General features: G+C 34.5%; 6 protein-coding genes and 1 pseudogene across 8 annotated transcripts; 2 read left to right on the top strand and 5 right to left on the bottom strand.

The window, feature by feature from the left end:
- Positions 1 to 5,477: 5,477 nt before the first annotated feature.
- LOC107864803 lies at positions 5,478 to 7,105 on the top strand. The gene has a single exon (XM_016711226.2). It carries the CDS (start codon positions 5,815 to 5,817, stop codon positions 6,814 to 6,816), a length of 1,002 nt encoding a protein of 333 aa, XP_016566712.2. The 5' UTR covers positions 5,478 to 5,814; the 3' UTR covers positions 6,817 to 7,105.
- A 3,029-nt stretch (positions 7,106 to 10,134) lies between these two features.
- On the bottom strand, positions 10,135 to 26,560 carry LOC107862274 (formin-like protein 20). Of its 2 annotated transcripts, XM_047409857.1 has the most exons (18): positions 25,905 to 26,557; positions 24,765 to 25,471; positions 24,460 to 24,681; positions 21,930 to 24,364; positions 21,724 to 21,850; positions 21,425 to 21,496; positions 20,292 to 20,390; positions 20,119 to 20,160; positions 18,024 to 18,104; positions 17,906 to 17,956; positions 17,749 to 17,830; positions 16,690 to 16,784; positions 13,245 to 13,316; positions 13,054 to 13,170; positions 12,339 to 12,407; positions 12,175 to 12,241; positions 10,771 to 11,038; positions 10,135 to 10,707 (listed from the first exon to the last, which is right to left on the bottom strand). In XM_047409857.1, the coding sequence occupies exons 1-17, from the start codon at positions 25,975 to 25,977 to the stop codon at positions 10,887 to 10,889; spliced, it is 4,563 nt and encodes a 1,520-aa protein (XP_047265813.1). In that variant the 5' UTR covers positions 25,978 to 26,557; the 3' UTR covers positions 10,135 to 10,707; positions 10,771 to 10,886. The 2 variants fall into 2 exon arrangements, with proteins under 2 accessions (XP_047265813.1, XP_047265812.1); XM_047409856.1 differs by having other exon boundaries at positions 10,135 to 11,038; positions 17,749 to 17,833; positions 25,905 to 26,560.
- A 4,120-nt stretch (positions 26,561 to 30,680) lies between these two features.
- On the bottom strand, positions 30,681 to 37,350 carry LOC107862275 (protein IMPAIRED IN BABA-INDUCED STERILITY 1). 2 transcript variants are annotated; one of them, XM_016707792.2, is made up of 9 exons: positions 36,406 to 37,350; positions 34,771 to 35,055; positions 34,286 to 34,603; positions 33,703 to 33,930; positions 33,226 to 33,323; positions 32,696 to 32,786; positions 32,024 to 32,551; positions 31,535 to 31,664; positions 30,681 to 31,168 (listed from the first exon to the last, which is right to left on the bottom strand). In XM_016707792.2, exons 1-9 carry the CDS (start codon positions 36,787 to 36,789, stop codon positions 31,149 to 31,151), a joined length of 2,082 nt encoding a protein of 693 aa, XP_016563278.2. In that variant the 5' UTR covers positions 36,790 to 37,350; the 3' UTR covers positions 30,681 to 31,148. The 2 variants fall into 2 exon arrangements, with proteins under 2 accessions (XP_016563278.2, XP_016563277.2); XM_016707791.2 differs by having other exon boundaries at positions 32,024 to 32,554; positions 36,406 to 37,348.
- An 11,745-nt stretch (positions 37,351 to 49,095) lies between these two features.
- On the bottom strand, positions 49,096 to 51,817 carry LOC107862276 (eukaryotic translation initiation factor 5A-5). The gene is made up of 5 exons (XM_016707793.2): positions 51,467 to 51,817; positions 50,336 to 50,458; positions 50,173 to 50,229; positions 50,016 to 50,090; positions 49,096 to 49,390 (listed from the first exon to the last, which is right to left on the bottom strand). Exons 1-5 carry the CDS (start codon positions 51,587 to 51,589, stop codon positions 49,289 to 49,291), a joined length of 480 nt encoding a protein of 159 aa, XP_016563279.1. The 5' UTR covers positions 51,590 to 51,817; the 3' UTR covers positions 49,096 to 49,288.
- A 65-nt stretch (positions 51,818 to 51,882) lies between these two features.
- Positions 51,883 to 52,003, top strand: LOC124897504 (annotated as a pseudogene).
- A 1,800-nt stretch (positions 52,004 to 53,803) lies between these two features.
- LOC107862277 (uncharacterized protein At5g01610) lies at positions 53,804 to 57,882 on the bottom strand. The gene is made up of 3 exons (XM_016707794.2): positions 57,527 to 57,882; positions 55,033 to 55,087; positions 53,804 to 54,386 (listed from the first exon to the last, which is right to left on the bottom strand). Exons 1-3 carry the CDS (start codon positions 57,626 to 57,628, stop codon positions 54,007 to 54,009), a joined length of 537 nt encoding a protein of 178 aa, XP_016563280.1. The 5' UTR covers positions 57,629 to 57,882; the 3' UTR covers positions 53,804 to 54,006.
- Positions 57,883 to 58,801: 919 nt separating this feature from the next.
- On the bottom strand, positions 58,802 to 66,950 carry LOC107862278 (carbamoyl-phosphate synthase small chain, chloroplastic). The gene is made up of 11 exons (XM_016707795.2): positions 66,762 to 66,950; positions 65,599 to 65,741; positions 64,559 to 64,691; positions 62,756 to 62,844; positions 62,610 to 62,670; positions 61,970 to 62,037; positions 61,741 to 61,869; positions 61,215 to 61,324; positions 60,779 to 61,126; positions 60,027 to 60,192; positions 58,802 to 59,235 (listed from the first exon to the last, which is right to left on the bottom strand). Exons 2-11 carry the CDS (start codon positions 65,729 to 65,731, stop codon positions 59,186 to 59,188), a joined length of 1,287 nt encoding a protein of 428 aa, XP_016563281.1. The 5' UTR covers positions 65,732 to 65,741; positions 66,762 to 66,950; the 3' UTR covers positions 58,802 to 59,185.
- Positions 66,951 to 69,312: the final 2,362 nt, after the last annotated feature.

Here is a 69,312-nt window from a genome sequence, read left to right as displayed (position 1 = left end):
AGACTACTATATGTAGTGGTGCTACCAAATCTACAACTCTAAAATTAAAGCTTAGTGGATTATTAAGAACTACTTATGTTAGTTAGCACGCAGCATTATTTTTTTACATATAAGGATTAGTTAACATGCAATATAAATTCATTAAATTATGGACTAATATGGGAGTGATGATAAGATTAATTACTATTATTTTCAGTTAGGAGAAAAATCATTAGTAAAGTGACTGAATAACAATTGACGCAACACGCAAGTATGGGAACGTAAATACATTAATATTCCTTACAACCTAAACAACAAGGATGGAATATGAACCCTCAACTAATTAATGATTAATCTTCTTATCAACCCTCATTTTCAAGTGTTTTAGTTTAGAAGACTTTGCACCAACTTCATAATGATGGCACCTTATGTTAAATCATCATTTTTACTTCAATATATTTTCCTTCTTTCGCTTCAGCCCCAATCAACTCTTCTATACTCAATGGCCAGCATGCATTAAAATAGACTAGCTAGTTAATAGTTTGAGAGCTAGGTAGAGCCAAAAATTTATATAAAATGGATTCAAAAAGTTACTAGAATGTCACTTTTGATATTGAATGTGACCTAAAACAACTTTTAAATCCCTTTTACCTCTACATTAAAATTTCAATATATATGTAGATGGAAAATGTGATTTTGATTATAGTACAGTAGTCGGTGAGGAAAATGCCAAGAAAGCAAGGTCATCAAAAACATCATAAAAGGATTAGTATTGTGAAGGCTACATATGAATGAGCAAATATTTGACAAATTAAAGAAAAGTGTTGCATAATTAAATTTGTCTATATTGATAGCTGAATTGCTAAATGCACACATTGCTTGCGTTTGGAACTCTTTTTCACTTACTTCTTCTCTGTTCGTTCAGTCCAAGAAAGAGCACAAAAGTTTCGTGCTTGGCTGACCTCGATCGATTAATTTAAATTTATATGATATAAAAAAATTATCTTACATGATTTTTTTTTTTATATCCAATCCAAATTTGAAAATTTTAATTTAATAATGATAAAAAAAATTTATTCATTCCATCGCAATTTTGTCATCGATCGGTGCCGCCGTGTAAAGGTGATTAGCAAGTGATGACAACCAAAGCTAGCAAACAAATTGCAAATTAATTTGCCTTTTATTACGAATCCAAAAAGAGATTAACGATTATGTCAGCTACCAAATTGACAGCATTCATCTATTTTTACTCATCACTCATCAAACCATTCTACTTTTGCATGTATACTCCATACGTTCGAATTTACTTGTTATTTATTTTTTAATTAAATTTTTATTTTTATTTTTCACTTTTTACAAATCAAGACAATTTTTTCTCAATTAATGCTAAGGATAAAATATGATCATATTTTATTTTTATCATTAATTACTTATTTTTTAAATCATTTTGTAATATTTCTTTCGTTCGCTTTTATTTGTCACTAATTTTCTAATTGGATTTCTATATTTACTTGTCATTTTTGACGTATCGAGAAAAGACAACTTTTTTTCTATTTTATCCTTAACATTAATTGTTTTTTTCTCCAAATTAACTTTAAGAAACAATGTAAACATCATTTAATAAAGATATTATGGTAAAATAACTATGTAATTAATTATTTTTCTTAATGAGTGTGTCAAGTCAAAATATGATAAGTTAAAGCAAATAAAGGGAGTATCTATTACTAAATATTAATTAATAGGATAATATTATAAATTCACTGTACCAATATTCTTAATAGGTGTGTCAAGTTGAAATTTGACTAATAAATCCAAACGGACGAAGTATATTGCTATCTTCGTTTTGATTAGTTTGTTTTATTTCCTTATAGTTCGTCTAAGAAAAAGTGTCTAACGAGTCTTTACAATTACTAATATAACTTTTTATATAATATGTTAAAAATCACAAATTAAAGAATATTTTTGGTACATTTTTACCTAGTTAACTATTGATATATACTTTCTCCATTTCAAATTACTCATCCCAAATTGAGATAACATGTTGATTAAGAAAATTAATTAATAATATGATTAGTTTACCATAGTACCCATATTAAATGATGTTTACATTTTAATTTGAAGAAAAAATAATTAATGCAAAGGGTAAACATGAAAAGAAAATTTTGTCTCTTCTTGATTAATGAAAAAAGACAAGTAAAATGAGAAATCAAATTAGGAAACTTGGGACGGATAATTTGAGAAGGAGGGAGTAGTTGGAATAGTCTTTCTCATGTTAATCTTTATACTAGTTTAACCGCATGTGCCTCGCACGTGTAACTTTTAATGATTTAAAATTAGAAGATTTTATTTATTGCAAAGATTTATAATGAAATGTAAAAAATTCAAATTACTTCTCAAAGATCCTTCACACTTCAATATAGTAACGTAAACATAACATATATTTTATTGTAAGCACGTATATATTTTACCATCAAAAGTTTCAAGTGGTTGATGAATTGTTACTTTTGCGTTTGTCATGCAGTACCTTTTCTTTCTTGTTGCTAGAGGCTAATAGAGACGCATCGATTTAAAACATAGTTGTAGTATGATTAATTTTTATTTATTTATTCTATATTCAAAGTCTTTTATTATTTTTAAAGTTAAATCTTTGATTACTTACTTAAACCTTTTAAAAGTTTGATACTTCTTATATTTTTCTTATTCTAATGCTTTCATATTTATTTCTAGAAAAATGTATTAGTTGTCATTAATTTTGATGACTTCTAATAAGAAAAAGTTTTATTATAAATATTTAATTAATTTTCTACTCTTATCTTAAATATTATGAAAATAGTGAAAAAATAATTTTATCTAAAACAAAGATTTTAAATAAATAAGAAAAAGTTTAAATAATATTTCTAAGTCTCTTCACACTTTTAATATAGTATAGAGGGATGCTTGTTTAAGGGATCCTCTCAGAATTTTCCTATTTGGCACAATCCCACTGATATGATAGTGTTTTCAAAAATAGAAAAAGAAAGGCCAAAGTTATCGATAGGCACTCAAACTTGTTGTCAAAATTCACTTAGACATCTAAACTAAGGCCTGTTCCAATCAGGCCCCTAAACCCTCCACGTTTTGTTCCAATTGGGCCTTTTTTGCCCTATCAGCAAAAAGATCAAAGTGTGTGTTGCACACACGCGATGACATGGCAAAATGAGCTAATTGAAAGTTGACACGTGGGATTGTAGGTGCAATAATTATTAACAATTAATTATAATTTTTTTTAAAAAAAAGTATATACAAATGGCGTTGAGGAAATTATTAAAAAATAATTCTAAAATTATTTTTTAAAAAAATGATTATTTAAAAAAAATTATAATTTTTTTAAAAAATGAAATAAATTATTAAAAAATTATTTTTAGAAAAATTAATTATTAAGAAAAATTATAATTTTTTTTTTAAAATGAAAATAAAAATGGCGAAGATATAAATTATGAAAAAATAATTATAAAATTATTTGAAAAATAAAAAACTGATTATTTAAAAAAAATTATAATTTTTTTTAAAAAAATGAAATAAATTATTAAAAAAATATTTAAAAAATAAAAATTTAATTATTAAAAAAATTATTAAAATTTTAAAAAAATGAAAATAAAAAATGGCATTGAGGATATAAATTATGAAAAAATAATTATAAAAGTATTTTAAAAATAAAAATAAAATCCTAATTATAAAAAGAAATTATAAAATTATTTAAAAAATAAAAACTAATTATTAAAAAGAAATTATAATTTTTTTTAAAAAAATAAAAATAAAACTTCCCCACCTACCCCCAGCCCCCCTAGCCCCAGCGTATTGTTTTATTAAAAAAAAAAAACTTGGGACCCCCTAATGCTTTTTTACCTAATTATAAAAAAAGAAATTATAAAATTATTTAAAAATAAAAAACTAATTATTAAACAAAAATTATAATTTCTTTAAAAAAATAAAAATAAAACTCCTCCACCTACCTCCAGCCCAGCGTATTGTTTTATTAAAAAAAAAAGATTGGGACCCCCTAATGTTTTTTGTTTTATTAAAAAGGGCCTTTAGTGTTTAAAATAATAAAGTGTTATTAAAAAAATTTTGGATCCTCAATGCCACTTGACATCTTTTTATTTGCAAATTAATAAAAAAAATGCTCCTCACGCGCTTCTCACGATGATACTGCATGTGCAGTGCCACATAGGCAAAAAAAGCCTAATTGAAACAAAATATGGGAGAATTTAGAAGCCTGATAGGAACAAACCTTAATTTAAATGTCTAAGTAAATTTTGGCAACAAATTTAATTGTCTATCAATGCATTTGGCCAAAAAGAAAATACCTCCAAAAAAAAGGAAGAAAATATTAAATGTTCCACTTTGCTTATTTCCTATGCTAGGTTGTGCCTATGTGCCCACAAGAGTAGTATAAAGATAAAACAATTTCCAATTAAAAAATTGGTGTTCCAACTCAAAACATTAAAGTAAATTCCAAGAAAACCCAAAAGAAATTTTCTCTTTTCCATCAACAACCAAAGACCTGGAAAAAGTCTAGTTATAGCAAAGGTACAAAATTGAAAAAGGTTCAGCTCTTTTAACCTGCACAAGGAAAATGTCCGTCGTTCTTTTTATTATGATCAAATTATAATAAAAAAATTATGATCAAAAGAATTTTTCCATATTTTATTTTACGAGGATCAATTTAATTAATTTATAAAATTAAATTAAATCAGATTAATATAATATTTTAAATTTAAAATTTAGATGTTCCTAAGTTATTTTAAAAGTACTGTAACTTGTGATCTTTCTCATATTAAAATGATAAAAAGATATTTTTTAAAATATTGATCAAAATTCATAAAGTTTGATTTTCAAGAAATGAAGTGTAACAGCTAAAAGAAAAGGAAGAGAATAATCAAATTTAGAATTTCATTGAATGCATAATTAATTTAGTAAAATATCTCCATTAAACTTTTTTTAATAAATGTGTCAGATAGGTCAAATAATATAAAATCGAGGATTTTCAGGATGAAAAACAATACTTTGCCAATCCATCAATAAATGTTTATTATTGATTTGACACATATATTAAGAAAGAATGATTTTTTCATATCACCAACTATTAGGTAATGACTGTAATTAATAATTAAGAATAAATAGTATAAATTGATAAATTATTTATTAATTTTTAAAACTAATTAAATATTATTAGATATTTATTTTTAATAAAACACTTTCTCCGTTAAGAAAAGGAATGACCTATTTTTTTTTTAGTTTGTTTCAATAAGAATGATCCTTTCTTTTTTTGACAACATTTTTAATTCAACTTTCCACATGACATGTTTAAGATCATAAAATTAAAGTACATTTTATTATATTTGATATAATTTTAATTTAGGACCATAAAATTTAAAAATCTTATTATTTTATTAAACTCCGTATCAAGTTAAATTATATGATTCTTTTTACAAAGCATGCAGGGGTAGATAAGTGACAATGGATGGGGGATTAACTTTTTGAGTAATGAGTGCAAACATGAATGACCTTCCATAAATTTTTATCTCCGAAAAAAGAAATCAAAAAATGACCTCCTAAAATTTTATCAAGAGAACACAGAGACAAAATTGAGAACCAAATCCCAACAAACTCACTCTGTAACCAAAGCCAAAACAACTCCCCACTGCAAACTCCTCTATTGCTTGCTTTTATTAGTAATTTTTAAAGTTGTTGGCCTATCTATTCCTTCCTAAACACCAAACTCTCCAAACTGCCATTGAAGATTTAGCCATCAATATATATCTCATTTTCTTGATTTTGCCATCAATCTAAAAAATGGAAGATTATTACTCCTCTATTCCAATGCAGAAAACAAGCAGAATCATCAGAAAATCAATCTTTATTTTTCTACAGAACTATGAGTTCTTCACAACAACAGCGGCTTTTTTTGCCTTCCCTTTTGCTGCTTCAGTTCTTTTGCTACAATCAGTTATCCCCACCTTATCCTTTTCAATAGTAATCTACGAGCGTTTGCATTTGGTTTTCGACGCAGCAGGGTTCCCATCTTCATCAGAATTCTTCACTCTTCTCAATTCCAAGATTTCTCAAACAATTGTTCTATCTTTTCTTGCATTCCCTTTCACGATTTCCTTTTTCCTCTTCAGCAAATCATTAGTCATCGAGTCTCTCTGTTACTCAAAACCATCTCATAGAACTACATTTCCTTCGTATTTCGACCTTCTCAGTACCCAACTCTGCAACTCTTTACTCATCCTTTCGACATACGCCGCCTGTTTCACTCTCCTCTTCTTCATTTTCAATCTTTTTGATTGCGTATTCGGCCTCTCGTCTCCCAGATCAGTGCTTCTACTGTCAGCAACTGGTGCAGTAATCTGTTCAATCATTCTCGCAAACACTTTAATCATTTGTAACTTAGCATCGGTTACATCAGCAAACGAGAAAATTGGGGGCTACATGGCCATTCTGAGATCTTGTGTTTTAATCAGAGGACGAACAGCAACAGCATTATCACTAGCAGTGCCGTCGAACTTAGCTCTTGCTGCAGTCGAAGCTCTGTTTCAATACAGAATCGTAAGAGCTTATCATCAAGAAAATACCACGTTTTTTCTTCTTGCTTTAGAAGCAATGTTCATTGCTTATATGTATTCAGTTCTTCTGGTTCTTGATACTATAGCAAGCTGTGTTTTCTACAAAATCTGCAAAACAGACGAACTGGGAGTTTTTCCAATTTTGCAAATTTCTCCATATCAAGATGAAATTCAAGACGGAGATGAACATACAATTGTGAAGATAAAGACATTAGAGGAATTCCCTTGAGTTTTTTTTTTTTTTTTCTCTTCAAGTGGTTAAGAGGATTATGTTTTCTTGATTAATTTTTCAATTGGATAATAAAGAAAGAGTCTTGGTCTCTGCAGGAGTAAATATTGTTGGATATAGGAAGATACCAAGCAATTACTTAGGGTCATTAATGTACTTTTTTTTAAGGTAATCTTGAGAATATCCATTGATGTAAGCTATACAGCCCCATCATATTCTCTCGCAGTTTTTTCTGTATACAGTTAGCTGAAACTTCGGAATAAACAATTGGAAACTGTTTATATTTCAATTTGCAATGCAAAGAGGAAAAAACGTTAATTTCTGAAATCAAGTATATAGACTAGCCATGTGATTAGGAGGTTACGGATTAATGCAAGTTATAGTTTGTCTACCATAGACTTTTGTGGTCAAGTTTTTCCCCGAGCATAGTGCACTGGCCTGTCATTTTTAAGTTTATAGACTAGTGATATCGGTAGAAGTATCATGTATAATTGTTGTAGGTTTAATTCACACAATTCCTTTTTCCCCTTTCCCCTAGTCCAGTTATGTCATTGGAAGTATTTTTCACATAATAGGTGTGAATTCAATTTCCTTACCGTCTCCTTTCCGTTTATTTAATCAACTAATTTAATAGGAAAAGAAAAAAAACTAAAAGAAAGATTTCTCAATGTAGTAACTTAGATAGCTTCAATCGACCATCAAGAATTATTTATACTGAAATAGATAGTAACACTCCACGTTTAACAAGAACTCAAGAAGTCTTGGTTTTGTATGCCGTAGGAATTTGAATTAAATAAAGGCTCCAAATCAGGTATCGAACACAAAATTAGAAAAGCAAAAAGTTTTCGATTGAGGCATGTTGAAGGTGATTGCTTGTCATGTACCTAAAGTTGGACAAGGTTTCATTTTGCACAACGTAGCAGTCAAGCTAAGTTTGTTTTTGGTCACATATAATCAAAAAGTAACGTGTATACTGTATACATTTGCACTTTATTAGTATTAGTTTTAGTGGTGCAATTTATTCAATGTGGAGGAGGGTGGGGGTTAAGGTAGGTAGGACAACATTTTCATAACTTTTTTAAGAGAAAACTTAGCAAATTTGTTCACGGAAAATCATGAGATAATGCCAAGTAAAGCTAAAGAAAAAACCAAATGTTAATGTTTGAGAGTTGATCATCCTTGGACTTGTTTGTTTACTTTATTTTGGAAGTATTAAGATTCATTTCATTTATTTTTTCCCCCAAATGGGGGTTGGGAGTTTGAAAATTCATAGAGGTCTTTGGTAAGCTAGAATTATTTATTTATCTAGTTAAAGTAATTTTTTACTAGAAGGCTAAAGGTTATGGTTGACCAACATGTAAAGTGTTATAATCTATCACCGTCAAGAAATCTGAAATACTATTAAAAGAGGTAAAAATAGAAGATTTCATATCTATTCATGCCTCTCTTTAAGGGTGGATGAAATGAAATGTTTATTTTTGTTACTCGTGATCTAAAGATAGCTATTGAGTCTGCAATGAGGGGCACTTAAAGCATTATGGATGGTTTGATAGTAACACATATTGCAGGGATGGAACTAATGGGAGATGACGAAGTGCTCTTTGGCTTCGTCGAGTCGGGACGATTATGGGGAATGACTGAAATTCCTCCACCCTTAACTCATTGTTCGAAGTTTGAGCCTTGAAATGAGATTCTTTTCGTAGGAAAAGTTTTACCTCAAAGTAGACCTACTCGACATGAATCTGAATTATTCAGACTAGTATGTATACTTCCAATACCACATGATTAAAGTAAAAAAGGAAGAATGTGCTATAATATATCACCTAGAGGTTGTTAACCTCAAGTTAAGACACAGCCCATTACTTTGACCAAATCTTAGTTAAACTGCTTAAAGAAGAAAAGAGGTTATGGTTAGTATTATATACACAAGTCATGCATCCTCATTTTACTTAGAATCCTATTATATTATCTCATGATAATAGTTATGTTAAAGGGAAAAGCGACTTTCTTCCAAACTTTTACAATGTGTCAATTTTAAGTATTATTTCTTCCCACCTCCGAAAGAAGACTAAAGGTAACTAAAACTTTCTCTATATTTATCATACTAACAAAGTACATTTATTGTTATTATAGCTAACCTCCTCATAACTCCCATCAACTTATTAAAATGCACTCATAATAATGTGATTAAACAAATACAACACTAAGTTTTCTTTATAAATTATATAAAGGGAATTCAAAAAGTTCTCTATACAACAATGACAACATTGTACCTAGTGTATTCCTTCACAGTCACGTCTAGGGAGTTAGGTCAAAAAGTTCTATATATATACCTAAAGAAGATTAGGAAATTCAATTGAAACCCTCTTCACCGTACATAGCTCTGTCATTTGGTGTGAGGTATAAGGGATAAATAGTTTCTAGATAAAATAACATTTTTGGTGCGAGGCATTAGTTAGTACTGAATTATTTATCCCATCATTTGCATGATAATGGTGCAAGGTATAAGTTATCCCATATACATGGTGGGATAACATTTTCCCAACCAAACAACTTTATATGTATTATGTAAGCTGTTCATATGCTTGCTTTGGGGGTGATATCACATAATATTGTTGGTTCGGGGTTAATTTCATAAATGATCACCGAACAATATCCTTCGTATCCCTAGCGTCGTATAATTATTTTCGATATCATTAACGTCGTTGAACTGTGAGTTAATTTCTCAGCATACTACAACTCAGCGGAAAGTCAAATTTCTGGCATGGAAAAATACCCTCCTTCTGGCTTTTGTTGCTCAACATCTTTCAGCACCAACATTTGTATTTCTTGAGAAATTAATAAGTAGTTCAGTAATTTTAATGATACGAAAAATAATGTGGTGACTTAAGTAATACAATTGACAAATTCAGTAAATATATGCTAAATTAACCCTTGTTTGGATGGATTCATTTCAATCTAATCCTCCAAAATTTTGGGAAGTGGTTAGCAAGATCTGAATTTTTATGGATCCAATTTTTTTTCTCTGTATCGTGCCAATTTTATCGGATATCCATGGAGGAACGATGTTCCAGATTAATAGGGTATGTTGAAATGCACATCCCATTTAACGAAATTCTCTCTCGGCTTGACACCCTTATTCTATCTAGTAAAGCAAATATAACTACAAGTGATTTTCCTTAGATCCAACTTATAAGGAAGAGACTTCTTTGTGATTTTGGTCTCTACATTATCAGTAATCTTGATGTGTGTTATGTAAGCACAATTAAACCTCTACTAATGTGATTATTATACGCTGTGGTTTCCCAAAGAAGGAAATGCAGATAATTTGTGTGATGAATAAATGAAGATATCAGAATATTTTCCAAAATTTGTATCCAGGAAAGGGAACTAATCCTAAAGCCTACGTATTGATACAATACTATTGCTAAAAGAAACTATCCCTATCCTCTCCTATGCTTTCTGTACAATCAATTTCGGAGCAGGTTCCCATATAAACTGACACAATAGGGAACCCCTTTTTCTATGTTACAATGAAAAGAATCAACTTTGAATCTAGATACACTGGCTAGGCTTTATACAAAACTGATGTTACACTTACTAATTTACAGTTTGCATGGTACAAAGGCGGTCGCTGGTAAATGTTGACCTTGTGGCAACTACATTTGTGCCACAGCGAGTCCAGCATGTTGGCTCTATCCAAATTCGCGCTCTCGATTGCAGCATCTGTTTAATCATGTAGCAAATTTCTCAAGGTTGGATGGCATTCATGATCACCTACCAATAACAAAAATCAAGGCGATGAATTTATGGAGCGACTGGTTGCTTGCATCATCCAAGAGCCCCGACAATGATGAGTCAGGTTCAGCTTCCTATCTGCAAAGCATTTCACTGCACTCCGGTTTACAAGCCTGAACATTCTTTCTTGAATCCAAAGAATGCCAAAGCACTTACATAAGGAGAGGAGGCTTCGGCTCAGTCTCTGGAAGATATCGTCAGTTAGCATGGTTAACCGACAGACAGATCATTCAGACATCCAATATTCCCTGAAACAATGAAATCATTCTCATTCACTTGAGACCCTTTTTTGTTAGATTAACTCCTTTGGCATTCTCCATTTCCGCCTCCTTCTGAACTTTCTTCCTTTCTAATTCAGCCTGCTTCAAGTTCTCTTCATGGGCTTTGCGGAACAGCCTCACAAAATTTAAGAGGGTCACCGTGACTGTACAGATTGTCAACAGATACACAAAAAAGAAAAGTGAAAAAAGATCAGCACCCGAAAATCTTGAACCATCAAGAGCAGAAGCATACAAAATGAAAACAGGGAAAGCATGAACAAAGCAAACAAAGGTAACACAGATCCATCAGATGCAACTCTAATCGAAGTAAAATGCAGTAATATGTTCAAGTTCTTAAGTAATCATCCATACGCAACAAAAAAGAAGTGATTCATGCTCATTCATATACAGAAAACAAGTCTTCTTTTTTGTTTAAAAAAATAAACAAGAAGACTTGTTTCTCTCTTGACGGTAAGAAAACTTTAAATTGGTTCTTTTTTTATTTTGATAACCGTGGTGTCCAGGCCAGCTTGCGCGCACCTCGACTACTTCCACGGATACCGACCACCTCTCACCAGCAACATGTACCAGATAACTCTATCCACCAAAGCTAGAACACATGGAAAGAACAGCTATATTTACACTACAATGCTAGAACAGATAAACATTGGTCCTCTATTATAACATCTACATTCTACCTCTGAACTTAAGCATGCAATGATTTCAAGGAGACCAGCGCTTGAATCTGATGTCTTGTTGGAAACTAGTAGATCATCTAGACAAGGTTTAAAATGTTCTGAGTTGCACTTCAAATATGGTTTTTTTATATTGGTGGTCCCACTTCATCAGTTTCTTTTTCTCAACTGGCAAAGACATAAGGATTTTATAAAATTGTCATAAAGGAATATAACACTTAGCTCAAAAAAGACAGCTTAAGCTCTACCTCATCTTGCTAAATCCCTAGACACTGGAAACCTCAATGAGGAAGAGACTCGGACGTATCCCAGATCAATCAAATCTGGTAAAATTAGCATAGCAATTAACAATTCTAGCTCTGACAAAGAGCTAAAAAAAGGCAGTCATATACTCATATCTTTCCATAAAATTGTGGAGCAGTTTCTATGTCTAAGAGGATTAACACTAGACTAACTTTGACACACCTACTCATATCTTAATTGAAAATGACTAAGACACTGAAGGCAACAAAGTATAGTTGAAAACTTCAAGGAGATAACTTCCATTCGATAATTTTTCTAGCAGTGTTATGGAGGGGATTAAAAGTATACTGTAAATATGCTACCTTGTTCAAATGGACAGCGGGCAGGATCCTCACCGAAATATAGTGCAAGTGCATCTGCATTTCTGCCCTGTCAAGTTATGACAATTAAAAATTATATTGGCATATAAGATGACGACTTTGCAACATGATATAACAAAGAGATAATAAAACACGAAGGAAATTACCGCAACAGAATATAAATCTTTGACAGAGCCAACCTCTGCTTCAGCCACACCAACGAATTCCTTTAAGGTCTGATTTGCAGGACAAAGGAACAAACCTATAAGGACCAAAAATTTTGTTCTTTTTCCCCTTTTCATTGAGGGAGGGGGTACTCATAAGTCTCCTAGAGAATGATAATAGTGTGCACAGAAACTTAGTACACTTCCGGACCAATAGAAACAGAACCGAGTGGCAGTCATCTGTCAACCCTTCTGTTAAACAAATAAAAAAGATAAAGGAAAGGGAGGAGGTGGGACAGGAGTTCAGATTCGTTTCATCAAAAGATAAATGAAATTTTACAGCGGCAGCTTTATGCCATAATGAAGTTAAAATATATTTTGACTCAGAATCTATTCATCAGATCAAGAAATAATAAGACAGAGATAACAAGAATGAGCGAAAACATAAGATACATAACTTTGAGATAATTGCTTCAGAAGTAGATCTTTGTAATAGTTTTTAAATCTCACAAGACATTAGGAGGATATTTGTAGTCCTAAAAAATTATGTCTGAGCTAGAAGTAACATATTCATCTGATGATCAATGGAGTGCTGTCAGACATCCTAACACCCATGCATAGAATAGTTGCACATATAAACACATAAAGCTAAGACAATTGAAAAGAAATATAGCCACCATCATTATCAAAAATAATAAAAGTACAACCACCATAATACCTTGCGAAAAATTTCAGACACAGGGCCATCAGTCTCGGATGCCTCCAGTTCTTTTTTAACTTTTTCCAAACCCTTGATGATTGCTTGCATTTCTTCAGCCAAAGACTTCAATTGTATCTGCAAGGAGAAACAAATTTCTTACCAATCCTGATAAGTTCAGACATATATCATAAAGAGATAAGACAAGTAACCTTTGATGCAGCTTCCAGGCTTACAAGATCTACATGAAAGTCTAACAGTGATGGTGACTTGGAAGCAAGAACCTGAGAAAAGAGAGGAATTACTAGCACCAGACTGTCTCAAATAGTCATATAACCATATTTAACGCCTAAATTCAGGCAGAAGATATTAAGAGGCCTTTTATCAATTAGATCGCATGTTCAGGCAGATAAACAAGTAAAGAAAAAAGAAAATACTTCTCAGCTACAGAAATGTCCAGACAACTGAGAAAAGAGGCATCTCACACAAAGAGAACAACAACAACATACCAAGTGTATTCCCACCTAGTGGGGTTTGGGGAAGGTAAGAGTGTACCCTGATCATACCACTAACTCGGGTGAAGTAGAGAGGCCGTTTCCGATAGACCCCCGGCTTAGAACCAATAACAATATAACAAACACAAAACATAAATGCATATAAACTTGTACACTATACAAAATAAACTAACACCGCTAGCCACAAGATAATACTAAAAACTATATATCCGAAACCATAGACATCACTCAACACCACGAACAAGAAACTTCAGACACAAATAAAGAACACTCCCCTACAGTTACCAACGCACTCCCACCCCCTAACCCTCTACCCTAATTCGCATCCTCCACACCTTCCTATCAAGGGTCATGTCCTCCGTAAGCTGTAACTGCTTCATATCATGCCTAATCACCTCCCTCCAATATTTCTTCGGCCTACCTCTACCCCGCCTAAAATCATCCGTAGCCAGTGTCCCACACCTCCGCACAGGAGCATCAGAGCTCCTCCTCATCACGTGCCCGAACCAACGTAACCTCACTTCTCGCATCTTGTCCTCCACCGAAGCCACTTCCACCTTCTCTCGAATAATCTCATTCCTCACCCTACCCTATCTTTCCTGGTATGACCACACATCCATCGCAACATCCTCATCTCCGCCACCTTTAACTTTTGGATGTGAGAGTTCTTAACTGGCCAACACTCAGCTCCATACAACATCGCCGGTGATTTAGGAATGCTATGTTAAACCCTTTACAAACAAAAGAGTTTCTCACCGATGCATAAGGAGAAGTTACCTTTTAAAATACGTGCCTTAATTTGAGAAGTAACCTTTTTTTAACCTAAGGGTGTAGCTAGTGGTCAATGAAATGAATTGAGAACCTAAGGTCACAGATTCAAATCACACACACAAAAACACTAGGTGATTCTTATCTAACCTAAGCCTTGGTGGACAGAGTTATCTGATATTTATTGCTGGTGGGAGGTGGCAGGACACCACAGTTATCAAAAAAAAAAAAAGAGAACTTTTCCAATAGGGCAACACATAATCAACCATGCACCAAATAGTGCCTAAAACTATAGCTCTTTCTCAAGATGCAGCAAACTATCAGATGATACCCAAGATCAAGGTCTGTAAAGAATAATTTGTGTTTCATATTTCCAAAATATAATTCCTAAGTGGGCCATCTACAGAAAGTTGCGATCAAACTTGAGCACTTATATAACGGAATATAGTGATCTCTGAATCGCATTCACGTTTACCTAATAATTTCATTAAGTGGTAAAGAGGTTATTTCATTTATTATTTGTTATCGCCTGTCCATATCCTTTGTCCTTAGTTATCAAATCAAAAGCACAAACCTAACATGGCAAAAAGTGAATGGTGGACCTGCACCTACTTGATGAAGAGATAGATACTTCTTCAAGCAACCATCATAATATATAATCCCTCCGTCCCATTTTATGTGTCATCACTTCCTTTTTGGTCCGTCCCAAAAAGAATGTCATCTTTCCTTATTTGGTAACTATTTAAAGACACAATTCCACTTTTACCCTTATTGGTTCCACTTAATTAAAAAAAAAATAGTAGCACATTTTTTGATAAAGGACAATTTGGTAAACATTACCAAGTCTTTCCATATTTCTTAAACTCCGTACCCGGTCAAATGGCGACACATAAAATGGGACGGAGGGAGTATTTGTTTCCATAAAAAGGCCAGATCAAAGGTGCTCCAAGTGAGGAGAAGATGGAACAGAGGAAACCAACTTCGACACTTCGAATACACATTTGCTTCATTGGCTTCACACAAGTGAGCTACTTAAGGAGCATGTCTTTTCAGCATGGTAAGTTACTTCAGTGAATGATTCAATGCTGCTTTCTTAGATTATTAAGAACCAATAAGGCATAGAGGAAAATAACAGTCGAAATCCCTGATACAGAATTCCCTATATCACATCATTGGTTTGATTACATCCAGGCTCCACAACAGATGTACTTGGCATCAATAGAAAGAATATACCAGAGCAGATGCAGACCGTCTGACAGTAACTGGTGAAATGCAACTTGAACCAAAAAGAGGTTGTAGTTTGACTAATTAGATTCATTTAACCGCTTGACATCCCTGCACCTAGGTCCACCAATGCAATTCTTCATTTTTCTTTTATTCCACGTTAACCGTGTAAAATACTTGCAACTTAAAAAAAATGTGCATGATGTCATTGTCAACTATGTTGTGTGCATCGGTCGGTTCGGTTTTATATATTATCGGTTTGATTTATCGGTTTTCGGTTTTTAAATATGCTAAACCAATAACCAAATCAATAACATATTTTTTATCAGTTTTTAGTCCTTGTCGGTTCGATTTTGGTTTAACCGATAAAAAAATACTCATAAAATAGAAATAGTAGTAACTAACATGAAAAAAAATGGAATCTTAGTTGTAACCAAAAATCCTACATAATGTGTTTTAATTTACAAGAATCTTCAAGTTTGAACTAAATGTTGTAAGGAGAATTTAAGAGTTTGTATAATAGAAATAATAGGTTTGTTAATTTATAGAAATTAAAGAGAAATTAAAATATATATATATATATATTCTTATTGGGTTATCGGTTTACTCAACAACCCAATAAGAAAAAACCGAACCAATAACCCAATAATTTTTTTTATAAAACCATTAAAAAACTGTTAACCCAATAAACCAATAACATTTTCATCGGTTCGGTTTTTGCACACCCCTAAACTATAGGAACTCTATAGCAAGCCCAACGAAATGTACACATATCATCAAACTGATCAATCTTCTTACACCAGGCTTTGCTTGCAGCATTTCTAACAAAGTGCTAGTGTTAAAATAATGAAACATTTTCATTCAGTAGTAAGAGCAGCTTGCAAATCATCACGTCTTTTCAGAATCTCATCATTTTTATCCTCTGTAGATAATCTTTTCACAGTGCTTTTCAGACAGTCAACCAATGAAAAGGAAAATTAAAGAAAGAATTGAAGAAATTCAACATCAACAGTGTTTCCATGAGGTGAAACTGCTGAAAAGCATGATCTAAGGGTACCATTTCTCAGAGTATAGTAATTGGAAAGAAGGCTGAAATAGTTAAAATAATCCCTTTGAAAGAGAAAAAGTGAAACTGAAAGTACACTCACACCTTACAAAGATAATGCATCAGTGTCATCTTGTTGTTAGTAGCACGAGTATCAGTGAGCTTCAAAAGACTGTCCAACTTAAATCCAACAGCAGAACCTGAATTAAAGAAAGATCCAGAACTTAATTTGGAATTCTGTATCAAAACTTTAAACTGCTTGACCACATATATTACGAGATATCGAGATCCATAGTGCGAGATTAGGTCCTTACGAACTACTATTTTATATGAAAAAGAAAGCTCCATTGGAATAATAAACATAATAAATACAAGAAAGATGTTATATACAAACTAGTAGCAAGAAACTAGAACTATCCATTGTCAAGCCATAAAGCATTTACCATCACTTATTAAGTAAGAACATATGCTTAAGTTCTCCACATATCCAAAATGCGAGAATCGTCCAATTCGGGAGCAAAAATTGTTAACCCTCCAATTCCATCAGATAGAACAATGTGTTGGTTCTTAAATTGATTTGGAACAGCTAAAAAGTGAGGTAACATAGTTCCTTTATGAATCAACAGAAAAGTATTATTTCATCTGACAAGTAAGTCCCTGAAGAAATAACGTAAGCAAAGCGCAACTCGTAACTGATATCAATGGTCCATTTGGTACCATTTTAGCAATTTTATTCATCATCTAGATAAATAGTCTAAGCAGAACTTTTCCAGCACATATTCTGTCTAGGAGTTCGCACATTGATGAATCTCTCAATTTATCTGAACTGTTCGTTGGCAAAATTAACAAACTTTAACAACAATGAACCAATTCTGAGACTTACTTTATTAATTTGCATGAGCAAACCGCCACTTTTAGGATAAAGCTCATGTCCCACTCACTTCAATAGGAAATTTAGAATAGACAATTGAAACCTCTAGTTGCGGTATTTCTCCTAGTGTATCTAGTCCGGCAATTATTGCATTTAATTTATAAATTTGAAAAGCCACAAGTTCCACATAGAAGCAATTGAGTTAGTCACATATGTTTATCAACTTTCCTGCAATAGTCCAGATTAAGAAAGCTGAGATTTTGAAGAATTACAAGAAGGATGAAGATTCTTACCTCTGGCAGTTCCCTGGTTCAATGTATTCCCCAGATACAATATTTTCTTCAATATTTCCTTCAATTTGAGAGAATGTCGGACCTGCTACAAGCAAACTGAGTTATGCTAAGAAAATAGGGAAAATAACGAAGAGAAATACAGAACATAGAAAAGTACCTCTTCACAAGCAGAGTTCACTGTGTTTAAGGTTTTTTTGAAGTCCGTGACCTGAGATAAAGCTAATTTCAGACGATAGAAGATACTTATTTCAGAAGATTACCAGATGCAAACAAACCTGAGAGATGAACTGGATCTTGAAGAGAAAAACTCTTAGTTTTGACTCTACCCGAGGCACCTTCATGAGCTCCAGAAAAAACTGGAAGACAAACAATATCAGAAATACCACCAATGCATTAGGATTGAGCAATAAGGTAGTATCATATTTACCCTGAAAATCAGCTATTCTCTAAAACATTAAAACATAAAAGAGCCATCAAGGCAGGGCAAAGACCCCATGATTACAAGTATTTTATGAAAAAGGAGAATGGAAAAAGCACATCTATTATCAACCAAACCAAAACATTCTACAGAAAGACAACAGTACAACAGGGCACACAATTCATTATCATGAATTTCAGGCGTGTGCCAGCCTCTCAAATTAGTTCTCTGAAACACAGAATATATTTTTTGAAACTGAAAAAAAGAAAAAAATATTCAGCTTCTCAGAGAAAACTAATCTGAGATACTGTAAAACGCCATCATTTCTCATCTGGCATAGCACAGTATATCCTGATAATGCCAATTTGCTTCTCATTTTGTGTGGTATAACAAATTTTGTTTCTTGTGGTGGTTTTGAAATATCAGAAACAAAAACGCCTACTTGTAATTAAATGTTAATAAGAGAAAGGAAGTGGTGTAATAATACAGGTCATAATACAGAGAGGTCAAGGCTGAGACTAAGTAGGCGTTTGGCCATGATTCCACATATTTTTCATTTATTTGGAATTTATGGAGTTTTGGAGTTGAAGATGGAGGCGCACCTGCACCTTACTGAGGACATGACCTTAGATAGGAGGGAATGGAGGTCGAGAAACGGGCTAGAAGGTTAGTAGGTGATCAAGCATGGTCTAATTTCCCTTACCAGTATTGTTACTATTATTACTCTCATATTATCGTAATCATCATTTTATTACTATGTATTTCTTCGCTTTGGTTACCATATTTTTTGTTGTTGCTACTGTTCCCTCCTACTTTATTTTAAACATGGCTTCTTCACTATTATATTGCCTTCCAATAATTAATGTTGACAAACTTTACTTGAGCCGAGGATCTATCGGAAACAACTTCTACCTAAGGCTATGTAAACACCACCCTCCGCATACTCCACTTGTGGAACTACACTGGGTATGCTGTTGTTGTTGAAGCTAAAGATGGAATTCTGCTAGGCTATACTTTTGCGAAGAATATTCGGTATAACATTCATGCTTGAATGTGCTTAGTTACAACTTCAAAAGTGAAAAGTACACTGGAAAACGGATTATAAGTTGTTTTCCTTATCCTTATTTGAAATACAACTTCGAGTTGGTTTGGGATTTCCATAGCCAAACACTGACATACAAATAAAGTAAAAAATTATTCCGGGAAAAAGTGAACAATTTTTTTGGTCATATGGGTTGTTAGTGTCCAGATTATGTATTCACAGCTAAACATTGTGAAGGAAGCACATTAGTCCTCTTAAAAAAATTTATCCATTCCAGCTCCTCTCAGCCAAAAAAGGAAGCAGAAGGGTAATTTGCTTTAATTTTTTTTTGATAACCGTAGTGTCCGGGCCAGCTTGCGCGCAACTCGACTAATTTCACGGGATACCTGCCACCTCCCACCAGCAACGGGTACCAGGTAACTCTGTCCACCAAGGCTAGAACGGATGGGAAGAAATCGCCTAGTGTTTATCTCTGTTGGGAATTGAACCTGAGACCTCATGGTATTCAACCCCACTTCATTGAACCACTAGGCCACACCCTTGGGTAGGGTATTTTGCATCTATTGATGCTGGTTAATGGTAAAATGAGCATTTTGTTAGTCGGATTGCACTCCTTTTAAATGCAACACAAGGGCACCTACCATGGCTAACATAAGACTTATGTATAGCTCACCATCTAAGGTCCACATATCGGATAAAAATTTACAAGCACTATTGGGCATCAATTTTAATTGCCAAATATTGCTTCTGCCAAATATTCAGATGTTCTCGCTGTTTTTCACTGTACATAAATACATAGGGCAACACATTGCAGTAAAGAACAGAACTTGCAAGTGAAGTATATCAATCAAGAAATATAACTGAGACATCCTGGGATTCAGCAGACAATTATAGAATATGATTGGCTAACCTGTTCACACTTCCCAAGGAGCTCCTTGTCGCCAGTGTAATTCTAAGAAGTTGTAATAGCAAACATTCAGAAGAAATTATAATGAAAAAGTCAACTGGTAGAGGAAGCAGAGGAAAAGGAGCATGAAGACAAAGTTGCAGCCAATAGAATAGCTGCAGAGTGCGTAAGTTCACCTTGAGAAGTTCCATCTCATCTTTTGTAGGACAAAACTTGATAAGATTCTCCACCTGATCAGCATCTAATATTGACTCATCCATTGCGAGGGCAGCTGCCTATAGACAAAACCAACAACCATACTTAAGTTATTTATACGGTCAGGTAGACCAACCGCAATACTTCAATAGGTGAGCGATAGCAGGCATATAGAGAACCTAGAGAACATCAAGCAAACGAGCAAGAATATTCAAGAATAAAGATATCACCTAGGTCTACCAAATACAGCACAGTAAGAACTAGCTGCTAGAACCACCAAATATGGGCCAGTAACTATCCACAAGGAACACTACATGGTGGAACAAAAAAATAAATACTGCTGCTATCCATTTCGCCCAAATTTGAGGTTCTACAGACCTTCTGTTTACAAATGACAGGGTCTAACCTGAATTTTTCCACATTGTTATTCATATGCTAAAAAAGAGCGAAACGATATAGCAGAAAAAATGCAGGCTTTCTATCAGCTGAAAGGAAAGTTTACAAGGACTAAGCATCTACGCTGAATCCTGGACCATTAGAACCACAATAAAGCATCTCAGTTAACAATGGGTAGCTAAAGCCACAGACCACATCTTTAAAGCGGAGGATTCCAACAGCATGAAATTTCCTTCTCCAACTTCCGTTGAGGACAAAGGTAAGTTGCATTAAGGTTGTGATAAGCATATCACTTCTATTTCTGTTTCCTACTTCATGTGTATTGCTAAAATTATCCAGAAAAAAGTGTACTACTGTATGTTTTCAGTTTTCAGCATCCTTTGTGTGCAGGGTTCCAGAACATAACTTTGATATAGAATGGTGGAAGGTGTCAGACTGCGTACACGCCACCCCATACCCCACTTGTGGGATTTTACTGTTGTTTTTTGCTTATGCAATTTAAATTTTGACAAGAAATGAGGGGTTTATCATGTGTTCTCAAATACATAGAAGCGGATTTTACAACTCTAACGATATCAAGCTCCTCCTATAATCAAGGAACTTTTCTTTCTGCAACAATCAGGACATGATGTTTCTATTTGAAAAAAGAAAAGACAAGCTTTATTGAGAAGGAAAACAAAGGAGAAAGAAATATTGAAGAGAATAACACCAAACTTACCATCATGTCAGGCAGTGGCATTTTCACCTTTGTGAGCATAATTTCAGTATTATTTGCCCTCCTTAAGTCAATCTACCAAAAAAAAAATTTACTTAAAGGAGAAACGCTGAAATTACAGAAAACATCAACCACCAAAATCCAATATGCATGTAAAGCAACTACAAGCATACATCTAGCAGTTAACAAGCAAAGGTAAAAGAAACATGAATGAATGGAAGAAGTAGCAGCAGGAAAGATTACAAGAAAAAGAATTGGGTCAGTATCAATCAGCAGTCAGATAGTTATATTGTATTGATTACCAGGTGAACCCTATCAGGTTTAGACCCAACAGACTTCCTCCTCCCTCCAGATTTACCCGCATTATCTGACTTGGGAACTGTAGCAGAGAAAAGAGTCTCGAGTTCTGAAAAATCGAACTCCGGTGACCTAGATTTGAAGCAGAAATATTAGTAATTTAATTGACTCGAGTATAAGCAATGTCAAGCTTCAAGAGCATGAAACATACAATTGAGTCTCTCCATTTCTTTGTAGTTCATCCCATAAGCTTCCTTGCAATGCCCTAGTTACCTTGCTCCAATGCAACGGCTTTAAGTTAGATCTTCGTGGGGCTGCACCACCAGCTGGGCGTGAAAATCCTGGCCCTCTCCCTGCAGGAAGGCCTCTGCCAACTGCAGGTCCTTTAGCACCAAATGGTGGTGGTGGGGGAGGTCCACCACCTGGCGGTCTTGGAGCTCCCGGTGGAGGAGGTGGACCAGGTGTACGTCCTCCTGGAGGGGGCGGGGGAGGTGGACCAGGTGCGCGTCCTCCCGGAGGGGGTGGGGGAGGTGGACCAGGTGGACGACCTCCACCTCCAGGAAGAGGAGGAGGGGGCGGAGCTCCACGCATTGGAGGTGGTGGAGGAGGGGGGCCGCCTCCAGGAGGAGGTGGAGGTGGTGGAGGGGGGCCACCTCCAGGTGGAGGTGGAGGAGGTGGAGGGCCCCGCATAGGTGCTCCAGGAGGTGGAGATGGTGGTGGAGGGGGGCCACCTCCAGGAGGCGGTGGAGGGCCTTGCATAGATGCTCCATGAGGTGGAGGTGGAGGTGAAGGAGGCAGAGCTCCTGGCAGCAGAGGTGGTGGTGGTGGTATAGAACCACGTAAAGGAGGTGGTGGTGGTGGTGGTGGTGGTGGAGCAAGTGCTCTAGAAAACGGAGGTGGAGGTGGAGGTGGTGGAGATGGTGCAGATGGAGCGTTGTATAAAGAAGGCGGAGGAGGGGGAGGTGGAGCGTATTTTGAAGGAGGTGGGGGTGGTGGAGGAGGAGCATTTCGCAAAGGTGGCGGGGGTGGAGGAGGTGGACCAACTTGTGAGAAATGCAGGGCTGGTGGCAGCGGAGGGGGAGGTGGTGGTGAAGGAGGAGGAGGAGGGGCATAGCCAGTATGCATAGGAGGAGGGGGAGGGGGAGGGGAATGGCCAGTACGCATAGGAGGAGGGGGAGGGGGAGGGGGAGGGGGAGGGGGAGGAGATGGTGATGATGATCTAGAAACCCCAAAGCTAGCCAATCTTGGTACAGTGGATGCATATATAGGTGGAGGTGGAGGAGGTGGGGGTGGCAAGACCTTACCAACATTTATCACACTGCATGAAGTGGGTAGAGGCGGAGGAGGTGGGGGAGGAGAAAAGGCACCCACCAGGGTCATCCTTGAGCTAGTTGATGGTGGAGGCAGAGGGGGTGGGGGAGGTGGAGGAGGAGGTGAAGATGACTGTACGTTACTTGAAAATGACAGAGATGGGCTGCGCAAAGGTGGCCGGGGAGGTGCGACCAGAGCAGATGGAGAATTAGGGTCCGGTTGAGTCAGAGAAGCTGTCATAGTATTGCTCTCCTGTAAAGACAAAGGCGGAGTTGCAGAAGCTGATGGTAAATTGGTTCCTGCTACCTCCAAATCAGGCATTCCATGAGATGCAGTGCTTGGTGATGGAGAAAGTAACGGCCTTAGAGGAGAAGGATGAAGGGCCTGGCTTTCAACTGATTCTGGGACAGACATCGTAGCAACAGATGTCTCGACCATTGACATACCAGATGCAGGACATGAAGAGTCCATCCCTGGAACACGGCCTGTTTCAGCAGATACTATAGTTTCTGAAGAAGCTTGAGGAGATGTTGACTTTGATTTAACCCCAGATTGAGAATCCTTGGTCAGAGCAAGCACAGGAGGGGCACTGTTATACCTTGATGGTGGATATGATACGTGCATTGAACTAGTGTAAGAACCTTTGTTGGGAGGGATCCACCGGGACACTACATTAGGCTTTGCCATTCGTAAAACGGTGCCTTGGCTTTCCTGCTGTTTTAATTTATTTTTCGGACCTACGCCATCAGCAGAAGGTTTTGCATTGGAGAATGATTGTTTCTTTAGAGATGAGGCAGTCTTATCACTTTTTTGTTTATTAATATCAGCAGTCTTCTGTTGCGAACCTTCCCTCTCCAACTTCTTCTGTTTCAGAGTGCCTTCTTTATCTTGCTTTAACTCCCCATTTTCTGATGCGACACAATCCCCAGACATTACCACTTCTGATTCCATGTAGCTGGTACCATTGGAAACTACAACCTTGGAGGGTATAGAGTTGTCTCTATCTCCTATAATATAGGTTTCTGATGCAGAACAATTAGAATCCGTCTTTCCTTCTTGCTTGTGATTTACTTCGTCTGATGCACAATCTTGAAATGCATGGTGTTCCACCTCCTCTTTCCATATTATTTCAATACTATCATCATCCTGCAAACTTTCCTTGACAATGTGGGCTCCAGATTCCCCCCTTCCATCCTGCCCATCAACAGCATTGCTGAATATCTCTTCGACTTCAAAAAACTCCTCAGGTGAAGCACCTTCAGTACCATTCTCATCCTCACTTGGCACTTCTTCAGTGACAACAGATGGAACAGCATTAGGATCCGAAAATAGTACCTGATACAGATATGAGTATTCTTCAACTTTGCAATTTCATGGTAAATATTAAAGGGGGGAAATAAGATTCAAAGCCAGAGAAATAAATATCAGACCTCTGCTTTGAACCCTCTAGGAAATTGGTCCTTTGCATCCCACAGGACATCAACATCATCACGCATTAACATCAAAACATTTGAGCGAATAAATGTGGTGTGGAACATGACCCTGAACATCATTTCTTCCCTTATTAGGTCGTCTTCCAAATGGACACACTCGAGAACAACATCTCCTTGGACACGACAATGGATGTCAATTTTCACCAGTGAACACTCTTCCTGCAATGAGGAATTAGCAGACTACTTCAGATTTCAGCTAACTTATCTTCATAAGAAGTCTCCACTTAAAAGCTTGGAATTACCTGTTGGTAGAAACGAGCGTGTTTTTTTGTCTTTGGAGTCGAAAAGAGGAGCTTAGAGCTCCTATTAGAGGTTGTTGAAGCAGGGTCTTGTCCATAGATGCGAAATACAGGTCGACAGCCTCTCCCGCCATCAAATAGAGGAGGAAAACTAAGTATGATGCGATCTAAGGCAAAAGGTGTATCTGATGGCAGCCATTCTGAACCAAAATTTTTTCTGGATATGTACTGGAGATATCTAAGCTGAGATGGCTGTGGATTCAGAGGTGACAAAAGATGAAGCAGCTCTCTAGGAGCCTGCTTGTAAACCATTTCAAGAGTTTTATGCTCACCGGTGTACTGTTTTCTGTACAAAAGAAGGCCAGCAAGCATAAAAGCAAGTACAGGCCAGCCTCCCCTCTCACAGTGCATTAACAGCACGTTTTGCTGACCCTCAAGTGAAAGCCAGCTCTCACTCGAGCGCAGGAAGTGGTGAATCATCTCCAGTGGCAGAAGTGGACACCCTTCGTATTGACGAGGATAATCCATCACAGTCATATCATACTGAGACAATATGTCAGATATTTGACTCCTCCTATCACCTTCCCTGAAATTAAAAACCATGAAAGAAGCATCTGCATAGTGGTCCTGCAGCTGAGCCACAATCCCTCCCATATATGTCTTGTACTCATCTTCATCCAACACGTCAGTGGAGAAGCAGCAATCAAACACTGCAAGTATGAGGTGCAAAAATGTCAATAATTTATCACCCCAAAGAAACTATCACTCCGAAGAACTGCCTACTTTAATCATAATGAAGAGAGTAACATAGTTCTTCAAGAAGAAAAGCCGTGCAAAAATAAAATCTTAGGTTCAACTTCTAAGCTAAAACAAGCTACAACCGAGCTGCGCCACTAAAATATAGGGTACTATTCACACATTTTTTCACAAGGAGTTGCATTTCACCTACTCTAGCACTTCACTTATATTGGAAAGCAACAGCTGGAATTCCAAATATAGCTAACCCACACATAAATATTCAAATTAATGAAAATGATAAAAGCAAAGTAACTCCCAACTAAAATGTAGTTTCTGGGAAAAAAAATAAACAGAGTAAATGAGCTCAAAAATGTAAACTTTAGGGCGAGAACAACAGCAGCATACCGTAAACTCGCTCCGAGATCTCGAGAAGCCGATCCGGCGGCTTCCTATAAAAGAAGCGTCTGAACAGCGCCATCTAATGGCGCTGTTTCTCCCCTGATCCGATCCAAAACCCTCCAATTTGATATATTCCACCTCTCACTTCAAAGTACCCAACAAATTGACCTCTAAAACGGATCTCAACAAAAAATCCCAATTCAACAGTACAATATCCCAATTGATCTCGGATTGGTGTTAAATAAACTCAATTCGATATAAATAGCAAAAAATCACTTAATGTAGTACAATAATCACCAGCAGAATGCGAAATTCAGCTGGATTTCTCCGAATTAAACTAGCTCAACCAACAGAACTTTCTAGAAAACAGTAGAATAAGTAAGATCGAGGTGAAAATGAGTCGTACTTATAGGGTTTCGGAGCTGAAAAAAAAAAGAGAGAGATTGAAAGGGGGATTAGATGAGAAAGGGAGAAATGATCGTTGCCATAGTTTTTAGGAAAGTCACCACATGGAGAGAGAAGAAGAAGAAACGTAGTGGACTGAAAAGTATGAGGACAGTCGTAAACATACGGGAGCTGTACTCGGATCCGGACTTTTTGACCCGACCCGACCCGGCTTACAATGATGTTGGTTCGTTGTCTGATGCGGAGTGGAGGGGGTAAAATGGACCATGTAGTGCGTGTAGTGTGTGTACACGTGGCGTATAGGGACAGACAAAAAGGCTGACACAGAAAGGGTGAGATGAGGATTTGGTGTGTATGGTTCGGACAAAAGCCAATTTTAACTCACATGCGTCACCCCGAAATCCAATAAAGTCCAAAACACCCGACCCGACTGAATCGGGTTCCAATCCTCTCTTCGTTTGAGCATTTCGTGAAAATACACCACCAACAATAATAATACCTAGTAAAAAAATTAATAATTTAAACAATTCTAAATGACTACGAATTCAAAGCACCCTATTGGTGGTATCCTTTATTTGATTTAAATAAAAAAAATAATTTATAGAACATTATTACTTCTAGTATTTCCTTTTAAGTAATACTCCTACTACTTGACTTCTTTGTGATCTTTGTTGGTAATGTGCATAAAATAAAATGCAACCCTGAAAAGTAGTAGCATCACTAAGGGTGTATATTTCATATGTATTTTGATTATCGTATATTTATCTTTTACGAATCTTTAATTGTTCAAAATATTAATCCCTTTTTAGTAAATGTGATAATAAAAAGAGAATTAATCTAATCAATCACACTATTAGAGTATATGTATGTGTTCGCTACTTAGGCTTTTTATGCTAATACTACTAAGTGAAAATGAGAATAATGTACTTAATTATATTTTAATTTCTAAAATGACAACTATTTTGAATCATTTATTTTTAGTAATGGTGACAAATAAAGTGATTGGGGGCGAATAAATGTATTTATATTATTTAAGACAAAACTATCATTCAGTTTTTAAAATAATAAAAAAAATATTAACTGTCATTCGATTTTTACCAATAATAATTATATTCAGTTTCATCATATATTCAATTCAAAAAACAAGCAATTCTATGGAGTTTCCACGTGATGATACATTAGGAGCATATAAAAAGAATTAATATAATAATTGAAAAATTACTACTCTGATCTAATATTTTTGGTCACACGTTTGTTCCTTCCTTCTCTTTTTAAATTCTTTTTGGGTGTGTGCAGTGAGAAGTATATTTGTTTAATGCCATATAGGTATCTTAAAGTTTTTTTTTTGGTAAACATCTTAAAGTTCATTTATAAAAAAGAAACAAATCAGAAGATAAAATAAATCAAGGTTGACATGTTTTTGTGTTTACACTTTTTATTTTAGGCTCTATCCAATACTGGTGTATATTTTGGAGCACGAAAGTTGTACTTTAAAATAATAGTATATTTTTTATTAAATATGATTTTATTTTACTTTAAATAACATATTTATATTATCTGACTTCAAAGCCTAAATTATATCAATAGAGAACATGCTATTTGAAAAAAAATAAATTACGCCATCGTTTGAATTTTACTTAGTTTTTAAGTGTTATTTAGTCTCATCTCCATCTTTTATGTTGAAGCCAGTCATTAAATGAATAGCAGATTAATATATGAAAGTCAAATTGTTTAATTGTTAAATTTTAAAATTGCATAGGACATTTGATTAGATAATTCTGAATACAATCTGTACATAGTTTAAGAATATGTACATTTTAATAAGTTGCATTTTTTTTTCTAATTGATTTTCTTTACTAAAATTTTAAATCATTGTGAAAACAACCAATTAAATTCTTTAATGACTTAAACACGCAATTACTTGCATAAAAAAGTTGTAAACGGCCATACATTTCCAACGAGGGAAAGGAGGGTGACAACTTTAATTAAATAAGACAGGGCACAAAAATAAAATGTTTGATATTTACTTAATTACTTTTCTGTTAGTGAATGTCAAAATTTATATTTACTTATATATATTGATTTATGTCTAAGAAAAAGTACTTATAAACAACAATCTAGTAAATAACTTCGTATAATATTTTTTTTTTACTTTGTAGCATCTTGGTAGGTTGCCAAAGTGGTTAGCAAGTTGGGTTTAATGTGTCATGGGGAGGGATGTAGATTAAAAACTAAGTTAGCTTGTCACAAAAAATAAAAGAAAATAAAATATTTGACTCTCGATAGGAGATTGAGTATTAATCTTGGTTGGTAGTGGATATAAAAGGTGTGTATTTTTATGAAAATAAAGAATTGAAGCTAAATTACAAATTGAAAAAAAATCAACAATCAAAGGTGAGTTGAAAAAAAAGTTATAAGTTATTTGTTTTTCTTTTATTATAACTTTAAATTAAATTTAAAATTTTCATGATCAAATACTGATTTTTCAAATAAAGTGAAAAAATATTTTGCAAAAAAGTGAATAATTTCTATGATCGAACGAATTTTTTTTTGAACTATGGTAAATGATATTATCATTATTATTCAATCATCTCGTTTTATGAGATTACGTGCACATCGAATTTAAAGTATTAATCGCGTTATAAACATAATTGTTGTTTATTTGTTTTTATATTCATTTTTAGGAACTCTCGTCTTTTTATTTCTTTGGTGATTCAAATAAGATTGAAAAATGAAAATGGTCAAGAATCTTTACTATGTGAACAACTTCTCTTATTATGACGGATAAAATATCTCTCCTTTTTTTTCAAAAATATATATGGCTAATAATGAAACCATCACATTTGAAAGATAAATTAGATGGTTAAATGTATTTTTTTTAAAAAAAAAAACTGAAAATAGCAATTAAAAAAAAAAACACTTATAAAAGTGGAATTATGCCAAACGTGGGCACCATTTAAACATTAGATAAATCCATACTACTAATTAATTAAGACAAGCGAGTAACACAAAGTCAACAGGTTTGCATTACCTTTTAATTATTTTTTTCCCGAACGGCAATTTAGGAAGAAAAAATGATTGTACTTTAATATCTCAAGAATGGAAGAGAAAAGAAGAAGGAAAAAGAAATAGAAAAGACAGGAACATATGATGATCCATCAAACAAAAAACGTAGAAAAAATTAAACAAAGTCATGTGACCATAATTTGTTGTCATGTTCATGAAAGAGACATGACCAATCATCACTTATCTTAGTATATATATATATACTCCAAAAATGCGTGTAGCATAAGGTGGTTCTTGTGAAAGTGAACCTTCAATTTAATAAAATAAAAACATTTATTATTTATAATTTCATAAAAATATACGAATTAATTTTAGCTCCGTCACTAACATATAGTAACTCGTAATTTACTTGCTCCGGCAGTGAAAAGAGGAACAAAAATGTAAAGTGGAAGGAGCACGGACCCACCATGTGATTGTCATATGCTAATAAGTATTTATAGACACAATTGATGGAGTTTTTATGGAGGATAATGATGGTCTAAGATTAGATTAGAGAAAAAGAGGGCATCAAAGGTGATAAGCTTTTTAAATTTCCAGAACAATAGAGTAAGCAAGTACTGTATGACGCTCTGGCATCATGTATTTCTCAATTACCAATCTTGTCTCCCGAATTACTTTCGCTCGAGGAATTTCACCTTTTATGAAGGACCAAATCACATTTTCAATTATAATCTTATTTAGCTATGGTATAGTCATATTCACCAATTTTTATCAACTCTGACAATAATTCGATTATCACATCGACCTGGAATCGCACCTTTGGCATCCGCGTGAGCCCTGGGAACATAATTACAGAGGGTGCATAATTAGTGTCACCCAAAGTGAAAACCAAGCAATTGTTGCAAAGGCCCTTTGAGACAATAGCCCATTGGGCCCATTTCCAAAATTAAAGTGGTGGAGCCCAATCATATTAACTCAAGAGTAGCAAACTCCCATGTTCATGATTTGATATCCTATCCTATCAAATCATTATCCAACCAATGGTCATGATTCATGTGGTCCTATTGACATTACTTACCTTAATGCTAATATTACCACTCCTCATTAATCATTTCTCATATTTTCCCCTCCATTCTTGCTGTTCAAACTTGTGACGCTCTTGATGGAGGGCAGGTCCAAGAGAAAGACCGACAAGCTTCTGATGATGAACTTTATATAAGGCATAACATAAATTCACATGACAGAGACACTTTTTGGAGTGGATGACGGTGTAGCCCAAGGGGCAAATTCAACTGTTTTTGAGGAAATGCTAAGCATCTGTTTCATAGTATTTATATATATTTGGAGTTTCTTGTGCAATGACAAATGGAGTTTCTCTAACATAACGTGCGATAAAGATGGTAAAATGCATCGGCTTCTTTACTCGGTCCCCTAGGGACAACTATATGTATCAGGCTATCAGCACAGAATACACTCACTACTCTATGATGAAGGACAAAAATGTTTCGAGTTTTAACAGCTACGAACTATATACATTGGGGCCAAGGATGAGAGTGGAGAGACAATAGTCAGGAAATTATTTTCAGGGCCTTCAGAAATTTAATGAATCAAGCGCGTTCAGCCATTGCTTATTTTTCTTCAAGCACTTTCAGCTCTTGAATAGAGTCTGTTCTTAACTTCGTTAGTCTTTCTGCACAATGCTTTCGATCAAGATCAACAGCTCCTTGTGTTTGGCTACTTTAGAGCATATGAGACTTCTTGTTTATTGTGAATCCACTGTCGAAATTCCTGTACCTCATTTCTTTTCTGTATACCGTGTGAAACAGGAGCACCATACAATCAGTTTCCATTTCTCCTCACTGACAAGGGGAAAAAAGGAAAAGCTCAGTCGGGTGGTTGGTGAATATAGCTAAGCAAAGGCAAGCTGATTTGCAACTGTATGGAGTAGCAACCCACAAAATCCGTAAATGAATTAGGCGAGAAGACCATCAGCGATATAATAACAACTAATTAGCAATATATAAATAGAGGTGTAGCAATTGTTTAAATGCACATGTCTGGGAGGAGTCAATTTGTTATGTTCTCATGTCAACTTCGAAACAATTGCTAAAACGCAAAAAAGTTAATTACAGATCAGTTGCCTAAATTTATAAATTCAGAGGCCTAGTGCATTATACACATAGTTGTGATTAAAAGGGGTCATACAAAGTAGTGAAATATGTTACCTCTTTGGAACCATGATCTTCGAACAGCTTGGCGGATCTGGCGCTCATGTTTCTCCAGGAGTTCTTCAACTCTGTGTGACTGAGATAGCAAAGGTCCTGAGAATTCAACTTTGTCCATTTGATCCTGAACCTGTTCAAGGTACAATTCTAAAAGATCAATTTAAGTCCAATGATTAAATACGCGACTCCATTTTATGAGTTTGCAATTAGCTATACACTGAATGTATCAGTCACAAACATGGAGGCTTAATTACTCTATAAACATAGCCACCAATTTCTTCATTTGGAAAAATAAAAAAGGAGGCCAGAAAATGAATCAAACACAAAAGTTGTAAAATCTGAAAATCTCTAAATTCATCAATCGTCATGTTTTTGGTGAAAGCTCCATATTGGAATAATCTTATTCCTTTATTTTAAGCAGGTTTTAACAATGTGAATAGCAAATGTGATTTTATTATATTTGAATTCCGAGAAAAGTTCTTGACTGACCACATTGATCCTCTTGAAAGCTGTCTCCTCTTTCAGATAGAGAGCCAGTGACAGTTCTTGTGAGTGATAGCCATCAGAAGCATCAAATGACTCTGCCTGCTCTAATTGGCTCCAATGTGGTTGCATTGCGTCACGACCCTTAGTGGATTCATATGTGTCACGACCCTTGGAATTGGTGCGACTTCCATTTGTAGTTTCATAATTCTCTCGTCTTTTTAGCTCCATGTTATTTTTAATATGAAGTCCACCTGAAGGTTCAAATTTTAGGCTTCTTGAACTTGATTTACTCCTTGATCTCATTGACGAATCATCAGTCCGTCTTCTCGCCCATGCAAAACCACTTGATCCTGAAACTTGAAGAGGGCCTGAAAAGGGGACATCGCCTTGAGATGCATTCTTAATATGGGAAGCCTCAACCTTGGAATCAACTGATGGTTTAGCTCGTTCTAGACCTATAATAATGTCTCCTTTTTGAGTACCCATACTACTGCCATTATTAGTAGGAACACCTTGATTTTGGATGGGTAACTTCTGCATAAAAAAGAATCATTTAACTTTCTCTGCTTATAAATATGCAAAATGAAGAAAAATGCACGTGCACCTTTTGGTAGGAAAGAAGAATTCAACATGCACCTATACATGTAGTTGATGAGAGAAATAGGAAAAAGAGACCTCTTCAGGTGCCAGTTTATTGGTCGCAGTCGGTTTTCTGATTGACTTTCTGGTTGTCTCAGGTCCACGGGCTCTTCCACCAGGCTTCTTCCTGAAAATTCTCATATAATTAAATCATAACTTAGCAAGATCTATGCAAAAGCTAGAAAATGTAGCAAATGCAAGAGCTAGTGGCGTCATTTAGGAGCAAGATAGCGGCCTCAAATAGTATCATATTGTGGACGTAATCATTCTATCAAAACCAGTTTCGCCATTTTGGTCAGACAAGCTTATACTTCTGTTTTAAGTTACATGGTTTTAAGAACATTGTTGACTTGATTTTAGCATAATCATACCCTTACAGCAAAATGACAGATGGAAAGCACGCTTCCTCCTTGTCCTTTTGTATAGAGTTGGTTTTGGGGATGGGCGCAGAGGGGCATTGGACAGGGTATCCCTTTTATCAAACCATTATGATTTTCCCTTAAATGTAAATATAACCACAAAAATATTCAAAAAATTCTCCTAGCAGAATATTATCAAGTTCTCACCTTTTTGCTTCTTCACAATGTTTGGCATCAATCTCTTTGCTTGGTGGATACTTCGGCAGGCTTGCAGGATCACAGGCGTGAGGCTTGGTCTTGAAGTACTAAAGATAGAATCGAATAGTTGCACAGTTAGAGATTTGAAATTTATGTACTTGTAAGATAAAAAAGGTGGAAGAGGAAATCATTGCCAAAAAAGGATTATTGAATTATTTTTCAAATTAATTAATTTACAAGAGACAAACACAATTTTTCTCTGTAACCATTCGTTAAGAAGCTCCAAAATGAGTCTTGGACGAAGTGAACATGAGAAAGATATCAAAATGAACTTGAACTACTTGAACAATGAGAAGTCCAAGAAAAACCCATAAAACAACACTTACAGATTTTAAGAAACTGAAAATCAAGATACAATGATAAGATGGGGAAATTATCATTACCATATCAAAAAAAGAAGGAAAAAAAAGAGGTATTAAAAAGTACCTCAGATACAAGGCCAGAAGAAGCAGTTCCACGTTTCGGTGGCTCGACAGAAAGAAGAGTCTCTATGAGTGAGACTGCACTTTTGGCTAGATCTGTAAATGTGTCCCACAGACAGCTCTCATAAGGATGTTGCGGTTTAAATAGAGTTGCATGAGGAAGTTTAGATTTCTTCCAGTAATCATCTGGTGGGGATCCACAGAGCTTAAAAATTTTATGCAGCTGTTCAACCTGTAGCACAAAAGAGCAATTATTCAGTAATTAATAATACATCAAAAAAAAAGTATTCAGGTTAGTTGGCAAGTGATGGATCAGTTGACCTTGAAACCTAAATGTGAAGTTCAAGCAAGATAGGCACATTGCATTACTAAGAAAAGAGAAAGATGGAACGGTGTGAGCAGTAAAGTTTTTATGATGTACAGTTTCCAGAAAAGTAAGTTGCTGATCTTCTATTCAAATAAAGTAGCTATGAGAAAAGGTAATTTGAGCAAAGAATTGTTTTAATATCAACAGCAAGCTTGTTTAACAAGATTGATGATTTTGACCACTTAAGTATGCTAAGAGATCTAATCATTGAAGGAGGTACCTCAGTTCTCCCCTGAAGAATAGGTTTACCAGTAAGAAGTTCACCAAACACGCATCCGACACTCCAAAGATCCACAGAGGCTCCATACTCCGTGGATCCCAACAGAAGCTCTGGAGGACGGTACCATAAAGTGACAACTCGGCTGGTTAGTGGTTGCTTCCGTCCAAGGTTACAGAAGTTTGCCAGTCCAAAGTCTGCCACCTTCAAAATTCCATCATTATTTACCAGAAGATTTGCACCTTTGATGTCTCGATGCATTACACCTCGAGAATGACAATGCTCTATACCAGACAGCAACTGCTTCATGTAGCATTTAATCTGTAAAATGAGCCAGCTCATCTTTAGCCCAATAATTATAGTAAGAATGCATTGGGTGGAAGAGAGAAAAAAGCTAACCAAGTACAAATAACAATTTTTTTTTTGCGAACATTGAAAAGAATTCCGTTGACAAAGCTGCAAGGTAATGTTATGAAAAGTTGGCAAACCTGGGATTCGCTGAACTCAACTTCTGGACAAGACAGGAGTCCAGAAATATCATGTTCCATATACTCGAACACAAGATACATGCTACAAGACAATCTGGAGGTAATTAGACCCTCTAATTTAATGATATTGGGGTGATCAAGCCTGCGGAGGATCATAATTTCTCGTGCCATAAATCTAACACTTTCTGGCTCAAAGTTATCAAATCGCACCTTCTTCAGGGCAACTGTCCTTCCACTTTCTAAATCACGTGCTCTGAATACGCTGCTGTATGTACCCTGACCTATCTGTTAAATCAGTGAAATGGAATAGGAAACACATTCATCAGTTAGAAAACTTAAAGTTGCATAATGATATTATAAATTGATAGAAAGTTTACCAAGTAGAAAGAAGCATATTGACCCTAGCAGCTGATGAGCAGCAAACTTGAATTGGTGCATAGCAAATAAAAATGCAGTTTTTTTTTTCTCCAAGAGTTTTAAGGTGCTTCCATCATCTAATGTTTCTTTATGTTAATAACAGTTGTAATAAGTCACAATTCAGCACAGAAACTTTCTTCTCTTGATTCCAAAACTTACTTTGCCAAATAGGTCCTAGTAAAATCTTTTCTCAATCTTTTAGAACTGGTAAATTTTTCACCTCTCAGCTACTATGGAACAGTGATCCAAGTTAAACGTATAACTTTAAACAGCTGACATATCAATGCAACAGTGCTCATGAATTCTTTAAGAGAACTAATGATATAGAAACCTTGTTGCCTCTTGCGGAAGCGTGTATGTATTCTCGATGAGTATATCAAATGAGCCAAAAAAAAAAAAAACTGATTTGCTATAATCCAGACATTTGCCCCGTTCAAGTGGAAAAAAAGCAAGTTAGCAGCTCATCAACCTTTATTAATTCTCCGGTAAGTGAACTATATGAAAAGGGTAGACTTTTCTCATTAAGCTAGCAGTAAGACTACTACTTTCCAATTCCTTGTCCATTTTGGGACAATGTTTTCAACTAACAAGCAAAAGAACCCCAAGAAAGAATAGATTTTTCATCTAGTTTTCAGTCTGCCTACCCGAAATCCCTATTCCGAAAAGAAGAAAAAAATAAGAGATATGATGCATCAATTGGTAAGAAAAAAGAAATAGATAATCCAATAACTTAACTAGGAAAACAGACTTGACATTAATTTATTTTTCATAATTTTTTCATGGCAAAGAGGACAAACACACTACTCAGGTCTTGAATCTAACATTGTTAAAGAAAGTACCCCCCTATGATATATCACAATCAAATAAGAAAGTACTTATCAGACATCCCTGAGATACAGCAGTATCAGGACAAAATTAAGTAAAAGACAACTAATAAAGACACAACTTCTGTAGTAACAGATATTTATAGACAAAATCAGCATTTGGCCATAGATTTTGATTCAAATATCTGTTTGGCCATGAAATTTGCTCAATCCAAGTTCCCAAAAACTAATTCACACAAGTTTTTGAGTTTTTCTGATTTCCTCTCATGAAACTTCAAACTTTGTTCAACTAAAATTCACGTCCAAACACAACTCAGAAAATTACTTTTTTTCGATTCTCAACTTCAAAATCTATGATCAAAGGGGAGCATAAATTATAGTTATGGTAACTAACCTTTTCCAATTTCTCAAAAGACTCAGCTCTAAGAGGCACCCATCCTTGAATAGCTTCCCCTGCAACAGCACTAAGCCAAGCAGGCCAACCAGCAGCCACTTGTTCACCTTCCACATATTTCTGCAAATTCCCAAGCCTAAAACTCACTGACTCACTCCCACACCCATTCGAACTCACCCTACCCGACTCACTCATCTCACTCCCCCCACTCAACCCTGAATCCCCCCTCTTCTTCACCTTCTTCAAATCAAAATCCAACCCGAACCCACCACTCCCAACCCGGCTCCTACCCGACCCGACATCTTCCCCGTCTCTAACAAGCACCCCTGAATGATCAAATGCAGGAGTTACAGACACAGTCTGCTTAGACGCCACACAACCCATAGTACACCAAAATGTCAGCAACCCAACAGCACCATTACAGCCGCTTTCTCCGCAAACTAACACCAGCCCAGATGAAATTCAACCAAATCTTGACGTGGGCCAAGTTCAGTTTCAAGCAATACAACCCATAGTACACACACCAAAATGCCAGCAACCTAACGCCACCATCACGGCCACTTTCACCGCAAACTAAGACCAACCCACAGGAAATTCAACCAAATCTTGACGTGGGTCAAGCTCAGTTTCTCCAACTTCACAATGCCAATTCACAAATATTTATACGATCAAGAAAGTCAGAAAACTTCAAAGTCACTTTCTTTTTCTCACTTAAAACTTTTTGTAGCGGCAATTACGGAGGGGGAATTGAGGTTTATTAATGGGGGTTAGCATTAAGCAGTAGTAGTAGTAGTAGAGGGGGAGCAATGGAATGAAGCGTAATCAACGGAGAGAAAAGGAAGTTGCTGACCCTTTTTACACTGTGACGTTCAGCTGCCTTTGTTTATAGGCTGTGTGTGTTTTCTCATTTGCCATTTTTTTTGTGGGAAAAGAATTTAATTATGAGAAAAATAATATAAAAGAAAAGAATGGGCAGTCTTTGAGAGCAACTAGTCTTTATTGACTTTTATGAGCATTTTGCTGCACAAATTCAAAATTCTCTAGTCCTTTTTTTTCTAGTAGTTTTTTCTTTCTATGAAGACTTATGTATGATTGTTTTTATCAAATCAATATAATTTACTATGATTAAATAATTAAATAAAATAAATATTGATTTATTATGGCTAGATAAAAAAAAAAATAAGTACATAAACAAATAAATAATTTTAAATTTAGTTGATAAGTAAGTATATTAATTTTGAGAACTTGATTTAACTGACAATTAAACACTCCGACTCATTTCTTCAGTGTTTCATGGACGTCCAATATTGATATGAAACATAAACTTTAGAGGTGCCTGAATGAATACTTTATAAGTTAGAATATTTAACTACACATAGAGACGGGTTGAAGTGTCTAGATATAAATACTTAAAGTTAGATATTACTTTCTCCATCCATCAATAGATGTTCATTATTAACTTCGCACACATATCAAGAAATAGTAAATAATTTAATTTTATCATATTCATATTTGAATATAGTTAATTCAATGTCTTGACAAATGTATTGGATAATGATTATAATTAATAATTAAGGATGAAATAGGTAGGATAAATTATATATTGATTTTCTTAATCTGAATAATATATATTATTGAATAAATACTTTTAAAACAATGAATAAGTAAAAATAAATGAAAAAAGTATTCATTTATTAAAATCAAAATCTAAGTATTAGTTTGTATATTGTCTAAAAAAAGACCCATATAGTATTAGATTAAAAATATGAAATACATATATTGACTTGGTCCCAACTACTATAAGTTTATTTTTTCTGTTTGGGGATCTATATGAAGTGGTTATTTTTGGATAGTAGCATACAAGTGTGGACACTGACAAAAAGTAAGGCTGACAGAAAACAAGTCCCAAAAGAGACTTGAGTTTTTTTTGCCAATAATGCAACGCGTGGAATATACATTCTGTGTAGGAATTTAGAGCAACTTAGGAACATGTAGGTTGAGTTGGTGTTGACTAATGACACACTGTTTATATTTGTTTGTAAATAAAAAATAAATGCATGGTTTGGTTCAATTTTTATGTAACAAGTAGTTGTGGTCTTAATGGAGAGGCTGGCACTAATTGGACCCAGCCTTACATAGATATTTAGGACCCGTTTGGTAGGATGGATTATTTTCATAATCTATTAATTAAATGATGGGATTACTTAGTACATTGTTTGGTAGCAATTTTAAAACTATATATAACTAATACATGGATTAGTTATACACCCTATACGATATTATAGGTTGTATAACTAATACACCCAAATTGGCGGGATTAGTAATCCATGGATAAATATGTGTCAAGATAAAAATGTCCTCAAATTTCTTTAATTTTTTTTCTAAATCTTTTCAATTTATTCAATGTGAGTTATTTCTTTTCAATTTATCAAGATAATAATATCCCTCCAAATAATTTTAGTCATAAAAAAACTACTCCATTAACGTAAAAAATAATTATTGGTCACAATCCGAAAATAAATTGCATGATTGCATACAAGTTTTAATTTTGTAAATAGGATATCATAAATAAAAATATTTTTTTTTCAACTTAGCTTTAACATGCACTCTACGGAACACAAATTTATATCAATAATAATTCTATTGTCTCGTTCAAAAGATACACGTATCTTCCTCCAACGTAAGAACATCATAAAGTGAAAACAACAAAAAAATGATGAACAAATAAAAAAAAGATAACAAAATATATATATATATAAGTGCATGATTGAATCTTAAAATTCCAAAGTAAATAATTAGTTATATTTTTACTTTTTTTAAAAAAAGTTTTGCAAAGAATAGGCAAAGATATAATATGTCAAAGGGTATTTTTGTAAACATACAATATTCTTTTTAAAATATAACAATACATATTATTTTCAATACATCAAACCAAACACTGCATAAAAAATAATCTTAGTATTACTAATTCATGTATTACTAATCCCAGCATTACTAATACAACCTATTCAGTCTTATACACTCTATCAAACGAGCCCTTACTGATTTTCATAGCAAATCAAATGTATTATAGCAATAATCTAAAAGGAAATATATGTTCATTAATATTAATCAAGTGCTAAAATGGGCAAGCAATTGGGTGAATAAAGAAGGAAAAAGAAAAGGGAAAGTGAATTGAATGATGTAAAAGAGGGGGGGAACAATGAGAGCTGCTTTTTTCCCTTTTAATGCTTACTAGCTGTAAGCTGTCTATACTGTTATTTTTCCACTGACAATTTTTTTTCATTTCTTTCCGCAAAATATATATTATTTTGTAATGTTTACTAAGTTGGTAGAAGATGTTATGAAAACAAATATTTATAAATATTAGTATTGAGAAATATTGTGCTGTAGGGGTAATGGAAAGGAATGAAATATCAACTCGTTTTTGTGGAAAATTATTTGATCAATCAAATATGAAAAAATAGAAAGATATTTTTCTGCTATATCTAATAAATCTTTAGTTTTGTGATTAAATAGTCTTTAAACTCACGAAAAAGTGAAAGTTGTTTGGTGAAATATGATTTATACATCAATCGGGGATATAATAGTAATAATCTATCTGCTTCAATAAGTTTGTCTTAGTTACTATTTGAATAGTTAAATGATTTTTTTAATAGTTTTTTAAAGTATTTTAAATTATTAATTATTTTGATTTATAACTCTGATTTCAGATAGTATGTAAATTTTGTTTCGAAAATTGAAAATTCTATGTTCGAATTTCACATCAAACATTAGTTAGTTCGACCCTCACACTTCGAATCAAGATAATTTTTCGAGACGGAGGAGATAACAGTTACACATGAACTCATATAAAAAAAATAGTTTCAGATATAATCTATATCAATTTTATGTTCTTTTGTTCATTTCATTGTGAACAAAATAAAATAATTTTCTTATTTATAGAACTCGACCAACATTTTTGAGCATGCTTGAGCCCAATTTCATGGCTGAATTATGATGTCAAATCATTTTCAGTAACCTTTTTAAATATAATGATTACCATCCATGTGAAAATATATTTTTAATACATACAGTGGAGTGCCACAAGCTTCTTTAATTTGTTCTCTTTTCTTTAATTTATTTTTTGGGCAAGTGTTTACCCTTTGTCAAATTTACATTTGTCTTATAGTAACCACTAACCACTAACCACACTTGTTTTATTAATGTGAACTTTTATTAATATGTGATGACCAAAACCCAAAAGTAGTGAACATTGACTTCCAAATTCTCATGCTGCTCTGTCACATGCAGAAACTTTTTTCCTCAGAAAAGTATTTGTTATCTAATTTATTAGTATTAATTAATCACAAAAAAGTAGTACTTAACGTTACACATGTCCTTGCACATCATTAGGGAAAATAATTAATCAAGGACCCCAAGAAAAATTACTTAAAATCTAATGACCCACCCAAATATTTTTTTTCCGTAGTTTTCGGGTGTCGCTCTGCGAACCCAATTAGTTGTACTCATCGGGTCCTGTTGTTTCAAGATGGGTCCATCACGATTAATTCCACAGGGCCCTAAAGACGCAATCGATTTGTAATGCCTCCAGTAGCCCTGCTGGGGCTCGAACTGGCGACCTGAAGGACTTTGTCCTCAGGCCTTTACCAACCGAGCTACCCCTCAGGGTTGACCCACCCAAATATGTTACTTAATCTATGTATAGAGTATATATAGTAAAAATTGGGGAGGGTGGTTGCTTGAGAAAAGAAGATTATGAGTGAAAAAAAATTAATGAGTTGTAGTGTTCAAATTTTGGGACCATTTTCATGTTGAATAAGTGATTAGCCACCAACTTTCATCAAAAAATGAATAAGCTATTGCAATTGGATAAGTTATAACAAATCAATTTTTCAGAAGTGTAGGGAAAAAATCACTACTCCTGTTAATGAGTAATTTTTCACTTTTTTTTGAAAAACTATTCTACTACAGTGAAAAAAGTGAAAATTACAGCGTTTGGCCATAAAAATTTCAAATACAATTTGGAATTGTATTTTGAAAAAGTGAAAACAAGAAAAACTTATTTTCACTTTTTTCACTCCAACTCCAACTCCAACTTAACTTCAATTCCAACTCTATTTCCAACTGCGAAAAATTTATGTTTTTATGATCAAACGGGACCTAGCTATCCACTTAGCTTTTTTCATAAAATCACATCAAAATTGTAGTGTACACTACTTAGTTCCTACGTGATGGAGATGATGAGATCGGTTCATGAATTTTCCTTCCTTTTCTTTTGCCGCATTTCACTATTATTATGAACGAGTACTTGTAATTGATCATCTGCGACCAATTTCTAACAATGACCAAATATGGTATCTGTTAATTTATATACACACATATATATAGAGATTATTTATCATATATTTTCACAAGTATAATTTTATTCAATTTAACCTTGATTGAGTTTAGCTCGACCATGCCTCCACTTTTACTTGCACATTAAAAAAATCTACTAGTACTATATATCTTTGCAGTTTGCACTTTTACTTTTTCTTTCACCCCAAACTAAACACACGTACTAACATTTCCATAACCCTACACAAAAGATATTAATAGATCCCCTATGTTATATTTTTCTTTTATCCAAGTACATAGGTTGAGGCTGGCTGCTGAGGGAAAGGAAATCAACCAAACAACATATTAATATAGTTAGAGAAAAAAAAAGCAGTCTGATGCATGGATTATTTCGTGCATGATTTGAGGAAGGTTAAAGGTAGCAGTTAAGGGCGTTTGATATAGACAACGTATTCTGACACGAATATCAATAGTTGATTCCACCACATAAATATATAGTAACTTATAAGTCACACGAAAATAATTTACCTAATGATTATTTCTTTTAACTTATTTTGTCATGAAACTTGAATTTTTTAAAACAACTCAAGTTACACATGTCACGTAAAAGTTTTTATTAAAAGAATATAATTTGAGACACAGGAACAAGAAGAGAAGCTAACAACCGGAAGAATATTGAAGAAACCAATTACATACCAAGAATTCAACAATTTACAACAACAATAACGTTTTCAGTGTATTTTCATAAAGTGAGGTCTGGGATGATAGAATGTACGAAGTCTATGTCACTACCATAAATGAAATAGAGAGGTTGTTTCTGATAAACCCGACCGGCCGGCTCAACAATTGGTAAATCTAATAATCATGTTTTCACATATATAAGGACATGTGTATTTGGTGGCCTAGGTTAAGATATGCGATATTCTCGCAGTTTATAATGTATATGTGCTACTAACACCTTTTGATTCTTCGATCAACCTCAATTAATTAATCCATGACCCTACATAATAAAATCCCCTTTGTTATACTTCTCTTCTATCCAACTCTCCAAGTTGCCTAGGCTGAGGGCAATTTATAAAAAAAAACATAGTATCGTAATAGAAAAGGGCAGCCCGATGTATGATCATCACCGTACCCCGCATCTATGTAGGATTTAAAAAAAAAAAATCGCATTCAAGAGCTTGTGTTGAAAATTGATTTCATAACATATAGATCACACGAAATAACTTTATCATTACTCCAAAATTTCCTTTAATAGTAAAACAAGTGTCCATAATTAAATTTTCAAGCGTCATATTAAAAACAATTGATTATAATATGATGAGTAGGTGTATGTATAGATCATAAGTCCTTACTTTTAATTATTTTATGTGGAGGGAGTTCTTGGTAATCATGTAGCACGAGATTTTGACGTTTGAACTTTAAGGGGAAAATTAAAGAAAATTAAAACTGGCCTGTCCCCTATATATATATGCTACTACTATATATATATATAAATGTTAGTTGAAATATTTACACTATATATATGTTCTTAAATGCAAATGACTTATTGAACTTCAAGGAAAGTGGACCAAGTTAATTATTATGCCAAATGCACTAAGGTTAGGGACAAATGATTAATATTATGACATTGAAAGTCAAAATTCTTAAACTAATTGAGGTTAGGACAAAACTTAAATATTGTCAATTAATTATATTTCCCATTAGACTACTATTTTAATTCACTTGAATTTAACTTTTGTGACTAATAGTATACAACTTTTTAACCCCCCCCCCCAACTCCCGCCCAGGCTCTCATGTATAGCCTACAATATATTAATTATTTTACTTTGATTAATAACATTGCAGTAGATAGTTTACTATGATTATGTATTAATAGTATAAAAATTCTCTGCATTATCGATGCCCATAAGTTAAAAAAAAAAAAAAAAAAACTTATTCTATCCCAAATAAATGAGATTTGCCTGTAAAATATTCCTGAAAAAAGAAGAAATTTGACCATTATTATAAAGAGGACCTCTTGTTAAAAGGTAAATGTTATAGATTGAGATCAAATTAATAAAAATAGAGATGGAATAAAGTAGAAACATATCACAAAAAATTTGGGACTAATTTGACAATTTACTCGATTGGAATTAACAAGTGGGATTTGACTTGATACCTAAAGATCAGGAATATAATGTAATTAAAACAACTTTAAACATACTTATGAATGATTGCAACACTTTGTAGTCCTGTGAACAATTATTATCAATCAATTGTACTAAAAAAGCTCTTCCACTTTAGATTTTCTTTTGGCATATTATGTTGAAAACCTATTTTTTTATTTTCTTATTTAAAAAAAAATAATCCCTCCTAAGTGCGGGCAGGGCTAGAATAGAGGGTTCATTCAAATCACCTTTTATTAGGAATATTGGAATTATAATTTTACTTACGATTTTAGCAATTAGTTTCAGTCTATAACTTAATATTTATATTACAAATTCACTTTATATGCATACATGATTTATTTGGATATAGTGAGTTAATTTTTCTTGAATATTTCAGAATTCACAAAATGAAAATCCTAGTTATGTCTCTGCCCTTTGCAGGAAAATTATTACTATATATATAAGATTAACATTATCTTTTATATGTAATATTTATATAAATAATAAACCACCTAATTTCTTTATATTTTGAATCCTCCTAGTAGGAATTAATCTTTCTTTCATTACCACCTGCAACAGAATAAATAATACTTATTCGCAGAATGCTTACACCAAATCATGTAAGCTTACTATAATTAAGTATCTAATGAAATGATATTACATATTGTAATTAATTTACTATGCTTACATAACAAAAATTCATATGCAAACAACATATTCTTTTCTATTGACTTCGATACAAACATCGATGGCGAACCTCAACTCTAAACTTCTTCTTTGGAGATGATGTTATGAATGTATCCCTTAAGAATGAAAAACAATTTTGTTTCCAACATAATTTAATTCATGGAAAGTAAACTTCAACTACAAATAAAAATATATGAAAAAATAATAATTTTATTGATAAACGATGGGGGTACAAATCTGTTCATCCCTTGATTCTTCACTCTTGATTTTCTCCGTAATTTGAGGGCCGTCAGTAGCATATCTTGATTTTCTCAGTAATTCGAGGGCCGTCAGTAGCATATCTCTCGAATATATGAAGATTTGGATATGAATTTCTCGAATTGAATTTCTTCGTAATTCGAGGGCTGTTAGTGGCTTGATCTCCATGAAAGGAGGGTTTGTCTTCTTGATGTATTTGATTATCAAGAAGAGAGGCTTTGATCTCTTTGTGAATAATTTGTGATACTGGAGATGCCTCTTTAAAGAGATATTTGCCCCTTTATATAGGCATAATTTAGGTTTTAGATTGAGTAGCCATCAAGCTAAATTTAGGGTAAAGTAGTCCCCAAAAACTCTAACCAAAATTGAACTCTTTTTGTAGAGTCCACAAAATTTCAATATCTACAACCTTATTTCAACCAAGAAGAAAATTTTGAATCATATCGAACTTTAGTAATTAAACCAGTTTTCCCTCCAAACAACATGACGAATAACAATACATTAAATTTCCAAATTAATATGAAAACCTAACTTTCCATAAATGAACACCAAATTAATTGGGGACACAAGTAGTACGTGTCGTGGATTGTACCTCAGGAACAATGAGCTCTGCAAGTCGCTATCATAAACCTACATAAATTAGAATGCATGAACAAACTGTACAATAAGTTTGACAACTACTCATACAAGTAAAATCATTTTCTCTTACCAAAATAATAATAAATGGGCTTGTATAATTATATGGAAAAAATAACATAAATAAACACCTTAACTAACTTATCATATTTACACAAATCCCACCTTACAAAGTAATTACAAAAAATTCCACTAATTATATATCTTCATTGAAGCTAATTATGTATCTCAACAGATCCAAAATCGAAAAAAATGTGTCGTGAGCTAATTATGTATCTTTACAAGGAAAAAAAATGTATTTTCAATGCTGTATTATGTACCTCGACAGACTCAAAATTGAAAAAAATGTATCAGGAGCTAATTATGTATCTTTACAAAGGAAAAATATATCTTCGTTGGTTGTATCAGAAGCTAATTATATATCTCGACAGACCCAAATCGAAATTTTCAATAATTATACAAAATGCTGAGATTTTTTATAATTAAGTTACAGACTGTTGGAATTTATATCGTTTATTCAAATTATACGTATAGCTTTTTGAGCTCGAGTATTTATTGAAAATAACATTTGTGTCCCACGAAAACATAGGGTCACACAAAATATGTTGTTGTAGATCCTTTCTTTTTGTGCAATGAGAACTAATGTATTTGTAAACTTTCGAACAACCTAAAAACGGATCTTTTCTTAATCCAATTAACAAAAATGGATAAGATAAACAAAGCACAAATTTCATATTCGTGTATTGAAAATGAAAAATATCAATGTAGAAAATATTTTTCTTTGATCGAAGTCTCAAAACGAATAAAGAATATCGGGTGCTAACCAAAAAAAAAAAAAGAGAAAGTAAGGGTGATTTAATTACCAAATCAACCAAAAATTGTGTGCAATTATATTTCACAAAATTGTTGAAATCCTATTATGGTCATGATATATTGGAGATCACTTTTTCTTTCTAGTTAGCTAGCATAATAATAATGTTAATGATTTTGCTTCCCATAAGAAATTAGAAATCGTGGCTCTATCTTATTGGATCAATTATACTCACTGTGTCTTTTCCCCTTTTGCAAATTTTCGGTGCAAAGGCTGAAATTATTACTATTATAATTATGTATATTACTAACTGGTGTATAAAATGTAGCAAACTCTTTTAATCATAGCTAATTTTCTTATGATGAGGACGTACTTTGTTGATAAAAATCGATCACTATTTGGCAGTACCATCTTTTTTTCCTTTTGAAAGAAAAAAGGTTGGGGGTAGGGGAAGGGAAAGGGGTTTCGAGGTGGTTATTCAAATTTTCACGGACAGGGTAAAAGTGATAAGTTCAAATAATAAATCAACAAAGTTACTAAAATTCCCATGACAGCTAACATGAGAAGTTCACATTGACGATTTTATTTGCTACGCTATTACTAGGAATAATAGACTTGTTAGGTGAAGGTCACTAGCAATTTCTTTAGTTTTATGTACTTTTAATATGATGTTATTTTCACATTAAAAGCCTTCATTTTATATATAAGAGATCGAAGAAAATCATTGTTTTTCTATTCATTTTGTAAGTAGCGAAGAGATCATAATTACTCCTTTTTTTTTTACTACCTCAAATCCATATTATATGACTTCTTCCATGAATAACCTTACTAGTCATAAGAATATACTTTTTATGTCTCCCTTTTAAACTTCTCTATTGACTAGTCATCAATTTGAATATTAAGAGTTAGTAAAAAAAAAGTACTAAAAAATGTTAATTACTTTTCTAAGCATCAAATATTTTGAAACAAATTCAATTAACATACCAAAACGACTAATGTTTGGGACCAGCATGAGTAAATTATTGTGCAAGAAAGTTGGAATCAAACCATATTTTCAAATGGAGTAGGCAACCAACTCAGTGTTGTATTTGTTTGGAGAAGTGTTTAATGTTGAGAGCAATAAAACATATTCATGTTGCATCCTTGAGCCAATTAGACATAACAATGTGGACAAGGTTGCACCTACATTTGCATAATATGTCTTTAAATGTTCTTGCTGCTTCCTATTTTTCCTTATTAACATTCATTGCCTTTGCTTCAGACAACTTCTATAGATTTAGGTGAAACAGCAGGAGCAGGGCCAACTAGGTTTAGGGGCTCATCCGAACCCCTCTGCTAGAGAATTATGTTATTTATAGATGATTAAAATTACTTTTTATGTATAAACAGTAAATGAAGAATCCCCTCGATTTTTTCGTGCATTTACTTCTTTATATTGTGAACCTCTTAGTGAAAATTCTGACTCCATTGCTGGAATCAAGTGTCATTTTCTTATAAGACTCCAGACCACAACAAATTTATTGGTGTATAATACTTAACAGCAATTAAATGTTCTCTGTATCGATCCAGATAAGTTAGAAGAGAACATTAGATTACTTTTATCCTTGCATTACATTATTCTTCAAGTCAACCAAACTCACTTTAAGTTTTGATACACAGAGACAAGTATGCCTGCTGGTCAGGGTTTTAGATTTAATTAGTGAAGTGCTGTCCCACAAACAACAAAGCCACATTGGAAAAAAGTGAATTTGGAAAATGTTTAATACTTTAATTAACCAACCCGTCCCACAAGGGCATGGTTGAGTTGTTGGGATATCGGTCTCGAGTCTCCCACGTGGGAGACTTGGGACCGAATCCAGACTCTATAAACAGATTATCACAAAGAGTGCTCACCTGAAGGCAGCAGAGGTTGAGGTTTCCCTGGGATTTCAGAAAAGATAATATATCAGCCCAAATCTTGTCTTCACTTTTCTGCTAAAAAGAAATCTACAGCATAGAGGAACTTGGGCGGTGCAGCCCAGCCTTTTGAGTTGTCTTTGTCCAGCATTTCAATAACAGTGCTACAACGACATTGGACCCCAACATGATGTTTATCCCTTGCACTGCCATAAGGGAAACTTACTGGTGTGCTTGGTCTTCCGGAAAAGAGTCATTTCGTTTGGCAGATTTAAGTCTTTTCTTTCATGAAAAAGAGAGAATTTCCTCACTTTTGAAGAAAGGTCATTTTCCCTGGCTACTAATAGAAACTTTTAACTTCAAATTCTTTATTCAACCAACAATGATATATCATTACTAATTTCTAATAGCAGTACTCAATAGTTTAATTAAAACACTATCCGATTTGTTAATGTCAACAACCTTGAAATAAAAAATCTACTTATTCAACTTGCAATTTTGCTCACAGCCCTCGAACGCATTCTTGTAAATCAACCATATAAAAAACACTACAATTTACATCAAGCACCTTTTCTGCCTTCAAATATTCACCACCTTTACATCAATCACTTTTTTGCCTGGCCCAATAGTTCCAACTGTTCAACAGTTCTACACCAGTATTAGTTTACAGTTCCACATATCCCATGGCCTAAATCATACTTATCGCGCCTTCTGCAAAGTTCAGAATAGGCATTTCACACTGGATTACAGTACACACCAAATGAAAGGCATTTAGAATGACAAATCGGCAATCGCAAGACAACACCTCACCGGAAAAACAGAAAAATTGAACTCTCAATGAAGTAGCACTTTTACGAACTTATGACTACATAGCTATAAAATGCAGAAATAAGCTTTTCCATGCAGACAATATCAGAAAGGAGTAGCAATATCTCTGATACAGGAAATACGTAGTGAGTACAAGAATCCAGTCACAGCATATATAGTTGAATAGCAGTTATCCGGAACAACTGCAAACGCAAGAAAGAGTAAAGAAGTTTTGGTACTTGCTACATACTACATCATTTTTTGGAACTCTGTAACATAACACCACTACCACCTTCAGCTACTTGGGACCAATATCCTTGATACCACAGATCTGCTCCTCCCCCATGGCAGACATCACTGACAGAACCAGGTCCTTCCCCTCAGCAAAACCATCTTTGACCTGTGCTCATCAGTTAGAAAACAGTGTTAAGAGTGTCTGAGAACCACACAAATTTATGGTACAAATACTAATCTTGCATTTAAAGGAATTAACTGCACTGAAATCAAGAAAACATAAACCAAGAAGATGTTTTCTCATCTTGGAACAAAAAAGCTAATGCTTAATGGAATCTAACCCGTTTGGCCATGAAAATCATAATTTTCCGGAGTTCAAGTTGGAGGTGTGTTTGGCCATGAATATAAATTAAAGTTGTTTTTGAAATTTTGTGAGAAAAGTACAAGTGAAAAAAGTGTAAACAAGTTTAAAAAGGTGAAAACAAGTCAAACTTGTTTGCACTTTTCCAAATACATTCCGAAATTGTATTTGAAATTCTCATGGACAAACACCACAATTTTCACTTTTTTCACTAAAGTGAAATAATTTTCCGGAAAAAAGTAAAAAATTACTCATGGCCAAACGGATCAACAGAGTACAAACAAATGTCCTTCATCAGGGAATGTTACTGCTTCAATTCATGATGGCCTGTGTCCAACTATCATTTCACTTTAAGTTCGTCAGTTCACGAACACAAAAAAGGTAGCAAAGTAACACTAGCGTCCAAATTTGATCCCGTAATGATGCTTACCTGAGCCAGAAGAGTATCATCAGTTGGGAGCCTCAGGTCATCCTTGGTGTTACCATTTTCAGTCAACAGACTCACCTAAGACAATATTATAAGTGAGATGGCCTTCAACAAGGCGATCCAAAATCCAAATAATAAATCAAGTAAAGAAAATACGTACAAACCCATCCTCAGAGATATCAATAAGCTGATAGTCAGTTCTATTCACATGAGGAACCTGTAACGTAAAAAACAGAGAGCGTGGTGGTTAGCAATTATTAAGTAAACGAACACGAAGAAAGCAGCAAGGGAAATGGTAAGTCCAGCCACAGTCAGTTACTTACGTCACAGTTGTGAGAAGAGGGAACAATATCCTCAAGCTTCTTTCCAGTGAAGATGTCAATCGCCACAAAGTGGCATTTAGCATGACCATGTTTGCCTGTCTTGGAAGTGGAAACTTCAACCACCTTCAACAACAAAGAAGTCCTATCAGTACTCATAACTATGAATCTATCAGGAAATATACAACACAGCTAACAACAGGAAAAAAAAAGGAGGCCTATCAAACCATGGTTACAAAGCTTTAGAGTAAATCAAATCTCCAAAACTTAAACCACTGGAACCAGCGGCGGAGCCAAAATTTTCACAAAGGGGGTTAACAATGAAGTGAACACACGAACAAGTCAAAGTAGATTCCAAACTATTATATATACATCACCTACCTGGCTCTGCCCCTGACTGAAAGTTTTGTTGTGACCTATGTTGCTCGAACTCCTCAAAAAAATGTCAACGGGTGTGTGTCAAATTCTCCAAAAGTAGTGTATTTTTGAAGAATCCGACACGGGTACACTTCGAAAGTGAAGAGTCCACGCAACTTAGGTTGTGACTTGTGACAGCGAATTTTAAACTCTGACAACCGAGAAATCCTCAAGGCCTAGCGGTGCACTGTTTGAAACATTCCAAACTCAGGGATAACAAGACACACATTAGAGTCGAATATATACATCATTTTATTCTCATTCCTTTTCCATGTGGATGAACCTAGAACCTTATTCGGTGAGTTTAGAATAAGTGTGTTCTTATTATGTATTCTTCTTAAAACGGTGTAAACAACGGGTTCAGTTGAAACCACCAAGACGCCCGGAAGGGTATGACCTAGTGGTTAATGATGCAGAGATAAAACAGTAGTTTATTTTCTTCTCATCTGTTGTACACTTGGTAGACAGAGCTACCTAATATTTGCTGTTGATAGGAGGTGTAAAATAAAAAATGCATGAAGATCAAACACAGTCCACTAACAAACCCTAAATACTCAATTTGAAAACTCAGAGGCCAACACAGGAAATAACAACAGCAAGAATAGAAGACACCGTGACAGCCATCAACATCTAAACAAATCAAAAAAATAAGAAAAGGAAATTAACTACTGACGATGAAACAAGAGAAGAGAAGAGAAGAGAGGAGAGGGACCCGACCTTGCAGGGGCGATTTTTGATGACGATGTGACCATTCTTACGAATAGTACCAGCTTGTTGAGGGTACGTCTTAGAAGCACCGGCATCCGCCTTTGATTCGAAATGGTGCTCTTCGTCCGACATCGTTCCGATCCTTTTTTTTGGCTGATTCGTTGAAAGGGAGGAACAAGGAAGATGGAAATTTAGCTCTACTGATACTCAAGGGTTACCTTTGCCTCCCTAATTTTGTTTTTCTAAATAAAGGATGCGTACAACTGACGCACGCACTCGGGCCCCACTCTAAATAACGGAGAGCTTTTCGAATTCCCTTTTATTTTTCATCCTTATCCACTTTTTTGTTACACCCTCCCCCTCACGTGCTCACTCGTTTTCGGCTTTATGTATTATTGATTCGTTTTTTTATTTTTTAAATATGTAAAACCATTAACGGTTCGATTTTCGGTGACCGGATCCCATCAGAACTCCGAAGTTAAGCGTGCTTGGGCGAGAGTAGTACTAGGATGGGTGACCCCCTGGGAAGTCCTCGTGTTGATTTTCTACTTCATCAGAGGTAGAGGTATGGACTGCGTACATCTTACCCCCCCCAGACCCCACAAAGTGGGAATACACTGGGTTTGTTGTTGTTGTTGTTGTTGTTGTGTAAATATGTAAAACCAATAAGATATTTTCTTATTGATTTTCAATTTGTCGGTTTTGAATCATTAACGGTTCGATTTTCGGTTTCACCAATAAGAAAATACACATAAAATAGAAATAATAACAACTAACATAAAAAAAAAAATCTTAGTTATCGTCAAAATCCTACGCAATGCATTTTAGTTTACAAGAATGTTCAGACTTGAATTGAATGTTAGTTTGAAAAAAAATTGAATCCTAATTGTTGGAAGCTACTAAATGCTTCAAGCTTTTCAATACGATAATACTCGTGCTTTATATTGGGCTTTTGTTGCCCTGAATAGGTTAATATTTTGTGAATCACAGAACTGTGAATAAGTAGTGTATATAACACACACACACACATATATATATTACATAAATAGGGGAAAAACAGTAACTTAGTGTATCTTATTGGGTTATTGGTTTAATCAATAACCCAATAAACTAAAATCGAAACCAAACCATTTACCCAATAATTTTTTTTATAAAATTAATAAAAAACCATTAACCCAATACCGATAACCCAATAACATTTTTATCGGTTCGGTTCGGTTCGATTTTTGCACCCCTCTACACTCGTTCCCCATTTTATTTTATTTTTTGAGATTTGGCGTTATTTAACGCGCGATAAAATTGAGATTTTCACTCAGATAAATTTAAAATATGGATAAATTAAAGAGAATTTAGTATTTATTATATATTATAGATAATAATATTTGCATAAAAAATAATAATTAAGATCGAAAAATATTGCAATAATTTATAGTATTTGATTTAATATATGAGTATTATAATTTTTATGATAATTCTTGCTCGACTTGTATTGGAATTCAAAGAATTTTTGGGATTGATTTTAGATTTTCGTCTTTGACTTGATTTATATTTGAACTTGGATAGTTGAATGTTTGAACTTATTTGTGAGGTTTGATGTGCAAGCTCTCTCTGATTTTTTATTAGAATTCTGTGCTTCTTTTTTTTTTTTTAAATTATAGAGACCACTCTTTATAGTTGTAGAATGGAAAAATTGTGATGACGACGAACTTCTTTCGATTAATTGGATTTACGTGATAAGTCGAATCATGTCATTCGTACATAGTGACACATTTATATTGATTTTTTATTTCACTAGGCAGATTGCCTCATTTTGATACGCGACATAATTCTATTGGCGCTTTTCCTTAACTTGACATGCCATGTCATTTGATACGTGACACCAAGTTCGTCTCTAATATAAGATGACATTTTGAAATTAACAAAGTGAACTTATAATTACTGATTAAAATTTATAAAAATTGAAGTTATTTTGAGTTGTTATGAGGAATTTTTAATTAGTTAAAAAGGTCTATTTAGGAGTTCATTTCCTCAACAAGAGCCTGCACAAGTGATCCCACAAGTGGGTGATGAAGACAGGATGTAAACAGATCTTACTTCTATCTTTTCAGGATAAAGAGGTTTGTTTATGCTAAACCTCGGTTCAAGCGAAATTTAACATATTATCACGGTTCTAGATCACAAACTTAACTACAAAAATTTAAACGTGTTCAATAATAATCTTACCTTGTGATTAGCCATTTTTCCAAATTCTGTACATAGCGAAAGCTTTAATGTACCAGCTGCACTTTTTAATAATCTTACTAGCCATCAACTTAATGATCTAATATGTTGGATGAAGATAAAAGATCACAAGACAAAAAAGCAATTACTGAGGGGGCTAAAAATGTCTAGTAGATGTATCATCTATGAACATGCACATTGCTTGCTCTATAAGTTGAATATACCAGTGAACTAAATCATAACAACAGCAGTTTAAGGACCATTAATCCATCATCAACTTCGCCAAAAAATTTAAAATTTGATATATTTACGTTCTTTTTGTCGAAACCTCAAAATTCTTCAACTTTAACAGCATCACGAGGCATTTCATATGCATCTTTGGACCTTGATTTCTTCACTCCGGCATTGAACCACACCTTATCGGACTTGTAGCTCTCAACGTTGATGCTCGTGACTTTGACCCATACCAAGACCTTGGTCTTCATTCCATCTATCCCAGTGAGCTTTCCCCTTGACAGAGTTCCTTTGACGCGAGTAGCATACCGCATAACAGATGAATCCTTGACGCAGACCTCACAGGCTGATGGCAGGTAGACAATGAGCTTTCCATTCGACTGGTCAAACTCATAGCATATTATGTTTTGGGGAAAAAGACCAGGAGGCAGGTTGTATTCTCGCAGGAGATCCGGCAAAGATTTTGTAGGCTTGCCTAGCAAATTACAGAATTATCTGCATCAGATTAGGGTGCTAGAGGTTGCGGAGAATATGAACTAAAAATTGCATCCTTGAGATAAAATTATAAACTCCAATGGACAACTGCCTATTCCACATCCTTTAATGCCAAAGCTATCATATATGGATGCGAATTATGTCAACCCAAAATGTATTGGCCTCAGACCCCCTTAGGATTCAACAACAAGTTATAATGTAACACACAAGTTAGCTGGAGTAAGCAGCAATGTGCTGCAACAAGTTCATGACAGCAAATTTCATCGTATGAATCAATATGGTGGTGCTAAAACAAGGCAAGGATCCACATTTTGGGACCAGATTGTGCTATGCATTGATGACTAGATGCGGCACTGTTTTTTGAGGGAATGGAGGGGAAAGAGAAGCAGCAGTGACTATTTATCTCTATATATGCAGAAGCAAATAGAAGTGGCCACTGCTTATTCTTAGTGGAAGTTATTTTCTTTCAGAATAAACCATTTTTTGTCATCCATGATAGCCAAAGACTTGAATGTGATACTTAAGACTTTTTTGAAGTTCATAAAAACTGCTTATTTAACTATATGAATACATATGAAGTCATAGGCGGACTTGGAAATGCAGAGTTGATTGAAGTAAACGCATACCTTTTAGCTTGTTGAAAATCCATTTTGCCTTTTCTTCAACAGTGCTCGACAGATTCTGAAACATGTGAAGTCAAGCAGAGTGATGAAGTGGCTACTTACAGCTTACAAGAAGTGGCTACTTACAGCTTACAAGTCTTATCTTCTATGTAACAAACTGAATTATGAAAAATCAAGTAACAGAACAAGTTTTTTTATTTTTACTGTGTAAACAGACTAACTATTCTGTCAAATGATATCAAAATGATGCAGTCGAGGCACAAGTAAATAATGGTGAAATCCTTGCCAATTTCTGCTACAGAGACACATTTCTTTAGAATTTTCTGCTGCGAATCCAGAAGATATGGTTAGAGAATAACAACAATTAAGTATGAGCTTATAAAAAGTTGTTGATATGTTCAGCCTCACATTCCAAAAACAGATTTCATTCAACTGCTGAACGCAGCAGCCTCTTTTCTCATACCAAAATAGGGGTGGCACAACCACATATATAAAATGTTGTGATCATAGGAGAACTTCTCAATTACTATATGCTATTTGTTGTTAAAAGTCTCATCCCATAATAGTTGATCTCATTTTCTAATTGCTTAAACTCTTTTGATCCTCATTTTCTTCCTCTCATTGACAACAAAAATATAATTTTCCCTCTCAATAGTTGTCCTCAAAAGGACAGTCATAATTTATGGTGAGTGACCGATATCAACGGAAATCACAATCATTAAACAGATATCAATAGAAACAAATCTCCAGCATCTAATGACAGAACTACAATGGCACCATCAGTTAGCTCAAGGTTAGTTTTACATTCAAACTTAATTGAAGAAGCAATTAACTTTAAATATCAAGTGAAATCAAGAAGATTTCATGCAAAAAGTTAAAAGGAAGCGCGGAGGAAGCTATTGTTCTTGCCTAGATCTAACCTCTTGATCAAAACTGGGATTTCCACAATCTATAACCCTGCATTATTCTCTTCTGGTGATTGATGAAGTTTATCTTTAGTTCTTAATTAGAGAAGACATACCGTTTCCATGTTACCTCAAAAATTTAGTAAACCATAGGCAAGTTCACATACAATTGTTTAGCACCAATTGTTGGTACCAACCTTCCTTTTATATCTACTTTGATATGTGCTGCTTGAGTAGAGGTCTTTCAGAAACACTCTATCTATCTACACGAGGTAATGATAAGGTATGCATACACTCTGCCCTCCCCAGACTCCCCCTGTGGGATTTCACTAGGTATGTGTATGCGATCCATAGTTATTGTTGTTGGGTTCAATATGTATGAAAAAGGTGTGAATGAAAAATGGAAAGAAAATAGTGGAAGGAAGGAGACACCAATTTAGAAGGTGTACTCCCAAATTGGAAAGTTCACTAATTCTCCCACATTGGTGGGAGAAGGGAACTTTGGAGTGTTTTTAATAGAAAGCACTTACTCCACATGCTAAGTGAGGCAAGAAATAAGAGATGTCTCGCGCCGTCATAGTCGTCGCTTGCTCGGCTTCGGATTTGGATTTGGATTTGTCAAATGATCGATTGATGAGATCTATCTTTTTGGACAAAATTTATTTGAATTCCGAAAAATACCAAAGGGAAAAATGATGCTTCGAAACATGCATGCAGAAGCTATTTCGAACTGAAAAGATGCTTCAGAAGGATGCACTGTTTCGAACTGGTGCTTCTGAAGGATGCAATCCTTTAGCGAAATGACACACTGCTTCAACAAATGATATGCCTTTTCGAAACAGACATATTCCTTGGACAAACAGACATAATTTTCTAGAAAAGGTGCAACCTTTGAAGTAAACCATTGCCTCTTTTCAGAAGAGGCATGTTATGGCTATATAAACCTGCTTTCATTCACAGGTTTAGGTACGAAATTTTTCAGAATACAAAACTCTTCTTCTCTTAAAAATATTTTGTGTGATCATTCAAACCGTTGAGTGCGTTCGTGGAATTCAATTATTTGTGGTACCGCTATAATTGGATTGAAGGTCATTTTATCCTGGGAGGAAAATTCCACAGCCTCGGGTACAGTGAGAGGAATTATTCCTTAAGGACACTCCGTGAACTCGGGGGACTTAGTCTAAAATTTCTGTTTCATCTATTTTCTGATATCTAATACACTTGTTGGATAGATTAGTAATAATCTTGTGTTGAAGGTGTTAAAAACTTCAAAACTGTTCTTGTTCATATGTGAACTTGTTATGAAGTTGTTGTTGTATTAATACAGATTCTAGTACCCGTAGAAGGAAAATAACAGTTGTTTGTACCAATCAAGCCTCCAACGGCATAATCCTTAAAGCAAACCAGATTCCACACACATATGTTATATGCCAGAAACAATACAATCATAAAGGTGCATAACTGATAAAAGACGACCACAAACAAGCAGCACTTAAAGAGTTAGCAGTTTGAACAAAACCATATATGCATAGAACAAGAAACAAAGAAAGGTAAGTAGTCAAGGAGACACAGAAAATAAAGAGCAAACATACAGAGAGGTCATTAGAGATGTTGGAGATCTCTTGTTTAGCTTTCTTAGAAACCCAAAATGTACTTGATTTCAAGCTCCCTACTGTGGTTAATGCTTTCTCCATTGCACTTTTCTAACAACAAACACAATTCACTTCCTTTTGGATTCTACTTCTCTCTCTCTCTCTGTGTCACACAGTTAGAGAGAAGGAAGAAAATGCAACAAATATCTGTTTGTGTCTTCTGTATCACTGGTACTGTCAGACAACTCATAATTTGTCAGCACTTACCAGTCACCATTACCAAAAATAACGGCGCTCCTGTAAGAAAAGTACCATTTCCTTTTTGAATAATCCTTTAATTTGTAACTTTTCACCTCATAAACATTAAGGCGCAGTTTGGTATATTTAATATAAATTTAATTTTAGACCACTAAATTTTTTTAATCTTTTTTTAAAACGGAGGGAGTACCATTCTAATTGGTCCAGCTAAAAAGTTCATAAATTCAGCAATAGTTGTGTCATTTTATTTTATTTTTAATTAAACATTATTTTTGGGACATTGAATTGTCTTCCAATCTGATTTAGGTGGCCAATAGCAATCATGTGATTTTGCCTTAAATCCAATTAGGCAATCATGTGGAATGTTAAGCATCTATTCGAAAATCATGTGATGGTGGATGCCCACCCAAATAATTCAAAAGCTTTCTCTATTTCTTTGCTTCCAAGGCCAAGTTAGTAGTTAGAACACCATTATACTTGGATTTGATTCTGGAAAAAGTTTTTTGCCAATATTTGAAGGAAATGATTTTATGGTTAGATTGTGTTTTACTTCAATAGGCATTTTAAAGAAGAATAGATTACAATTTTGAATTTTAAACGTGAACTTATGGGTAAGCCAACAAAAGGGGAGCGTACTTTGAACGAACATAATTAAGTATTGATCTTGCTATAGGAATTAGAACATTCAGAAGTGTGTATATGACTAAGGTTTACTTTCATCATCGTATATAATCAAAGGTTCTTGTGGTTGCACTTTCATTGTACACTGTCAAAGGTCCTCTATTGAAAATGAAAGAAAAAGAGTTGAAAGAGTTAATAGGGACACACGATGAAAGGTTCTCCAAAAGAAAGTTAAACAAGTTCAATAGCTTTTGGTTCACTATCCCGATCATGATTTTCCTACCCCATAGGAAAAGATACTTCCCTTTTGGGCCGTTGTGAGCGAGGAGGGCCACAAACACCGGGAGAAATGAGGAGAGATTCTTGCCTAGCAGTTTCCCAAACCACAGGAGCAACTTAAGCAGAAAGCAACATGACATTTGCTTAAGACAGAAACAAGTGTATTTATTATTATTACAAGTACAGACCAGAGACAGACAAAGAGTACCACTACATAAACCAAATAGGATATCATACCACAGAATTTCATTTGCCTTCCTGCTTAATGCACTAGTTCGGAAGGAAACCCTGACCATATATGTCTTTAGACTAGATACATCCATCACTGTAATTGCAAAGAGGAGGTGCAGCATGCGACATAGCTGTGATTTGACTTGTGGCAAGAGGTGCCACACGACCATTTGCTCTAAGGCAAATCTCAGCAAAAATTCTCCTTTTTGGAGTATGGTTCATTCAAACATATCTCTAACCAACTATTGCTTCAGCGTCTTGGAAATGAGCTTATGCTTTCACTTTTTCTTGCTTCATAAGTTGTATAAAATCTCCAAATACTGCCCAGGTAAACAAAGGAGGATACAGTGAGAAATTTTACATAATAAAGGTTTGATTCAAGCAGCTTCTCACAGATACAAGCAAATCCTGGTTTACTCTATAAAATTAGTCTCAAAAGTTACGATGGAAAATGGAGGAAAACATTTTTCAGTATTCCAATTTTCTCATGTTTGGTTGGTCAAATGTTTTAGAAAGGATTTCTTTAGGAAAACAAGTTACTTAATAATGAGGAAAATGACTTCCGTTAATAGAACTAGGGAAAACAAGTTCCATAAGTGAGTTTCTAAATTCATTGTCTCCTCCCTACCCAACCAATGCCCCCCCAACCGCCACCGCCTACCACACTCGAACCCGTACCTCATAGTGTTGGCTAGATTACATATAAATGCTCTTGGGATGATATTCTTTTGCTTGCTTACCAAACACTAGAAAAGTAACAAATCCACTTGATTTCCAATAAAAAACATTTTCTAGGAAAACCTTTTCCATGAAAAACATTTTCCTTCATACCAAACACACCCTTAAGGCAGCACTATTTTTTTTTTTTTTATGAAGATTGACTTTAGACAGAAGAATCCTAGATTAGGATTAATCAAAATAAAGTAGTTCTTCCAAAATTTTCTTTGGTAAAAGTGATTGGCCATGTGACATCATTATTCTCAAGATCGTACTTATCATCTTCGTCAAATTCTCATAACAAAAGTTTACAGTTAAAGACAACCACTGAACAAATTGGCCGAGGTTTGCTGTATATATAAGGACAAGGAGGATCGAGTTAGGATAAGTTTACTTGGATCTGAATCATGAGGCCCTGGAGATGCTTCCGGGTGGTATTGAAGTGACATCAGCTTCATTTTAGAGGAGGCAAGACCAGCACAACTTCCATCATTTAAATTCACATGAGTCACCTCTACACCCTCTGGAAGAGATTCAGGGTCAACAGCATAATTGTGATTCTGCATATGGAAAATCATCAAGATTATAAAAATGTTCAACAATATCATTTATAAGTGAACACCCAAGCTATACATTTGAAGTAAAAAGAGCTCTATTTAGTAGGTTTTTGGCCATGCAGTAGAAGCTCAAGTATAACAATTCAAAGCAGGTTCGAAAAGAAAATACATTAGTGCATATAATCGCAAGCATTTATCCATAAAAAGAACATAAAAATATGTGATTTGCTAATGCGGTTCCTTTGGATGTTTTGATACCTTGTTTCTGAATTATAATTTGCTCATTTGGTAGATTGTAAGAATTGGAGAAGTTTTGATAGTTTTCATGTTTATGAGAAAAAATAAAACTTTTGAGATCAATATTGGATGTTCAAACAAAATTTCAACTTCAAATCAACCTGATTCAAATAATGATTTGATTTGAAATCATGGTCAAACAGGCCTTAAACTAAGAAACTAGACTGCATTATTATGCCTTGACCGTAATGCTTAAAAGGAGGTAACTGTCGATGAACTGAGCTGCAGTTGTACAGAAAATTTGGAAATCCACATAGCCAGCAATCAGTTAGAGTTACTCCATTGCACATACCTGGGCACTGATCTCAACACATCCATTTCGAAGGTTCCGAACCGGATGGTTTCCTCCATGGTGACCAAATTTCATTTTGAATGTCTTACCCCCCAATGCTTGACCAAGCAACTGGTGACCCATACATATACCAAAAACAGGAATTTTTCCAATAAGTTCTTTTACCGCTTCAACTGCATAGGGAACTGCAGAGGGATCTCCTGGCCCATTGCTGAAGAGAACCCCATCAGGTTTCATCTTTAGGGTTTCAGATGCTGGCCATGTTGAAGGAACAACAGTGATTTTACAGCCATAGGATGCTAAGCGCCGAAGTATATTATGCTTGATTCCAAAATCATATGCGACAACCTTCACCCAATGGAGGGGGCAAAAGTAATTAGTTTCTCACAGAAACAACGTTCTTTTCAAGAATCTAAGAAAATCTAACAATACTGACATTGAAATTTTCTTTACTTCTTCGATTATCATTAAACTCCCAATCTGAGGGTGTTCTATCAACCCATTCGTAAGGAGATTTGCATGAAACGCCACTGATTAGATCCACACCTACACGACGTAAAACATTAAAAACAAAATTCTTAAATTTCCAAAAAAACAGTAGGTGTCTGGCCATAAATTCCAAATATTTTTCACTTCATTCAGAATTTTTGAAGTTGGAGTTGAAGTTTGGCTATATTTTTTGCAAAGGAGAGAAGAAGGTAAACTATTTGGAATTTATGAAGATGGAGTCGGAAAGCAGGGTTGGAATATTTCTCCAAATTTAGAATCCAACTCCACGTTGGATTTGAAAATTTTATAACCATACGCTACAACAACAACAACAACATACCCAATGTATAGCCAATGAAAATTTTATAACCATATACTGATTTTGAAATAAAGCAAAAAATTATTCCGCAAAAAAGTGAATAATTCTCATGGCGAAATGGTTCCTCAAGGAAGATACAAGGCTAGTAACTTACCCACGATGTCCCATGTACGGGACATTTCAAGAAGTTCTTCATCACTTTTTGAATTTTCTGTGCTCAAGACTCCAATGAGACTTCCATCTTCTCTTAATCTCCGTGTAATTGCTCGAGTGTCAACATCATCTGTTGCATGGTAGAGTGGCTAATACATCAGAGAATTTGAATTCCACAGTTTGACATGGAAATGACAAATGGTCTTGTATAGGACAGACAAAGGACTTACATATACCCATGATGTTCCTTTTCGCCAGATAGTCACCAAGTGCCTCAGTGCATCTCCAATTTGAGGTGCTGAGAAATATACAACAGGTTAATTAAACTAGGTCTGTAAAAGGGCAGGTTAGGTTGAATTTGCGTGGGTCAAAATGGGCCGAGTTAATAAATGAGCAGGTTATTGATCAGGCCAAAAGTTACTTTGGCTGAAATGGCTAAAAAGCAGGTCATAACCCAACTAGCCAATTTTTACTAAGTTTTAATTTCTTTATTTGTTCTTTTGTAATTTTTAGTACCAAATAATATTTTATTTTTTCATTAATATGACAATATATACAACAACTACATACCCAGTGCGTATGGGGGGATGGTGTGCATGCAGCCATACCATACCTTATGAAGGTAGAGGTTGTGTCCAATAGACCGTCAACTATTTTGGCTATATATAACATATTAAATGAAAAAATGTCTTTTGACAAGATTTTTCATGAGCCAATTCGGGCTACATATCAGCCCAAATTTTTGATGGTTTGAAATGGGTTCAGCTAATAAATGGCCGGGTCATGGGATAATTTTCCCTCCCTTAGGCTAAATTATAAACACCATACTGTTTGAAGCTTGATGTGAAAAGCGGGGCATAGCAACCAAACCTGATACTTAAACTTCTAATGACTAATCCTGCAAGAAAGCATTGCATCGATTCTTCATCGTCTGCCCATAGAAATCTCCAAAACAGTTACAAAAGATGATTCAAACAAAGTTAATAATTAGTCATGAAGCAAAACGCCAAACACACCAAAATTGATCCCAGTATTCCCAATATGAGGGTTAGTCATCAAGACAAACTGGCCCGCATAACTGGGATCTGTAATTATCTCCTGGTACCTGTAATATCAAGATATAGAAATAGCTGGTAAAATAGACACTCAAAAGAATCTTAAGAAAAAAAAAGTGGTAAGCAGTAGAAAGAGATGAAAGCAGAGAACAAATATATTCATTTTTCCAACATTCTCTGAATAACTATATGAGGTATATCAAGCATCCAAGTTATAGGCAATGAAGATAATATATACTTGGGATTTACAATGTCAACTTTCCGTCCGTTCTACATTACTTCCCTTTTCAGAGGCATTTAGACACTTCTTTCATTTTCCAAAAAGATGCAACTTTGTGGTAAGATTCACAACTTAGATTCCTCCAAATTCAGCCAATATATCATGTAAAAGAAATTCTCTAAAGAGAAAGGAGGCAGATCAGATATTCGGGACAATGTGGGAGTGGCCTCCATGATGGACAAGATGAGGAACACGAGGCTGAGATGATTCAGGTATGTGAAGAGGAGGAACATAGATGCCCGGTGAGGAGGTTGGCGGTGATAGGCTTGAGGAGATGCAGAGGTAGGCCTAAGAAGTATTGGGGAGAGGCGATTAGACAGGACATGACACACTTGTAGCTTACAGAGAACAATGACCCTAAATAGGAGGATATTGAGATAGAGGATTAGGTAAGAAGATTAGTAGATAGTCGAGTATTGTCTAGCTTCCCTTATCAGTATTTTTATGATTACCCACATACTATCTTATTCTTCGATTTACTATTACTAGTTGTTTACTTTGCTTTGGTTGTTGTATTGTTTGTTGTTGCTACTGTTTTCTTCTTTATTTTTTTCGTTACTGTATTTCCTTTCCATACCTGTTTATGAAATGCTTTACTTGAGTCAAAGGTCTACTAAAAACAGTCTCTCTACCTTTACAAAGATATGGGGTAAGGTTGTGTACAAACCATCCTCCCCAGACCCCCCACTCCCCCACTCCCCAACCCCCCACCCCTCTTTTGGAGCTGTTGTAGACAGAAGGCAGATCAATAAAGAAATAGAAGCTGGTGTAGATGTTCACAATAATGGATTTTGGACAAGGTCACGCTTTATAGATTTTCATAAATGATTGAGCCCTCTTAGAAATCTAACTGTCTAAACACCTCAATTTCTACTAGGAACACTCAATTGATTGATCAGGGCATAAAAGGTGAAAAAAATTCCTCTTAACTGTAGAAGATGTGTTCTTTACATACACGGAATTTAGTTTCCTTGTTGGCTATTGAAGTAAATTGCTAGAGGTTTAAAAAATGTAAATGTCGATATTAGTTGTTAGGAAAGAATATCATAATGATTATTCACCTTTTATTTCTTTTGGTCCATTTAGATTTAAAGACAGAAGCTCAAAGCTCCACTAAGATTTGGTCTATACTGAGGCCATACAGCTCGCAGAGAAAGAAATTGACCTTCAATGACAAGCAAGAAATACGGGACGGACTAACTTTTTTTTTTGTTTTTGAGAAGGGGTACGGACTAATTTATTCATTGAGCTAAAGTGATTGTCAATGATCTTAAAACTTAATGGAATCAAAGCTTAAGTGAATTTCAAATGTGTGGGGAATGATTATTCACAAGCATATAGTAGTTCTACACTAGTTCATTATGAATGCTCTGACTACCACCTAAATTGGATAAGACCAAAAACTAAGATAATTTAGTATTTAATTTATCCTTTAAGAAGATATGTAGTCATAAAATTAGCAAGCAAAAGATATTGTGTCATACCCAGTTAAAGAGGTATTAAAAACCACTTCTCCAACTTGGGTTCCACGAGCACCAAATGATTTTGCCCTCCAAATTGAACCATCCTCGAGAACAAGTCTAGCATCTGCTACCTTCCAAGGTCTTTCAACCAGAGCTGCAGCTCATCCAGGAAAACATACAATCATTCAGAGTTCTAACATACGGTATTAATTTCAATAAATCTATAATACGGAGAACAAAAGGATCTTGAGCTCAAAAAATAAATGGGCAATAGTGTGAAAAGAAAACAGTACTGTAAAAAATGGAAAGACAACACTCGCACCATACTGAAATTGAGACGGGACTAAATATGTCTCAGCTTATGAGAAACTAAAAGAGGCAGACGCCAAAACCCAGAAAATTACTGCAAATCTCATTCACGCTTGTTGTGTGACTAAGATAATATAATGGAACGCAAACAGACTAAAGCCCCGGGAAATTAATAAGCTAACTTAAGGCGAACAACTTTCAATGCATAGTTGCTGAGCTTTGGCGGCGGAGCCAAAATTTCACCAAGGGGGGTCAAAATCGAAAGAAGTAGACACACGAACTAGCCGAAGGAGGTTCAACATCAATTATATATACATAAAAAAAAATAAAAATTTAACCATGTATAAATTGTATAATTTTCCGCCGAGGGGGTTCGGGTGAACCCCCTAACCATAAGGTGGCTCCGCCCCTACTTTGGATCATTGACTTGTAACTAAAGCACTAATAAAGGACGTTTCCATTAACAGAACGATCTTAGCAGTTAAGGGAGGGCCTTGAATAGTTATTTCATTTTTTCTGGTCCAACAAAATGTAGAAGGCATCCCTATTCCCCAGTCATTCTTGCACACTTAACTTTGGAGCATGGGGAATTATCCAACAACCTAAAGAGAACAGGAAAATCCCTACACGAAAATGAAAGAAGACGAGCTCAACAAAGCACTGCACTTGAATAGATGACAAAACAACAAGAAAATGCAAATGGATTCAGATATAAACATGAAGAAACACAAACATAAAGAAGAGAGACCAACCAGAAGGTGCACCATCCAACTTTGAAGAGCATTTAATGATGAAAACTCTAGAATTTGGCGAGCCTTTCGAAAAAAGAGCACTGGTTATTGTAGCAGTAGAGACTACACTGTGAGTCCTTGCAGCACAATCCATAGCTTAGTTTCTGTAATGTAAAGAAACAATTTTTTTGATGAAATTGTAGATACTGAGCCCTAGCAATAATTTGGGGTTGGGCTACTTATTTGGGTCAGACCTATTCAAGGGCTTGGGCTTCTTATTTGGGCCAGATCTATTCAAAATTGCTGAGTAAGTGCACATATAGCTAATTTCAGAACCTTATTTAGGTAAGGTTCGAACTTAAGACATGCTTGAAACTGGAAATTTTTTTTTTACTCAAGTTTGGCTCTTATCTATACTTAATTAGGTATGATTATAGATATTTTCGCTTTATGTTTTTCATATCTAACTTAGGCATAGGAGATGATTGGTTAAGCTTGATTTACATAATTTTGTCGTCATTAAGATTATTGTTGCTTAATGCTTATCATTAATTTTTTTTATTAGGATTCATGTCAAATCCATGACATTTCTATGTAAGCTTAAATAGTATTTGTTTCTAATTCAATTAAGTTGGCACTATTTTCTTTGTTTCTTATGACGCATATTGGAGTGTCTTTACAGTAATGCTCATTGTTACTTGATGATGAGTAGTGAAATATTTTGTCAAAAACAATTACAGGTTAAATAACTTCACACTCTATATAACTTGAATTCAAGCTGGTTTATTCAGTATGTTCTTTATTATCATATATTTTCCGCTCAAACTATATATATAGACACAAATATATTATGTAAACATAATCAGAGACGGAGCTAAAAAAAAATTGTTTATGAGTTTTGAAGTAACTTTTTCTTTTTTGGCTTAGTGAACACATAATAGAGTATTTATACATATTAACTGATTTTTCAAAACAAAGACATTATTTAAATAGATACATATACTCATTCATAGCTTACTGACTTCAAAATTCTTTCTTAAAAGACGAAAAATGGACTCATTGTTGTAATTAAATACTACTATTAATTAGTATAATTTAACTATTTAAAGCCATTAGAAATCAACACGAACATTAATATCACGTAATTGAAGCAACTAAGAATCATAAAGAGAAGTATAACTTACAATTTCGCCGAGGAAATCCGGCAAATATTGGTATATCTACGGCGGCAGGAAAAACTTTGGGAAGAAAACTTTTGAGGACAAAAGGGCTCGAATTTGGGCTCATTTTGCTACATAATGATTGGGTTGGGATGGGGCGGGGCGGGGCCTTTTCTCAGCCGAGTTTCCAAAATATTTATTTTTATTTCACATATAGCACATTATTATAACATATTTATAACGGAAAAGGTACGAATATATCTCTAAACTTTGATAAATGATACAGATACATCCTTCGTCATACTTTAGGTACAAATATACCTTTGTCGTTAATAAAAAGGTACATATATACCCCTGAACTTTAATAAATGGTGCAGATATACCCTTCATCATACTTTAGGTACAAATATACCCCTGAACTTTGATAAATGGTATAGATATGCCATTCATCATACTTTAGGTACAAATGTACACTTGCAACGAAAAGGTACATATATACCCTTCTCACTAACGATAGGACACGTGTCACAATCTTATTCATTTGGCCTTTTTAAATTTAATTTATCCCAGCTCCATTCCAAAATAATTCTAATTTAACTCATAACTCAATTCAAATAATAACTCAAACCCAATTCGATCTAATAGAAAAAAAAAAACATGCATGAATAAAGATGTATCTTGAAGGTTTTATTAGACCGGCTCAGGTTTGAGTTATTGTTTGGATTGATTTGTGAGTTAAATTAGAAATATTTTCAGATAGAATGGGGATAAATTAAATTTAAAAAGGGCAAATGAACAAGATTGTAACATGTGTCCTACCGTTAGTGAGAAAGGTATATGTGTACCTTTTCATTAACAGCAGGGGTATATTTATACCATTTATCAAAGTTCAGGGGTATATATGTACCTTTTTATTGACTGGGATATATTTGTACCATTTATTAAAGTTCAGAGGTATGTATGTACCTTTTCATTAACGGTAAGAATATATTCGTACCTAAAGTATAACGGAGGGTATATCTGTTCCATTTATTAAATTTTAGGGGTATATTCATACCTTTTACTACAGTTTTGTAAAAACTAATCTTAGGGGGTAAATTACGATATATGTTATGACTAGCGATGATACAAGTGTGATCTCGTAGATGGACCCTTTTTGTATATGTCAAAGGCATCGAGAGAAGATCCGAGCTTAAGTGTGGAAGAAGTCAAAAACCATCCCTGTGTGTGCACTAAAGGGGCGGCCTTGAAGCCTTATTCATTGAAAGGGCACCTTTGTCATTTTAAGTCTTTTGGGAAATGTGATATAAATAGAACAACTTAGGGTTTTATTCACTAAGTTGATCATATTTTGAGCCTTGTAATATTTTCAACACTTTAGTTCTCTCTGAAGAGCTCTAACCGAAACTAGGGCCAGACAAGTGAAAACTCACTTGTGTTTGCATATTGGCTTGAAACGTTCGTGTTTAGAGGAGGTAAAGACTCTCTTATGTCAACGTAGAGTTAGGTTTGTGTCGTGGATAGTGTTAAGGGTCCAAGAGTGTAACAATTCTTGGGTTCTTAAGATTGTCCCTTCATTTGGTCTAACTATTTATCTTGTATCTTGTTGAATCCGTTGGTTCCTTGTTGTTGTTAATATACCCGTAACTTTCTTGTTGTTATAATCTTGTTGTTTATGTCTTGACATAGTGAAGCCGTGTGGGGCCTCTTCGATTCACTATAGTCCTTGTAATCTTATATTCTCCATCTACTTTGTTGAATATTGTTGTTGTTGTCTTGAAAGCATAGAGAAGCCGAGTGGGGCATTTGATTCTCTATTGTTGTTGATCTTGTAGATCTCATGAATTTCGTGTTGTGTGTTCGATCTGGTATCATTTGGTATCAAAGCTCAAGGTTTGCTTTTGTTCTCACAAAATCAATCTTGGGAAGAGATCACTAAACTTATTTTAAAAGCCTTGTCCGAGAGTTTGTTGTCTCGTGAAGTTGTCTTGGCCGAGAGTTGTTAGCTAGATCTAAAAGGATTTTGTTTGTTTAGTGTGTTTCTTGTGTTGGTTTCTTTCTCACCAACACAAAAGGTGTCTAGGTCTAAAGTTGAGCTTAACATATTGACCTTGTATAGTGGACTTGAAGTGGTCGTGTGTTGAACCTTGAAGGTTGGCCGTGTTGTGTACTGTTGCTAGCCATTGGAGTAGACATTGTTGTTGTGTTGTGGTGGTGTTCTTGAAGTTGTTGTTGTATGTTCATCTTGTTCTTAACCTAGTCTTACAATATAACCAACAAAAAGTGCAAATAGATTAAAAAAGGATGAAGATAAAAGTTGTAAAGGTTTTTGTGAGAAGACTTGAACCATCACTTCCTAGGCTTGACATCCACTTTTTCAACTACTATCCCTAATCAAGGAGCCTTGTTTGGTGGAACTAGTACTAGTCAAGATCATCTTTTTGAGAATAAACTTACAAAAGACTCAAGACTTATATTTTCCCACCAAAACCAATTGTCTTTCATTCTAAATTGTATGAAGGTTGAAAATTTTCAAATTTGTGACTAAGTTGTGTGGGTCCGAACAAATTTCATG

This window comes from Capsicum annuum, chromosome 3, assembly GCF_002878395.1.
Source record: "Capsicum annuum cultivar UCD-10X-F1 chromosome 3, UCD10Xv1.1, whole genome shotgun sequence".
Lineage (NCBI taxonomy): Eukaryota > Viridiplantae > Streptophyta > Magnoliopsida > Solanales > Solanaceae > Capsicum > Capsicum annuum.
This window is presented reverse-complemented; position numbering and strand designations above follow the sequence as displayed.

What these genes read in the sequence shown, in the direction of transcription:
- LOC107864803 (XM_016711226.2), top strand. Translation starts at nt 5,815, where the DNA reads ATGGAAGATTATTACTCCTCTATTCCAATGCAGAAAACAAGCAGAATC.
- LOC107862274 (XM_047409856.1), bottom strand. Translation starts at nt 25,977, where the DNA reads ATGGCGCTGTTCAGACGCTTCTTTTATAGGAAGCCGCCGGATCGGCTT. An exon ending in CTAGAGGGTTCAAAGCAGAG is followed by an intron (nt 24,365 to 24,459) that starts GTCTGATATTTA and finishes TATCTGTATCAG; the next exon opens with GTACTATTTTCGGATCCTAA. An exon ending in AAGATTTATATTCTGTTGCG is followed by an intron (nt 12,242 to 12,338) that starts GTAATTTCCTTC and finishes ATAACTTGACAG; the next exon opens with GGCAGAAATGCAGATGCACT.
- LOC107862275 (XM_016707791.2), bottom strand. Translation starts at nt 36,789, where the DNA reads ATGGGTTGTGTGGCGTCTAAGCAGACTGTGTCTGTAACTCCTGCATTT. An exon ending in TTCTTCAGGGGAGAACTGAG is followed by an intron (nt 33,931 to 34,285) that starts GTACCTCCTTCA and finishes TTTGTGCTACAG; the next exon opens with GTTGAACAGCTGCATAAAAT. An exon ending in CTTTCAAGAGGATCAATGTG is followed by an intron (nt 31,665 to 32,023) that starts GTCAGTCAAGAA and finishes TACCTTGAACAG; the next exon opens with GTTCAGGATCAAATGGACAA.
- LOC107862276 (XM_016707793.2), bottom strand. Translation starts at nt 51,589, where the DNA reads ATGTCGGACGAAGAGCACCATTTCGAATCAAAGGCGGATGCCGGTGCT. An exon ending in TCAAAAATCGCCCCTGCAAG is followed by an intron (nt 50,459 to 51,466) that starts GTCGGGTCCCTC and finishes TTGTTGTTGAAG; the next exon opens with GTGGTTGAAGTTTCCACTTC. An exon ending in ATATCTCTGAGGATGGGTTT is followed by an intron (nt 50,091 to 50,172) that starts GTACGTATTTTC and finishes ATATTGTCTTAG; the next exon opens with GTGAGTCTGTTGACTGAAAA.
- LOC107862277 (XM_016707794.2), bottom strand. Translation starts at nt 57,628, where the DNA reads ATGGAGAAAGCATTAACCACAGTAGGGAGCTTGAAATCAAGTACATTT. An exon ending in ACATCTCTAATGACCTCTCT is followed by an intron (nt 55,088 to 57,526) that starts GTATGTTTGCTC and finishes CACATGTTTCAG; the next exon opens with AATCTGTCGAGCACTGTTGA. An exon ending in GATTTTCAACAAGCTAAAAG is followed by an intron (nt 54,387 to 55,032) that starts GTATGCGTTTAC and finishes GTAATTTGCTAG; the next exon opens with GCAAGCCTACAAAATCTTTG.
- LOC107862278 (XM_016707795.2), bottom strand. Translation starts at nt 65,731, where the DNA reads ATGGATTGTGCTGCAAGGACTCACAGTGTAGTCTCTACTGCTACAATA. An exon ending in AAGGAACATCATGGGTATAT is followed by an intron (nt 61,870 to 61,969) that starts GTAAGTCCTTTG and finishes ACCATGCAACAG; the next exon opens with ATGATGTTGACACTCGAGCA. An exon ending in GAAGTAAAGAAAATTTCAAT is followed by an intron (nt 61,127 to 61,214) that starts GTCAGTATTGTT and finishes CATTGGGTGAAG; the next exon opens with GTTGTCGCATATGATTTTGG.